Here is a 72089-nt window from a genome sequence, read left to right on the forward strand (position 1 = left end):
TGCTACATTCCTTTCCTCTGTGTGTCTGAGTGTGCTAGCTGTCGCAAGAGATAACACATGCATCTGGCAAATCCCATATCTTCTACCACTGAACACGTTGTCCAATACCTGGTAATGTTTTGCTGATTTCAAAATCATGTCATATTGTATCTAATAACACCATTAAAGGCCCAATCCTATCCTTGAGATATCCCAGTGTATCTCCATGTGCATTGGTGCAATGACAACCTCACCAGTGTAAAAGCCAACCTGCTGATGGATGCAGCACAGATGCTGGCACAACACCAGGAAAATGCTACACCAAAGTAACTTGGACACCAGAGCAACTGGAATTCAGCAATGAGGCTGAAACAGGGAGAGTGGGACACGTCACAGGAGGGACGTAAGGGGAAAAAGGATGAGTCAACACACTCCATATCATAAACCTCTCTTCAGACAACAGACACACTTCAGACACCAGAAAAATGCTACAGCAAAGATAGAGTTGGATAGGTTGGAGTAACCCACGGGGAACAATTGGTTGGCAACCTTCAGTCTTGAAAGACTATGGTATAAGCCTACAGCACCCAGTATTCCCAGGCGGTCTCCCATCCAAGTACTAACCAGGCCTGACCCTGCTTAGCTTCTGAGATCAGACGAGATTGGGCATGTGCAGGGTAACAGTTGCTGCCAATTGGGAAGGGGAAAATAGCAACAAATCATGCCACTTGCCACTGCCTTGCCCCACCCACTTTCCTATGAAGGAGCATAAGATATAGACTACATCTGGCAGCCAATCAGAGCACACCCATCCCAGTACTAAAGCTCCTGCCAAGAGATAGTACAGCTCATATTATCAGATGTGTGGTGTGGGGCTATACCTCTCTGGTCTCCCAAAGGGGAATTTTGGTGATGGGAACAATGGTGCAAAGCGCATGGTGCACAAAGGAAGCATTTTGCATGAATAACCACTTGCCTCTCACAACATGTATGGCAAGATAGTTTGTTAAATCTTGTCTTCTCAGAATTCTTACTGCATTCTGAAGAAGACTGCCTCAGGAAGACTGCCCCATGCAGATCCTAATGGACACCTATAGCCTGCCTCCCTGCAGCAATCAGCTGCCACTTGGCTAGGCTGCTGATCTATTCCAGAGAGGCCCTACGCATTCCAAACAGGCTTTGCAAACTTCATGGTAGACAGTGAATCAACTGATGATGCCAAATCTCTCAGGTACATGTTACTTGTCTGTCTGTTATAATTTGTAATACCACAACACCATCATCTACTGGAAGGAGATGGTTGGCAACCCCACTGTGTGTTTTTCAGATGCTCCTCTGTCACTGATACAGTTCAACTCAACCCTTGCTTGGATTACCCTTGTTGTCTCTTTGTAAGCAGAGATCCCTTCTTTACCTTAAAGCTCAATCCTGTGGTCGGCGGCACAGCCGTGCCGCTGACCACAGTCGCAAACGTGCCATAAGGCACGTTTGCAGGGCTCACTGCCGGGCTCCCACTGGTGCTAGCCCAGTGCCAGCTGGTGCTGGGCTACGCAGGGCGGTCGCCCAGGTTCTGCGGCTCCGCAGTCTCCCAGACCGCTGGGCTGTGGAAAGGCAGGTGTGGATGGGGGCGGGGAGGAGGTGTTCTGGAGAGACCAGCGGGGGCGGAGAGAGGGCGGGGAGGAGGTGGGCGAGAGGAGGATCTGCAGAGCTGCGCTCTGAAGGATCTAGGGCGCTCGTGGAGGGCTGCGCACCCTACACGAGCGCCTTTTCCTAAAGTGAGTAGCCCCACTGTGGAGCTGCTTACCTTACTTGGGGGAAGGGGATGAATGCTGGATTCAGCGGCAGCCCTCCTCAGTGCTGCGGAGTCTGGGCACCCTAAGCAGCTCAGGTTTGGGCTGTTAATTGTTTTTTTCCTCTCAGCTGGCCTCAGGGTGGGACTCTGCAGTGGGAGGGGCCTCTCTGTTCTCAGGGTCTGCAGCATCCTCACACCGTGACTTCTTGTGAACTGAGGAGGACTGGTCCTCAGGGATCATAAGCGTCCTGGTCTCTGCTGCCATGGTATGTAGTGAGTGGGGAAATGGGGAAGCATGCTGCCAGTCACACTGGAAGGTGAAAGTGATGCAACAAAGGGCATGAAATGTGTGTGGGCGGCTGGGTAGGTTGCTGGTTGCTGGGTAGGTTGCTGGGCCTGGTACATGCAGGCCCAACGATTGGCCCATGCAGTGCTCCCTCTGTGAGGCCAATGTGCAACAGCCTCGCAGCCAGGTGTGCCTGTTTGCAGTGATGCAAGGTGTTAAATGCCAGGTGCAAAGGTGCTCATTGCCTATCTCCTGCTGCAGCTGAGTGGTCACTCAGCCACTTTGTGGCGTGGCTGACCTGAGTTCCCTCTCTTCTTTTTGTCCCTGCCGTGTGTGTTTCTGGCCAGTCATGCCAAAGGTTAATGTCTTGTTAACAAGGATGAGTCCATGGGCTGAGCTTGAACCCATCTCACCTGGCTCTCAGCCTGTGCCTTTGTGCAGTAAGCCACCAGCACTCTGCTTTGTTTGAGCACAGTTGAGGCTCCCCTTGTGATTCATTCCAGGCTCTCCCCTGGCAAAAACACGCCTTATAGCCAGTAAATGCCCCCTTGGGGACTTGAACTTTGGCATCCTGGTGTTGTGTGTGTTTGTAGTGTCCTCGGGGCATTTCCCCATGGTTGAGGAAGTGCTGTGGCTGCGTTATTCATTCTTAGTGGCTGGCAGGGAGTGTCCCCCAAGCCCCTGCCCTGTTCACCAAGCTGGTGTTTCTCTGTCAGCATGGGTGCAGATAGGTTCCAATATTTGGCTTCTTGGACATCACACTGATGATACATAGATGATGCACCCATTTCATGGCAATGATATGCTGCGGTCTGAATGCTGCTCTCTGGATAACAGGCTGTGTCAGTGTTTCCACTGCTACTGGAAAGCGCTGCATCAGCATTGTGTTTGGTCACTTGTTGCATCAGCCTTGGTGCACCATAAGTGTGACGTTGTCTGGATGGCCTTAGATGTTGCCCCCCTCCCTTACATGAATTTTCTAGTTAGCATATAGCCCCAACATTTTTTTTTCTGACATTCAGAAACAGTTACTGTAGTGATGGTCACTGTTCATATACTGTAACTGTTGAGGCAAATTAAAGTCTTTCACTTGAATAACCACATAAAATAAAACAGGAATTACAAAAACAAACATTTGCCTATTCAATAAAATGAATGTCTTCTAAAAGGAAATATAAACAGGATGTGTAGATTATGCTCCAATAACAAAAAAAAAACCCACTGTTTTCTTAGGTTATTAAGAGTGGAATGCAATGTAATCACACTAGATTAGATTACTTAATATTGTACAAACTCCTAATGCAAAACCTGGCAAAATATAGACATTTCAAACAGCCTTTTTGAACAGTTTCATTTGGTTTCTTTATGACCTGAAACCAGTGCTCTGTGCAAATAAAACTTTTCACTTGTAAATGATTAATGAGCAACAAAATCTTCCCAATTGGTCAATTAACACCTCTCTCTCTCTATCCTGGTGTTTAGGTTGACCCAAGTCACTTAAACTCTAGGCCAATTTTCCAGCTGGTAAAAACAAGCATAACTCAATTGATATAAATGACATGATTTTTAAATTAAGCTGCATTATTAAATTGTCTAAACTAAATTCATTTACACAATAATGAGGAGTCTGTTCAACTTGACCACTGGAACTTTCATCTTCAATGGAGGCAAGTGATTGTGCCATCAAATGGCAAAATCTTACAGCAAAACAAAGAATCAAGAGAGACCCATGCGCAGCTTTGAGGGTGAACCTAGCTCCAAAAGGTCATGGGTTTATGACACATCAAATTGCTAGGTATTTCTTGTACGTTTCCTGCCATTTGCAAAGATCTTCTGATACTACCTCACTCCATGTTCCTTCTTTTACAGAAATTATTTCTTCTGGAATATGGAGAGTGTCTTCTTCAGTGGTGGCAGCTACATGGTGGAATACCATCCCAATTATATCCTGTCCCCCTTTGCATTGGACATATATTGAGTGGGAGCGGGGTGGCCTGCAGATATGCAGTTGACTCCTGTGCATTATTTAGCCATTCCAAAGAGAAGGCCGATGATGGTGGAGGGGGAACAGTATAGTTCTCTCCCAAGGAGGTGGACAAGAGAAGAGAGAAAAATGCAGTGAAGTGGGAATGCCATGCCTTTCTAGGTCTGGTTAGAGCAGAGGTTCTCAGAATGGGGGATCATGACGCCCCGGGCTGAGGGCCCTGGCCTCTTTGCCCTTAAGGGACAGGGGCAGCCAGAAGGCAGGGAGGAGGCAGCGGCGCAATCCCCAGGATCGCGCCACTCAGGGGGCTGCAGGGGCTTGGCTGCACTCACCACAGCCTCCAGCAGCCCCTCCTCCGGGAGTGCAGGGAGCCCTGCGCAACTGTCCACAGGGCTCCCTGATGCTTCCAAAGTGAAAGTGCGGTGATCGCATCCTGCCTTTGCTAAACCGGAAGCGGATTGAGATCACTCCACTTTCACTTCTGGCGGGGCTGCAGGGAGGTTTTGCGGAGGCAGAGCGCAATAGCTTCACTTTCATTTTCCCTGACCTGGGGAACCCTGCAGGGGCTCACACAGGGCTTCCTGTACCCTGGGAAGACTGCTACAGGGACTGGTGGGTGCACCCCAGTCCCTGTAGCCCTCCTGAGTGGCGCAATCCTGGGTATCACGTTGCTGCCTTCCCCCTGTCCCCGCTGCCTCCCTCTCCTCCCTTGTAAGAACTTACTGCAGGTTTCAAACTCTTGGATGCTTACACTTACCTAGTTCATGCATGCAGAAATGAGTTGATCCCATGTTTAGGATTACAAAACTTTCTCCTCATGTTGGCAGCTGACTTCAGTTTTGTTGTAAGTGGTTGGGCTTGTTGTAGGTCTTGCATTTCGCTAGGGGTATGACTATTTTGTTTGTTCTAGCTCCTTGTCATGAGCAAGCACTCCTTGCCTGAGAAATTCCTCCCCCCCCTCCCTGCCAAGGACAGTGTATGCTGAAGCTGACCTGTCACATTCTCCATTTTCCCCAGATCTTTAGCAGCTCAATCTTAAGTGGGTTTAATCAAAAGTAAGCCCCATTATGTTCAATGGGGCTTGCTCCCAGGAAAGTGTGCATAGGATTGTAGCCTAGGTCACATATCACACAGAGCCTTCCCTTTTCAAACCTAAATTGGAATCTCATGATTGCCTGGTATCACCAGAGACCAATAGCCTTGACGGAAACCTAGCCTGGTGTTTTGCAATCCTGCTGACTACACCAATTTGTCCTGTCCAAAAAAGACGTTCTCTTTTTGGTCTCCCAGTGCCCACTTTTATGGCTAATTAACACCCCCTCTTATCTCTAGAAAGAACAGCTGTGGTGTACAAAGAAATGAACACAGAACTCCTTATCTATAGCAATTAACCAAATTTATTGCTACAATGACACTCCCTGCAAGTCCTCTTGTCCAGAGGCTTTCCCCTCCCCAAAACTCCACTTAACTCAGTGGATAAAGGTCAAAAGCCTCCAAGTCCAATCCAGTCTCCAAAGCACAGTCCAGTCCAGTCTTCTGCAGCAGAGTCCCTGTGTCCTCTCCAGCAGAATGTCTCCTCCAGCAGGGTCCTGGCAGTCCCCTTCTCCCGTAGGTCCATCCTGTAGGTTTGGGGTGCCCATAGGTTTGGGTCACACTTGGTCAAGTAGGTTGCGCCTTCTGAAGCTGCCTTTTATCCTGCAGCCGCTTGTTAAGTCCAAATCCAGCTCAGCTGTGAGCTACTTTGTTAGCTCATTCAGAGTCCCATCAAGGTCAAATGAAGCTCAGGTGTCCATCCAGGTCTCCATTGGCTTAGATTGATTACAGCTGTGGAGCCAGCCCTGCCCTTCCCAGAGCTGTCAAACAGCTGTCAAAACATGAGATCACTGTCAACACCACATCATCCACCTGATGATCTGATCTTCCATCACACCTGGCCTTTGGTTCAGTTTGCTTACCTGAATAGAGAGTGGAAAATTTGAACATCTGTTAATTTCAAACCAGCCTATCAGGTTTTGGGACACTAGGCCCCTGAAAATGGGACAAAATATCGCTGCTTAGTTGAGCGATTGAGGTATGTAGGAGATTCAAGATATAAATTGGGCTTTGGAAGACACCTGCCAAGCCAAGATGCTGTCCAGGTGGGAAAGGTTTTAAGTCCTAAGATCTTTCCCTCTAGTGCCAGTAGGATGCTGAATTGTAAGTGAATGCTCTAAATCAGGGAATTCTTATTTTCAACTTTACCTCTTGATCTCAAGTATAGAATTTGATTGTTTTTTCCTTGATCTGCTTTAATCCTCAATATATATTTTAGTTTGGTTTGAATAAAACCAACCTGCCCAGCACTTCAAGCCATAGAGCAATCTCTACCCATCCCTGATCTTTTGCTCAGCTTTGCACACTACACAGAAAAGGCTTGAGTATGTGAGAGAGAGATTATATGGGCATGTGCAATGGGAGAGGAGCAAAGCAAAGACATTGACAAAGATGCTCCACATCTTTCTCCCTTCTCCGGTAACTTAGCATGAAGGCTGTTAGTTGTCAGACTGACTCCAACTGGGTGGAGGGATGGAAGTGTTTCTGATCCTCTGTTTCTGGTGGTAGCTGGAACTGAACCAACATTTACAACCAGGGCATGACTCTATGTGTGATTTTAATATGATCTCAGGGTGGGGAGAAGTGCCAGATTTCCTGGAGGGGAATGTGATCTTTCTGGGCACTATCCTGGTGATCATCACACCTCTAAACCTATTTGCTCTGCAGGCCCTTCCATAATGCTTCTGGTTGTTGTTTTTGAGATCTTAATCAGATGAGCATTTTCTAACTTGTATGATAACGATGTGGTGGCAGATGTCCCCACCTTGTCCTTTCTTTGCCAAGTTCTTTCACATAGAAAATAATTCATAAACCAGAACAATACTGAATTTATCTGCACCAAGAATCATCTTGAAACCATATCTGAAACAATGCTCAAAGAGGAGAATGGACAGTAGCTTCTGATCAAGCAGGCATTGAGCTTGGATGTACATTATTTTCTACCCATGGAGATTAGGCAGAGAAGAGAAAGGGAGAAGACGAAACTGAAGCACACGAGTGTCTAAGACTTTATCCACCTCACTTCCCAGCATCTCAACACGCATTTCTGTTGAGTGGATGGGGAAATCTGATCCCACTTTGGAACAGGGAGTGGAACCAGGAGACCTTTTCACCTCTGTGGCTGTTTCCTTTCCTCCCTTTGTTCAGTTAGAATCTGGTATGCTTTCACCAACAGTCTGCTTTTCTAGTTTAATATTTCACAAGGAACTTGCAAAGAATTCAGCTAGGAAAGTCTCTAGAAATAGTCACAGTCATTCCAAGATAGGAATGTTTTTTGTATGTATATCCAAGGCCGTTTTGAAGGTAGCAGATCTTGGGCCCAATAGCAATGCGCTATATGTGAGACTACCTGCTAAAACAATTCGGAAACTGCAATTAGTGCAGAATGCGGTGGTCTGAGTGGTTATGGGGGCCAGATGTTTTGACTCGGCTGGACTACTGCTTCAGCATCTACACTGGCTGCCCGTACACTTCTGGTCTCAATTCAAGGTGCTCATTCTAAACTTTAAGGCCCTCCATGACCTGAGTCCAGGCCACATGAAAGACTACCTCCTTCCATACATTCCAGCCTGCTCTCTCAGGTCAGCTGAAGGGTCTCTTCTACAAGTGCCACCTTTGTGAGAGAGGTGATAGCTCTTCCTTCTCTGTGGTGGCACCACTACTATGGAATGCTCTCCCAGGGGAACTGAGAACAACACCCTCTCATGGTTTTTTGGCAAACATACTTATTTGTTTGATGAAACATACCTGTTTCATCAGGCATTTGGCTGCTGAGTGGATTTTGGCCCTAGTGTCTCTGATATACTTGACTGCCTCCCTGGACTCCTTGGTTCTGCATTGGCTCAGTGAGTTCTTTGTTTCCCTTAAAATTTTTGCTCTGTTTTTGATACTGTTTTTCACCATGCAATGTTAAAATTAATGTTTTAATGCTATGTTTGATTTTTTTTTTTTTTTTTTTTTTTTTGCTTGTTGTGATACTTGTACTTGATTATAAAGCTTTATAAGCCACCTTGGGCATATACTGCAGAATGGGAAAGGTGGGGGTATAAATTTCTTAAATAAATAAAAATAAATAAAATATACCAAGTGGCTGATAGAAGCCTTCATTTTAGAAACAAGGACTGCCTGGGTTGAGGATATATGGAGAGGTGCCAATCCCCTCCTTCCTTTCTGCAGTCTGCCTCCCCAGGCACATTTCTGCTCAACCAAACTCTGATACCATGAAAGAAAAAGAAAAGGCTATGGGGAGGTAAATGGCAAGTATTTTTAGAGTTCAGCTCTTCTCACCTTTACAGCATATTAGCCTCTAAAATTTGGAGCCCATCCCACTTTGTATGTGATTAGGGCAGACCGGTATATATTAATCTGAAGCACTGAACAACATTGAGTGCCTGCCTGTGCTGGAGGAGCTTGACAGTGAACCAACCCTAGAAGAACTTCACGTGGCCCTGGACTCCCTTGCCTTTGGCAAGGCACCTGGAAAAGACAGCATCCCTGCTGAAGTCCTAAAGTGCTGCAAAAAGATCATCGTCACTGAGCTGCATGAAATCCTCTGTCTTTGCTGGAGAGAAGGTGGAGTACCTCAAGACATGAGGGATGCAAACATCATCACACTGTACAAGAACAAAAGGTGACGGGGTGACTGCAACAACTACCGCGGCATCTCTCTCCTTAATGTTGTAGGAAAGCTTTTTGTCGGAGTTGCACTAAAGAGGCTCCAGGTACTTGCAGAGAGCGTCTATCCATAATCGCAGTGTGGATTCCGAGCCAACAGGTCCACCACTGATATGGTATTCTCCCTTAGACAACTGCAGGAGAAATGCAGGGAACAATGACAGCCACTCTTTATAGCCTTCATAGATCTCACAAAGGCCTTCGACCTAGTCAGCAGAGACGGCCTCTTCAATATTCTCCCCAAGATCGGATGTCCACCCAGGCTCCTCAGCATCATCAGATCTTTCCACAAGGACATGAAGGGCACTGTTGTCTTCGATGGCTCCACATCAGACCCCTTTGACATCCGAAATGCAGTGAAGCAGGGCTGTGTTTTTGCGCCAACCTTGTTTGGGATTTTCTTGGCTGTCCTGCTGAAGCAGGCCTTTGGAACTGCAACAGAAGTCATCTATCTCTGGACCAGATCAGACAGAAAGCTCTTCAACCTCTCCAGACTGAGAGCAAAGTCCAAAGTCCAGCTGAAATGTCTGCGTGACTTCCTCTTTGCTGACGATGCAGCTATCACTACCCACTCTGCCAAAGATCTCCAGCAGCTCATGGATCGTTTTAGCAAGGCCTGCCAAGATTTTGGACTGACAATCAGCCTGAAGAAAACACAGGTCATGGTTCAGGATGTGGACTCACTTCCCTGGATTACAATCTCTGCGCATGAACTGGAGGTTGTCCATGACTTTGTGTACCTTGGCTCAACGATCTCCAGCACTCTTTCTCTCGATACCAAGCTAAACAAGCGCATCGGTAAAGCAGCTACCACATTTTCCAGACTCACAAAGAGAGTCTGGTCCAACAAGAAGCTGATGGAACATACCAAGATCCAGGTCTACAGAGCTTGCGTCCTGAGTACACTTCTGTACTGCATTGAGTCATGGACTCTTCGCTCACAGCAGGAGAGGAAACTGAACGCTTTCCACATGCGCTGCCTCTGATGCATCCTCGGCATCACCTGGCAGGACAAAGTTCCAAACAACACAGTCCTGGAATGAGCTGGAATCCCTAGCATGTATGCACTGCTGAAACGGAGATGCCTGCGTTGGCTCGGTCATGTTGTGAGAATGGATGATGGCTGGATCCCAAAGGATCTCCTCTATGGAAAACTCGTGCAAGGAAAGCGTCCTACAAGTAGACCACAGCTGTGATACAAGGACATCTGCAAGAGGGATCTGAAGGCCTTAGGAGTGGACCTCAACAGGTGGGAAACCCTGGCCTCTGAGCGGCCCGCTTGGAGGCAGGCTGCGCAGCATGGCCTTTCCCAGTTTGAAGAGACACTTGGCCAACAGTCTGAGGCAAAGAGGCAAAGAAGGAAGGCCCACAGCCAGGGAGACAGACCTGGGACAGACCCTGCACTTGCTCCCAGCGTGGAAGGGATTGTCACTCCCGAATCGGCCTTTTCAGCCACACTAGACGCTGTTCCAGAACCACCATTCAGAGTGCGATACCATAGTCTTTCGAGACTGAAGGTTGCCAACAAGGGCAGACCCAAATTTCAACAAATTATTCTGCCACCATTGCTTATATTCATGAATTAGAGAAATGTCATGCAGCTATGAAGAGGAATAGATTCTGAAGCAGTGTCTTCTCCTCATAAAAACATGTGAAAGGAAACTAAAATAAAATTTTCAAATCAGAGCCAGTTAAATATTGCAGTGGATATCTTCTTTTTCTTTTTGACACTAGAAATAAATCCCCAGTATAATTCTGTCACAACTGAGTCATAATGCAGGAATACAAGTGATAAATCAAATGGCATTATGGCATGTTCTAGATATTTAAAAGGAAGAGGATATAAAATAGCAAAACAGGATTTCCATTGTTTTGTCCAAGAACTATGATATATTTTTTCAGGCTGAGAAATACCTTATTTTGTCCAATCCCTGACTGGCTGTTTGGGGTCATCTCTATTGTCATAGGACAAAGAGAAAAACAATGAGCAGAACAAGGGACAACAAAATCAGACTAATCCACCTTCCTAAAAGAACCAGTATGAACAGGAATCTCACTAAATAGTAAGGAAAGTAAAAGCATTCCTCATACCGAGTGAGAAGTTCCATGTCTACTAGAGATCATAGAATCATAGAGTTGGAAGGGATCCACAAGGTCATCCAGTCCAACCTCCTACCTGTCGAATGAAATCAAAGCATCGCCAATAGGTGCCAGTTGAACCTCTGGGCCTGGATGTTGCAAGCATTCCACTGGGGTAAATCAAAATATGGAACACCCTGACCGTTACCGAGGAAAACCCAGACGAACACGAATGCACTCACAATATTTGAACCTTTCAGGGCAAATAAATTGTGCATAATGGTTGTGTCCATTCAAACCCCTATAAATAGTTAGGATTCAAAAAGCTTGAACTTTTGTGGGCACATTCAGGCCTTTGCAAGATATCACATGGATGTTTGGTTATACTTTTATGGACTTTGGCCCAGAACATGTGCAAAAGCTCAGTTCAATTTCAGGCTGAATGCTGGAATGCTTGGACATGCTTGCTAGTCCCTCCCCTTAGGTAAAGATGCACCTTTTCTATTTAAGACAGGATACAAGATGTGGGAACAGGAAGGGCAAGATACATTGCTCATGGGGCAGCAAATCCTAATAGCATGTCAGTGGAAACTGGCTTGTCACTGGCATGAGCAGGTGTACTGGAAACTTTTGCTCTATGGGCTTTGAGAGGAAGCTGAAATTAGGAGGAGCTGAAAGGACCTCAGTAGGAAACTGAATTCAGAATTGTCTTCATACGCTCCAATGTGTATGTAGGTCCATTTAGTACTTTCTGCTAGAAACTTTGGTAGTGTTTTGCACAAACAGTATAAGCCAGTGTTTCAATGTAGTGGCTGACACTACACATTGGTAAATCTTCTCTATTCATTTGCTTCCTTTCTTCAGGGTATATGTACCACCACATAACCCAATGACAACCAATTCGATTTGCCTCCTTAACAGCTCATAATAGCGTGGCCTGTAAATTCCAAATTATTGTTGCAAAAAGCCAAGGGCATCCTCCTCAGCTCTGGCTTATTTCCTTGAGTGGTTTGGGCAGCTCAAGAACACCATTTGCCAGATAGATTTATCCCCCCCCCCCCGGAGAGGGGAAGTATCATGACAAGAGGTGAAGTGAAGCTGAAATGGTTTTTATGAATATCTAAAGGAAACTGAGCATGGATCAGCTGTTCATTTCACTTCTGGTGGTCACAACTGCCAGATCAGCCTCAGGGGAGCTCATAATGTTGATTCTAATTTAAAATACCTTTGAGCCTTCTCCAACTGTACTTGGAGCATTCAGTCAGTTCAAAAATTCAGCCAATTGCAAAGGACACATAAGGGCACCTTTCTCCTTTGAGGCTGGAAAACTTTTCTAGAGCAAATTCATTTTTGCATTATTAATCCTGGGATATGTATGCTGTGCTGGTGGGTATCTGTAAGCCACAATATTTTGAGTAGCCCAGAAAGTTGACTGCCTCTGTTGAGAGGGTAGTGTAACAGGACATCCTAGAGAGATACTGTAGTCCAAGGGTGGGCAAACATTTTACTAGGAGGGCCACATCATCTCTCTGATACTGTGTTGGGTGCTGGGGAAAAAAGAATTAATTTACATTTCAAATTTGAATACATTTACATAAATGAATGCATTAGGAACAGAACTGAAATGAATGAATGCATTTTACTGAGCTTATTTATAATACACATGAGAACTATAATATAGGCATTTAGAACCACATGAGAACTATGAACTGTTTGCCACACACCTCTTGCACAGTGAAAACATATAGATCAAGCCAGAAACACAAGGAGACATAAGTTTTTTAGAGGCAATGGGGGGGGGGGATTAATGCCCAGGGGAAAGCAGAAAATACATGGAGATTATAAAAGGCCTTGCTCTAACTCAGCCCGCAGCTCATATTTGGCGGTCAGGAATGGCAGTTGTGGGCCAGCGTGGGCTCCAGCAGTCTCCAATGGGTCAGAGGCTCATGGAAAACTGGAGGCTCCCTGAAGGCCAGATTGGGGGACCCTGAGAGCTATAAATGGCCCTTGAGCGGGGGTTTGCCCACTTGTGCTGTAGTCTGATAGTAAAGGTCTGTGCTCCTTGAATCAGGGATGAAAAGAAAAGATTATCATCTGTAAATGCCCAGGGTCAGCCGTACACTGCTACTATGCTGTTTCATTAGCCTTCTGCCTCTGCAGTCACTTCCCACCGACTGTGCTGATGCCTATCAACAAGGATATGGGAACTTTCTTCCCTTGGTCATCTTTCAAGGCCAAAGCATACATCACAATTAGCAGACGCATAGCCATGGCATTAAAGTGTCCCCTTCCCCATGCTGTAGTTCCGATCCAGATTGCTTCTGTGCAGCTGCTATTTAGTGAATTCGACACACACACCAGGGCCCAATGCATGCTTAGCACAATGTAGTCTGGCTCTCACAAGCTGTGACTTCTTACTAGCCTCATCAGTCACCGAAGATACTGATACAAGAAACCTGTAGGCACAGATCTAGTTGAGACATGGGCATGTTAAAAGATCGGTTAGGTTTAGAGCCTGACAAGTTTCTCCCTTTTACATCTACATCATCATTTCTAGTTTCTTGCAACAGTATTAGCAGCATTCAGTTTGTCCCACCAAAAGAGATATTTCCCACCATCAAAAAAAATTTCCTGAACAGACTATGATAGTGTGCTTAGGTACTAGGGTGTCTAAGGCTACAAACTTATACACTGTTACCGGCATATTTATTCCACTCTTTTTAAAACTTACTTCTGAGTAGACATATAGAGGCTTGCACTCTATGACAATTAACAGGGAATGGTCTGGAAGCAAGGGGCTTGACTGTGTTGGGTATACAACTGAATAACATTTAGTCTACTCTTTTAAAATAGGAGCCATAGCACTAGACTAGTGTGTTGGAAAGCGCTCCCCAAATGCAGTGAGTACAGCAGCAAGCATTGCAATTTGCTTCCACAAGCCCTGTCCCATTGGTGTGAAAGCCACACTACTGACCACTTGAGAGCTGTTGGTGCAAATGGGTGGAGGCTCTGTGTGCTATGCCAGCACCTCCTGGTTGCCCCACCAAAGCAGGTAACATGGTGTCAAGGGTGGTTCAGGGGAGGATCGGAGTGGGGACCAGTCAACTAAGGACAGGAGGGGGAGGATCGCAGGTGTAGCAGCACACACCAAAACCTTACCCCCCTTTTCCAGCCAGACATGCCCCCTTCACCAGCTGCCTCAGACCTACACCAGCTAAATAGCTGGCATACGTCCAAGGAGACCCATTGGCAGCCAGACAGCTTACAGGGAGGTAAGTAAAAATGAGTTTTACCTACCTCTCTTGGGCCATCTTGTATCCCTTGCACCAGTGCATGCAGCATGTGTTCCACTGGTGTTACTGCATCACACAGTATGGTGGGGGATTGAATTGGACTGAACATGGAAGAATATTTGCTTTATTTACAAATATTCAACTATGCTTACTGGAAGGAAGTAGCCTCCTAAAATCAGGCTGCAAAACTGTTGATTCTTCATCAGATTCCCAAAGTATAATTATGTGGATATCTGAAGTTCTCTTCGCCACTACTTCTAATTCAACTCACAGTTGTCTTTCTCCACAACCTAAACTGTCAGCTCCTCCCCCCCCCCCCAGACCCCAACACTTGGAGGCAAATCATCTGTCCAAAAGAAGCCTGTTCCAACCATTAGGTCTTGTTCAGAGAAGATTAACAAGTTATTATTAGGAACACCAGGTGTGCCTCACTTAACACTGGGATACCTTCTCCGATCCCCATTGTTATGCAATTAGGTTGTTAAGCGAACATTCAGCCCATTCCAGTGCTTTTGTTGTGAAAAGACACTTCCTGCCAGTTAGGCCACTTGCTAGCTGGGGTGTAATGTAGATCAGCCTCCTCTTAGTGCACCCTGGGCAACGTGACTGTCATGGCCAAATAGTCTACATACATTGGCTACTGGTCCTACAAGGACCTCCCAGCATGAACTGCCATACGATTAGATAAAATAACAAGCTAGCTGTATAGCCTACTGGAGATAGATTGCTTTTTTTTTTTTTTTTTTTTTTTTGCATTAATCGCCTCTTTGCTGTGTAAACAGACACTCTGCTGCGGGCTATGGGAAACCTGATTGCCTCATTAAGAGCTCTTTGCTGTACCTTGACCACCATCATATATATGGTCTGTTGTTAAGTGGAAAGCTGTTAAGCGACACACGTCTGTACTGTAGCCCAATCCTGAACTGCCTGGAGCGCCCAGGCTCGGTAGCACCAAAAAGGGCTGCTGCCTAATCCTGCACCTCCTGCACTACTGCAGGAGGCTTCTTGGGAGAAGGGGACATTCATCCCCTTCCCCTGAGTAAGGGAAGCAGTCCAGCAATGGAGCTACTCACTTTACTGCCAATCAAAAGGTAGGCAGTAAGGAAAAGGGACTCTTGCAGGATGCACAGCCCTCCGCGTGTGCCCTGGATCCTGTGGAGCTCATCTCCGCAGATCCTCCTCCCACCCGCCCCCTGGCACACCTCCCACCTGCCTCTCGGCATGCCTCCTCCCCGTCCCCGCCAGCCTCCCCCCTCCCCGGAACGCCTCCTCCAAGCCCTCATCCACGCCCCCACCTCCCGTTCCGCTGCTCAGCGGTCTGGGAGACTGCCAAGCCGTGGAACCTGGGCGACCCCCCTGCGCTAGTCCAGCAGAAGCCCGGCAGTGAGCCCTGTGAACGTACCTTACAGCACATTTGTGACTGTGGTCAGCGGCACAGAGCCGTGCCACCGACATGATTGGGCTCTCAGTTACTAAATGATTGATCTTCTGACTACTTTTCACTTGGTTATATGAAATATCACATTTGCTTGCCAGACAATTGATATATGAGCATGAAATTATTAGTGCAAGAATAAAATAGATTGATGTTATTTTCCAGATCAGAAGAGTTATTTAATGTTGCACTATCTGACCTTAAAATTTTTCCCCATACTTCTGGTATTGTAAGATATAGCGTGCCTGCATCCCAGTTAGGTGGTGTTTGGGTTTTTGTTTTTGTTTTTTGGAGGGGGAGGGGGTTTGGGGACATCTAAAGTATTGTTTCTGATAGGTCACTGACAGTCCAATCCTATCCACACTTTCCTGGGAGTAAGCCCCATTGACTGTAATGGGACTTACTTCTGAGTAGACATGCATAGGATTGGGCTGTAAATCAGGTGTTATACTATGCTGCATGATAAAACAGGGATGGTATAAACTGAGTCTGGAGTCTCACCAAGACTTTCTTGCCAAGAGTCTTTGGGCTCAATCCAGCAGACATTTATCATGACTAAGCTCTACTAGTGAAATCAGTGGGACTTGATTTCACTAGGACTCAGATTTTGGAGTCTCTGCTAAATTCCATGTAAATTGTGATGCTTTTACATTCAGGATAATGGGATTGGGCCATGACAATCTTTTGCAAGATGATATCATGCCAATATACCGAAGCACAATGTTTTGTCAGTCTATTGTCCATACACAGTTTCTGCTCAGGAGGCCCAGTGATATAGGAGTCATAATTCTGCAAGCAAACACACAAACAGAATCAGAGGTACTACTACAGTGTCTAGCAAATTCCAAGAGGGACAAAAGAAGCATTAAAAAGAATCTGTCAATGGCTACAGTTTCTTCAAAGTGAAGACCAAGCATTGATTTTATTTTTTTCTTATTTCTTCTGGTAATGCCCTTGCAAAACCGCTCGGATTTCCCATCAGCTACCTTGGGGACTCACAAGTATCTCCCTCTTAATATAGGGGTTAGATAGCTTGCATGGTGCAGAAGAATTTGAATCTCCATAAAATTATTAATGCCTGGCCTGGATGAAAAATCAGACGAGCATTAATGGTATACACCAGTTAAACAACTGCCAACCAGTTCTCAACATGTTGCCATGTATGCCAGCCTGCTACCTTTAATGGAGAATGCTGATATATTTCAGGCTCTGAAATTTCTTGTTAAAGTTTTGTGAGGTGAAGTTGGCCTAAGGGAGAGATTTTTTTTCCAGAGATGGAGAATTGTTGGCAGATGTGATATACACTGGCACAATGCTAGTGAAAAATAAATTTTCTCAGCAATTGCAAGTCATGAAAGCATATTTGCCCACAAAATCTTCTTGGTGACCCCATTAGAACCCAAAAATGGGATCGGCAAGAGTGAGAATGTGGACAAAGATACAAAGAACAAGCAGATGTCCCTGTTCCATTTGAAAGCTTGGACAACTGCTGCCTACAGACCTTCTAACAAAAAAAAAACATAGTTTCCACTCTTTTAATAAGAAGGGACTGACCAATTTTCTGTTGTATTTAATGATTTAGTATGAAGAGGACTGCAAAGACATATGTCCATATGGCACTGTAGAATATTTCTTTCTCAGAATTACTCCTTCATGTCAAACTACAGAGATGCATTGCCTTGCTACCATCAGAACAGAAATAGAAAATATGAAAGGATAAAATAGATACCCGTTTTTCTTGCACCAGTCTTTGCTGGTATGTGCAGAGTCATTTTCTACACAGTTCATCAAGAAGAAATATAATCTTCACATTCTCCAGTAGCACCCTCATTGACCTCATCTGTATTAATTTAAGCAATTCTATGCCACTTTTCTCCTCTACCAGGGGGATTCAGACCAGTTCACAAAAACAAATAAAACCAAACTGGCAATACACCATTGAAAAAAGACAGAAATCAGCAGCCAACTCAAACCGAATCACCTGGGCACACCTAATTAATCCCAAATGTCTGGCAGAATAAGAATGTTTTTGCACATTCTTGCAAAAAACAAAGTTAGGCTGTGTAGATATTCTCCAGTAGGGACTTTCAGAAGGGCCACAACATGCCTTTTGAGGCCTGGGGAGGCTGTACGGGCCTCAGAAGATCTCCCTCCCAGATGCAACCAGAAGATTCTTTCAGTCCTGTCCAGGAGATACAGGGAGACACTTTTGAACTGCATTGGGTCAAATCCGCTGATCCTGAACCCATGGATACAGAAGGCCGACCTGTACTTCAGACTTGTGGTCTTTAACTTCAGAGAGGTTGTTACTAAGGTAGTCACAGCAGTGGAAGAGGATGGGTGAAAGGATCAGTAGGCGTAAACAGTGAATGACAGTGGAAAAGGTGTAAGGACCATCTGTGTCATCCCTGGGCCTGTTTGCTTGTTAATCTAGTTATACTCCTTTGTCTTCAAACACAAATTAAGTTTTCAGGCCTTGTTCTAAGAAAAATTTCTGCTAGTTTAATTTTAAATCCAGACCCACATCAAACTGACATTTTCAACTAACATTTTGCATTTGACAAAATGCAGGCTTCTTTATAAAAATCAGTGCCATATTTTTGTATATTGTCAGAAAGCAACAAAAAGCCTATACCTGGATTTAATTAAAATGTGTGAATTGAATAAGCAAAGAGTTCCAAGAAATTACAAGATTTATAGCCAAGGCATCAGCAATTCTCTGTTGAGAGGAGCCAGCTTTGTTCTGTCCCTAGAAATGCTTTAAGATAAGACCAAACACTTGTTGCTGTTAATCATGGAAATGTGTTTCGGGCCAACCATAACTTCCATTGAATCCATTTTAATCTAGAACAATAGACATGCATTTTAGAATGCAATCAAATTCTTAATTGAAGTTAGAAGTCAGTGAGCTAGTTCAAATAATACTTTAATCACTTGACGGGCTCCATAGAATTAAGGACTTGCATACTCATGGCACATACATATCCTGGTCTATCCCCTTGGCTGATTAATTTTCTTCATTGCCTGGGAGTGCAGTTCATTTGAACTGCCCCTACATATTCTACTACTACAAACAGTGTTAGCAGCACATATGAGGAGTCATTGGCATAAGCTGAGTCTCCTCCATGAACATTCAGTCAGACATAGAGGGAAGGACCACAGCAGGTGAACACCAGGAGTGCGCACATCCTTAGTTATTTGGGACCAGTCAAGAAATTAAACTATCAGTCAAACCAAGCCACATACTAGAAGCAATACTGGGATATTGCTTGTGGTGTCATGCAATATTTCCCAAAATATGGGTGTGCCATCCACACTGAGCATACAGTTCTTCACTCTACGATGTGGACCAACAAAGAACTCAGTGCAAGGCTGATCCAAGATTATACAAGCTGCATATATCTGAGGCAGTGAAGAAGCTGTTGAATCTCCCACAAAAAAATCCTTTTATGGAAATGCATTTTATGGCAAATTATTATTTAGAAATTCCATGATTCTCAGTCATATCTGTGTTGCCTATACTGTACTGAATTAAATGTGGATTTATACATGCTGTGGTGCACCAAGTAACTGCTGACCCATGCACAGGTGCTAAGTCCATTATATTGAACTATATTTTGTTTTCTGTTACTGTGGCATTGTGTGAAAAAGTACTAGAACAAATGAAAATACTCTCTTTGGAATGTCTGTCTTTTAAAATCTAATATTCAGGACTCCTGAAATGAGTGATAAATCCAATCTAAGGCCATGTAATTGTTAAACTTCATGGAGAATATATTTGTGACTTCATACAGACATATATACACAGGATGTCTGCCACCTACATTCTGTAAGCATGATCATGTCCTTTGTACAGGGTGACTAGGCTACAAACTCCCTATGCGTGAGATTGTGTGAATTTGGAATTGAAGCCATCTAGGCCTGCATTGGAACATGTGTGGCCACCCTGTAGGGTGAAAGAGTTTCTGAAAGGGCTTCTCCTGCAAACGCAAGTCAGAAGAGGCAATGGGGCCCATACACCTCAGAACTCTATCCAACATTTGACTTGGCCTGCTCTCTGCTGGAATTCTGGTCTCTGTTCTGTGGCAAACTTAGTGTCCCAAATCTTGACCATGTGGTGTAAAACTATCCAATTTTTCTACTATTTTTCTTCATGTTTCTGTGAGAGCACTTCTGCAATGCTAGAGAGAAAGCCACCAGTCAAGGCAGGAGTAAAGGAGCAGTTGCTGCTGAACTGACAAGCCCAACTGACAGTGTATTCATGCCATGGCACTGCCAAGACCAGCCGATAAATGAATAAAGGGCAGTCTGACATGCAGTCCAGGAAACAGCTGCAGAGAAAAAGGCTCAAGAGCAGACAGAAATCCAATTACTAGAGCTTCTGCATTGCTAACTCTTTTTCCACCCACAGGAACAGAATTCAGTGAAATAAAAAGAGGACCAAATCATGTCACCGTATTCCAAGATGTGGTTTGTCTATATTAGGCACAATATGCATCTGCTTCCACAGCTGCTATGCAACTTGTACACTGTGTGTGAAGATCCCAATTTTTTTCAAAGCATGCCAACATTTCTGCCCATCATCACAGACTTTCAATAGTTGGTCAGCAGTGTCCTCATAAAATGTCCTTACCCAATGAGTAATTCTTGAGGCAATCACATTACTATTCATTGTGTGCATAATTTTGAAGCAGACACATGTGAACGGTGTGACATCGGAGGCTAATGCAGATCACTAGTAAGTGATCATGTGGCTTCTAGAAAAAACTGGTCAGTGGCAGCTGACTGGTAGTGCCTCAATGACCACACATCCCTGTTCATAGATTCCCAGTGGTAAATCATTGGAGGAGATTGCCTTGAGAACAACATAGATACTAGGCCTCTCTCCTGAACCTGCGAGCAAATCTTAGCTTAGGTGAAGATTCAGTAACAGAAGGTATTTATGATGACTGAGCAATTAGACTTGGCCTTGCCATGAAGTAACATTAAGCAGATTCTTGTAGCAGATTCCAAAGAGAGCACCATTTCCCTACCTTCCATCTCAGTCTGTGTGTCATTTTAATAAACGTGCTCTCATCGAGAGCCTGACAGTAGTAAATTAAAAAGTCATTTTGGGTGCAAAATGAGTCAGCATCCCATGCTTGACAAATTCTTGTCTGCATTTTCTTAAAAAGTCCATTGACAGAAAGGTATAAACAAAGCAGACTTAACTGTCCCAGACCACCGAGTTCCTTTATTGCTTGATTTTTGGAACTCAATGCGTTGTTGGTGTGGTGTCTATACCAATAGTCAGTATGCACAGCTGTTTCACAGTATGTTATTTTATAGACCAATTGCAAGAACTTAAGATTCTCAGTTATCACTGAGAATCACAGAAGGTGAATCACAGAAGGTGAATTGTATGTCTTTTATTCTAAAGCTTTACCATTGCCTTCACCATTCAAAGTATACCAGGGGGTATACTTTTGGAGACTTCAACAAAGTCTCCAAAACTAGACAGATGGGTGTAAGTCATGTACTGTAATCCATTGTGATGTGTGCTTTGCTATTAGAGAAACTTGCCGAGAGATACACATTATGACGGTTGTGCACTGATAAATATATATGTCTGAAGATTTGCTGAGAAACAGCTGTTTTCACTTAAATAGTGTTAACACTTCTGTCAGAACTTATCACAGGCTCCAGATGCCTTCTCTCCTCTGTGACGAACCCGTCAAAGGCATTATGTCAGGAAAAAGTCAATAAAATCACATATATTTATATATGCATCCCTTTTCTTCATAAGATGTCAATATTTAAAGAATGTTAATTTTTTTATATACCTGTTTCATTCTAGGAAGCACATTTGTCAAGGAAGGAAAAGTGTTTTTGACAGATGAGCACAGGATCAGGCTGGAATCTCTAATTATGATTCCTCTGAGTACTAAGGGAAATCCAAGATGACAAAGAAATTAGTATGTTTAAAGTACATGTATGCTTTTTTGCTTGAGGCCCTTTCAACTTTCTAAGAGAATCTTTGTGCTAATAGGAAACGAAAGTTCCTCCAAAGCTACCGTTTAGCAAAATCATTTCAGTGGGGAATATCTTTATCCCAAAGAAGATAAACAGTCCAATCCAATCTGGGGCTTATTATGGCAGATCTCACAATCCTTTTAGTGTCACAAAAGGTGCACCACTGATGTACATTGTTCACCACTGATGTACATTGATGTACCAGTTCACCCAGGCCAGAATGGAGCAGGTAAGGTGGTAGGTAGTTTGTGGGTTGTTCAGGAAAGGAAAAACATTAGGGTTACCAGATACAAGCGGGGGCAGAGTATACTTTTAACCATTATATAGAAGGTGCAGCTCAACATGGAAGGGAGGGTTTGAAAAGCTGCACCTACCAAAATTCTCTCTTCTATACAATGTTTAAAGGTATAGGCACTCTGTCCCTGTTTGTATCTGGTCACCCTAATGAACATGCCCATTGCTATAAAGGCAAGGGGGAAAACTGCAAGTGAACTGAAAGCTGTGGCAGCTCCATACACAAATGTGGCGGTTCATTTAGATGTTCTCCCAGTTATTCAACATTTATATTCACCTAGCTATTTTAATGCCTTCTTGAAATTCTGCAGATCTTGGGGTTAAGTCTTATTAGCTACTGTCTCCAGAGAAGCTTAAGTTTTTTGCAGCTACGTGCCAAATGAGAGCTTTATATCCCTCAGTTAAGAGCCTGTGGTTTTTGAAGGCCCTCATTTTAATGAAGCAATATGCTGCTCTCAATTCCCTTTTTTACTTTTCTAAAAGTTCTTGAACTCTTTTTCCAACATATAATGCCTTTAATAAATGACTGCTCCTCTCAGCCACTGATTAGTGCCTGTCCACTCTCAAAGCTGATTGCTTCATGTGGGAGTCCCAATGTGGTTTGTTTTTCTTTGTTGGTCTGTCCTGCAACAAAAGACAGTGAAAGAAAACGTTCAATAAGATCATATGGTTGCAAAATTGTGCAAGAGGAAGCTCTGCGGTTATTCCTGGGAAATTTATTGCTATGAAATGGCCTGCGATGAGTTTAATAATGGCCGATGCCAAGCTAGCACTGAGGAAAAGAGAAAAGGAGAAGTAAAGGGACAGAAGACATTCTTAAAATAACTGACATGTCTTGCTGGGAATGCAGCAAACTGTTCCCTAATTTATTCTTTTAAGTCAATGTTAAGGCACGACAATGCATTACTACGACGTCGGCCAGATGAACCAATATAAATATATCCTGTTGTACAGCCAGACTGTGGGGCTCCCAAAATACTTGGGAGATTCTTGCTGTGTACAGTGGAGTATGTACCCTTTAAAATTCCTCATGGTTCAGAACATGATCTTCTCTCTCTTCACAGCATGACAGATTAGCAGCAGCCATTTTTTGTTGTTGTTCCACACAGTTAGTCCTAACAGGGAATGAGCCATCAGAAAATCTAATATAGAAGAATGTGTGTCCAGAATCAAAATGTTGACATTCTGGATTCAGATTTTGAAAATACAGCATTTGGAAACTGGTGACTTTTCAACTCTAATAAGTTGTTAGATGGAGCATAGTGAAATATTGTTCACAGGATTAAAAGTGTTGCAGAACCTTTAATGCAGTTCTATGAGAGAAGACATGAACCCAGACATTTTTACCCAGACAGGTCTTATGCAAACTGAAGATAAATGAAATGAGATCCAAATTTTCGCAGCTTACTCTGTAAAGAAGTTGAGACACTTCTCAGATAACACATGGTTTGACTAACTGGAACTAGCTACTGGCTGCCCTTCCAGGTACAGCAAAATGCATTTCCAAATTTCTATCAGTGTATTAGAAAAATGAAAAGGAAGATATTACAGTAAACTGTATGAAAAACAGCAAGAGGTGTAATTGTGGTTAGCGCAAGAGGTCATTGCTTCTAGTGGCAACTAATTAGGAATACAGACTAACAGCCCAATCCTGAGCTGCTCAGGACACACGGCAGTGGCGGCACTGAACATGGCTGCCACCACATCCTGCACGCTTTGGGCAGCCACCGGCGGCTCCTCGGGAGAAGGAGACTTTCATCCCCTTCCCGAGGTAAAGAAGTAGCCCCGCAATGGGGCTACTCGATTCACCGCCACCCAAAAGGTCATTGGTGAATCAAGAGCCTCCGTGTGGGGCAGCGAGCCTCCCTCCTTCCCCCTCTCCCCCTGGCACGCCTCCCCCCGCCTTCTTCCCGCCTCCCTGGAATGCCTTCTTCTCGCCCTCCGCCTGCCTCTCCCGTCCCCAGAATGCCTCCCCCCCCACACCCCTGCTTAACTCTCCACAGCTCAGCGGTCTGCGCAACCACCGAGCAGTGGAGGTCAGGAACCTGCCTGGCAGTAGCCCGGTGCCAGCCAGCAATGGCCTACCACCAGTGCTCGCCCAGCAGTAGAGCCCACAAGCAAGCCTTATGGCACATTTGTGACACTGCGCGCCAGTGGTGAGCTGACGCTCCGAGCCCAGGATTAGGCTCTAAATCGGCTAAATCTGAAGGGAGGAGTTCACCAAAATAAAGCCAGCTGAATCAAAAACATGTTGAATATAAAAACTGAAATTGTTATTATGATTGTAGAGTATCAGAGATGGTTTCTAACAGTCACAAAATTGACTAGTACCTATAATGGAAAAAAGAAAGGTGAATTATAACCAAAGTTTAATTGCTATCATTAATTCCAGTAGAACTGGAGAACTGCAGCTGCTGTCAGTACAAAAAGCTCTTTCTTATGAAAATTGCCTATTTACTCTGTCAGCGTGATGTTAAAGCCAAAGCAACAATTTGTAGTTTGTATCCATGGTAAAATTGCTTCCTGCTTTCAGAACAAATGAGTTACAAGAGTCACTACAGGTCAGGCTGCAAGTCAAAGTCCTTTCTTTTGGTACGTGTTTCCTACACTCTCCTAGTGATCACTGGTATCTTCTTAGGTATCTGATCATCCTGTAGGCCTCCTGCTGGGATAAATGGAAACTTTTTCAGGAACACAGATCACAATTATTTGTTCCTGAATAAACATGACCACCATCAGTGTAATAGTGATGGTGCTTTGATGTTTAATGTTTCTTATCTTGGCTCAAAACAGCAGTTTTACTTGGATGACTGTGCCATTTGAATCAAAGCTTCAAAGAAAAAATTATTTTTCACATTTATACATTTGAATGAATGGATGGATGAAATCAAATCAGAAAGCAAAGGTGATTGCTTTTGAAGAGGCAACAGGAAGCACTGATCATCCCCTGGAGAACTGGCCAAAGAGGCACCCTTTAAAATGCTGGTTCCTTATAGTCAGCAAAGGGAGAGTAACTGTCCCTCTTCACCCCAGCATAGCAACTTTCCAATGGCTGGTGTCTCTTTTGCATCTTTTTCAGACTGTAAGCCTCTGGAAACAAGGAAACATTTTCCCATTTATTTAGCTACTAGCAGTGGCGTACCTAAGGGGGGCAAGGGAGATAAAGGCCCTGGGCACCAGGCGGGGGAACAGCGCCATGCCACCATCCACCCCTCCCCACAGTGCCTCCCACACCACTCAGGGCCCTTCACTCAGAGGCATTCTGAGGGCCTCCCCGACCCTCCAAAGGCCTTGGAAAGGCTTTGGAGGGCCAAAAAAAATCACTTCTGGTTTCAAGGAGGAATCTGAAATTGACTTTTTAAACCCTTAGAAGGCCTTCTGAAGGCTGGAGATGATTGTGGTGGTGATGATGATGTTTTGAGACAAGACTAAATTCCTTGTCTCAAAACAAAAGATACCAAAAGGACAAGACTGGCAGTTATGATGTCTGATATTCAATGCTAATCAATTTCTTTGGTCATATGTCAACCTAACATGTCAGTCTTTGGTATTTAGAGAATTTTAAATTCTGGCTGATAGAAAAAATTTACTGAAACTTATGTTCAAAATGATTCAGGGGATTCTTCAAGCTGACCAATACAATACCTCATTTGTCTTAGTTGTTTGGCTGATAGAGTAAATCCTTTTCACTGGAAGCAGATTCAAGATAGAAAGTGAATTAAACCGTATTTCTGTTACTTCAACTTTTCTGGGCATTCATTACTGAAGAAAATGACTGATACAATAGTCTGTCTTTTCTCAGCACATACAAACAAGCAACTGCAGCTACATATATCACATCACTCAGAATTCAAGTCACATGGGGGGGGGGAATTGCCTGAAATGGAACAGTAATTGCCAAAGCCTATTTTGATTAACACACTGCACATGGAACATGGGAAGCTGCGTTATACCAATCAGACCATTGGTCCATTTCAAGCACTTTGATAATTTCACCAAAAAAATGCAGTAGTAAACAAATATATTAAGATCAGTAATGACTGGTAGCTGAACTCCCAACTTTCACGCCGGAGATGCCAAGGAGTGAATCAGCACCTTCTGCATACAAAGCAAGTTAGTGGCATAGCTAAGCGGGAATTGGGAGGTACAGGGCTCCAGGTTCCACGCCTTGAGGAGTGTCAAAAGGTCTCCTCACCGCTGCAGCACAGTACCTTCTCCTGCACCTCCCATTGCAGGCACTCAGAGCAGTTGTAAGCTGCGCTGAACAACTGACCACTTTTTTCATTTGTTTCAGCAAAAAAGCGGTTGGCTGCTTAGAGCGGTGCAACTGCTCCAAGTGCCTATGTAATTGATGACAGCATCATGTCACCAGGTCAGACAATGACTTCAGGGTCAGGCACTTCCATGCAATGATGTCAAGTGTCATGGTCCCAGGTGCCAGAGGAGCCAGCTACGCCACTGAGTTCTCTCCTCTCTTTCCCAAATATATATAACCCAACATAGCTACTTAGCATTAATACTAGTACAACTGATTGAGTCCATGCTAGATCCTCCTTGGACACACATTGAATTGAGCTATGAGAGCAGCTCTCTCCTAAACATCCCATTTTTGGGGATCATGCTTATTATTTGGATCAGTAGATCTGGCTCACCTGCCTTACTGCATGCAGTGCCTGCTAGGTATTTCTCCTCATGTGTACAGTCTGAGATAAGCTAGTTGCTCATCATGAGGGCCAGGTAGGAATTTTTTTCTGTCATCCAAATTGGCCATGGATGGCAATTTTTTTGCCTATCCCACACTGGTAAGGGAGACACGGTGTGTTCAGTACGTTCCATGTGTTAAAACTTGGTCACTTGTGTTTAATAAGGCAGTGGCATCACTAGGATTTGTGTCACCTGGTGTGGGAGGCCTGCTCATCACCCCATGCAGTGGGCGGGGAAACGCCCCAGGTGGTGGGCGTGGTGATGTACCATCACCCTGCCCCCACCGGTTTTTTGGCTATACCTTTTGTTAGAACACAGATATTTCAATGTGGTTTGTTTCATTGCATTCTGCATGAAATTACGCATTGATTGATATATAACATGATGGTATTATTCCTCCAAACTCTGATTTTAGTGATTTTGAAAACTTGTAGAGTCACACACACACCCCGTGTCAACTTACTAACACCTTATTGCAGTAGTTCTCAAACTTTTAGCACTGGGACCCACTTTTTAGAATGACAATCTGTCCAGGACCCACTGGAAGTGATGTCATGGCCAGAAGTGACATCATCAAACAAATTAAAATAAATAATTATAAATAATTAAATTAAAATAAAAGAAATAATTAAATAAGGGGGAGCCAGTCCTATTCCACCAAGTGAATCTACTCTGAAGTAAGTTCTATTGTGGTCAATGGGGCTTACTCTCAGGAAAGTGTGGGTAGGATTGCAGCCTGTGAGCCCAATCCTATGCATGTCTACTCTGAAGTAAGTCCCATAGTGGTCAATGGGGCTTACTCTCAGGAAAGGGTGGATAGGATTGCAGCCTGTGAACCCAATCCTTTGCATGTCTACTCAGAAGTAAGCCCCATAGTGGTCAATGGAGCTTACTCTGTAGTCTGCCTGCAATAACACCCCCCCCCCCAAAGAATCAGTGAGATTTCCAGCCCTCCCAGTCCCCAGTTTAAAGTTCTTCTATTTCAGGCACATCAGATAAAGACCCTCCTGGCTTTGCAAGTGCAAAATAGAAAACTTTCCCTTACCAGTTCAAGCCTCTTTTTTGTCCTTCTTAGTGGGGGGGTGGAGAGGCTGCCTTCTGCAGCATTTGTTGCACTCCAGCTCCATTGGATGCTCCATTGTGCTCCATTGCACTCCACCTCCATCGGGACCCTTCTGGTGTCCTCACATTCCCCTTTGCCTGGCCTGACCACCAGCCAAGGCACGTCTGCCTACTCGCAAATAAATGTGACCATGAGGCAGCTTCGCTTTTCATAGGGCTCAACAGACTGCAGCTGGGTGGGAGGCAGGGACCTCCTTCTCCCTTTTGTTTTGAGGGGCTGCATTTATTGGATCAGGACCATTCTGACATCCTTGGAGTCCTCTCAGCCTGCCCTTTCCGACAGACTATGGCAAGTACGCCTACTCACGAGTAAACGTGTGATACGGCTCACTTTCACTTTCCATAGGGATCCATGCATTTTTTCCTTCTGGTTTTTTGGCCATTACCTTTGAAGGAAAGGAGCTAGTTCAATTCTGTTTTTTTGCATTGCACTCCGCTGGACATTCCACATCCAACAGTGTATGGCACAACAGGGTAGCTCCTAATGCCATGATGTTAGCGTGTCCTCCCCTAGGGTGCGTCACCCCCCAGCGCATCACCCGATGCGGCCCACACAACCCTAGCGATGCCAGTGAATAAGGTGGTCCAAGTTAAACCCAAGCCGCAGTCTGGTGTCTTCATTGGTGGGTGCAAAGGTGAATGGAATACCAGATGCAGGGGAGTGGCAGCAAGATGTAAGTATCTTGTGGTCCTGTGTACTCCCTGAGGCATCTGGTAGGCCACTGTGAGATACAAGAAGCTGGACTAGATGGGCCCTAGGCCTGATCCAATAGGGCTCTTCTTATGTTCTCGTGCGTGTGTGTGAGCTTAGCAGTGAGGTCAACATTCTGCCATGTATCCCTCTCAAAACATAACCTTTCATCATTTGTTGCTAAATACTATTCTAGTAGAGGCTTTCATAATGTGTGTCCCATGAAGTGGGGCATGTCCACCAGCCATGTATTGTGGATGATGACTAGAAGCTTGGTGAACTGGAAAACTGCTACCTGGAACTGACAAAAAGCACAGTGTTGGCAAGTTGTTGGCAGGCAATAATATATAACATGCTGTTAGAAAACAGGCTGTGCAGACTTGTTGTAGTGAAGTTTGTTCATGTGCCCCACCAATTTCTTTAGCAAAGAATACTTAGAAAAAATGCAAGTGACAGGGCTGCTTAAATCCATTCCTGGATCTGCTTCCTATGACTAGGAAAGCTTCAGGAGCCAAACCACAAAACAGCAGAAGTTCTGATCAGGATTGTGGACTTTAGTTTACAGAGAGCTGTTCTAGTCGTTCCTAGTCGTTGTGCTCTTCCAGATGAGTGGTATTTGTCCATAATAAGGAAGATAATGAAACCATGCTCCTGCTTTTATCAGATAATTTGGGAAAGGATTTTGTCAAAAAGCCAGCTACACAACATGGCTAAGAGCCAAGAAATAACATTGAACTGAGGCCAGAGGAAAGAGTAGAAGCCAGTCCAAATAAGTATCTGTGCCAGAAGTAGCAATCCACACAGTTCAAAGTCGATGGGCAGGGCCAAAGTTATCATCAAAAGCAAATCAGCCATGGCTATAATGGAGGGCCTGGTGCAGGGGGATGAGAGGAAGTCCAGGTTCAAGTGGACAATCAGTAAACTGAACAAACTGAAAGCACTGCAAATTATAGAGGAACCAGATTGTAGTAGGATACATAAAGACAGAAGTAAATTGACTCAGTAAAGAAGTAATACAAGAGACCAAAAGCAAACAGCAGATTGTTCTAGGATGCAGGCCACACTCCCCAAACAATGCAAGAACAGATTATGGCTCCAGTACAGCAAATTCAGATTTGTTTTACAGTTTTATTTTGGATCAAATTCTTTCTGGGCAGGAGGTCTGGTCTAGAGGGTAGAGCCTCCATTTGCCTGAAGATAACATCAACAAGTAGCCAGTTCGAGGCCACCAGCACCATGAATGGTGAGACCTTGAAGCAGCTGACAAGCTGAGTTATCCCACCTGCTCTTTGGTGTGAGTGAAGAAGCTTCTTGGCTGCCCTCCATGTGAGAGATGAAGGAGCTGCTTGTCAGCTTGCATGGGAGGAAATCGGAGGCCAGAATGTGATACCAGATCAAAAGATCCATCTGAAATGTTGTGGTTCTTGAAAGATAGAACCCTTCTTTGATTGTAAAAATCCCTATGGGGATTCAGAACAGCCTGCCTATGTAAACCGCCTTGAATAAAGTCTGAGGAGAAATCTGATGACCAAGAAAGGCGGTATATAAATACATGTGTTGTTGTTGTTGTTGTTGTTGTTGTTGTTGTTGTTGTTGTTTTCAATACCAGGGGGCTCTAAATGGATTTCTGACATATTGGCAAGTATTGTTCTGTTATCTCCCAAACAGTACAAGCATTTTTCACATGCACTGTGTAATTTACCTGTCCACAGGTACATATGGAAACTAACAGACTGCCATTTGTACCAAAGAGAAATCAATTGTCTATCACTCTGTACTGAATTCAGGATTTGTACATTAATAAATTACATGTACACGTTACTGTGATGTATGATCTTTTTCAGTCTTATCTTACCTTGCGATTTACTCCTTGTTTACAGTTGGATACTCAGTTTGATTTAAAAAAAAAATAAATGAAGATGTTTAATATGGCTGCCTTATTCCTGTGGTTCACTTCTCAGCTCGTTAAACTATATTTTCTTATTTTATCTATTTACTTACTTTATTTATACCCCAACTTTCTACCCGAAGGGACCTGGCAGCTTACAACAATGATTAAAAACTTAATGTAAAAACAAGACAAAAACATATTTACAACATACATTATACATATGTATGTATAAGCTACTTACATTATATCTGGCACTATAACTCAGCCAGTGCTATCTGGTGTACATGGCAACACCTACATCCACAAGAGTTACATAAGAGATCACTGCTGCAGGTGGTGGGGCAATAAAACTGGAGCAGTTGCTGGCTGTACAATTGAAACTGAATCTTGAGGAAAATGGCAGACATTTTGCTTTGTTCAAATCGGGGACAAGAACAGCCTGTACTTTGCTGTAACTGACAAGAGGAGTTAGAGGAATTCAAAAGAAGAAAATAAGTCCCAAAACAAAATTGATAATTGCAGGCAGCTTACAATGATTTAATGAAGACCAGGAGATATGGTTTGTCTGTTTGGAACTTGTGGCTTGTTACTTCATTTCAGATGAACAAGTCCTAACCTTACTGACTATGAGGGGTCTATGCGGCTTGTGGAAAGTTGAGCAACATGCAACACAGTCCTGTGCATGTCTCCTCAGAAGAAAGTTCCATTGTTTTGGATGGAGTTTACTCCCAGGAAAGTGCGGCAAGGAAGGTTTCATGCAACAGAACTAGGAGGTCAGTCAGCTTTTTTTTATGTGGCTCAGAGGAAAGATTCGTCCTTATTTGACTGATTTTAATTTAAGCCATTTCAATTAAACTGAAACCAGATTAATACTTTTCACAGCTCATCAAACTTTGTGGGGGGAGGAACACTCCTAAACAGATACTCCAGACTTTTTGAATACTGTATTGTCTCGGGCATATCAGCAAAGTACTGTTGATGTTCTCTGTGAGATCTGTCTATCAACCTAAACAAACCTCAAATGATCATTTATATTTAAGATATCCTGTGAAAGCTGATCTGGACTTACTGAAGGGCATTTTATTATTTATTTATTTATTTATTTGATTTATATTCTGCCTTTCTCCCCGAAGGGCACCCAAGGCGGCTAACAATCAGGTTAAAAATACAAAACAACAGATAAACATTAAAAATACAAAACAGTTAAAAACAATTAAAACAAAATAAAATACATAGCACACAGTAAAAGACAAATTTATAAAAACTGCCCTTATGGTGCCTCAAAGGCTTTCCTGAATAAAAAAGTCTAATAATGAGGAAGCTGCTCTCAATTCAAAGGGGAGGGAATTCCATAGTGTAGGTGCCACCACCGAAAAGACCCTGTTTCTGGCCGCCATTCCCTTCACCACTCTCAATGACAGCACAACCAACAGGGCCCCTTCTGATCACCTTAGAGAATGGACCGGATTATACAGAAGAAGGCGGTCTCTCAAATACGCTGGTCCCAAGCCATTTAGGGCTTTAAAGGTCATAACCAGCACCTTGAATTCAGCCCGGAAGCGAATGGGCAGCCAGTGCAGCCGCCGGAGTAGCGGCATGACAGAGTCAAACCGCCGACCCCCAGCAACTACACGAGCCGCCGCATTCTGCACTAGCTGTAGCTTCCGGAAGTCTTCAGGGGCAGCCCCACATAGAGTGTGTTACAATAATCTAATCTTGATGTCACTATGGCATGGACAACCATGGCCAGATCCGCCTGAGACAGGTACGGCCGCAGCTGGCGCACCAACCAAAGCTGGGCAAAGGCACCCCTGGCCACAGCTGACACCTGGACATCCAGGAGGAGCTGTGAGTCCAGGAGAACCCCCAAGCTGCGAACCTGCTCTTTCAGGGGGAGTGCAACCCCATTCAGAGCAGGGCGATAGTCCAGCACCTGCATTGTGGATTTCTGCACCAGGAGGACCTCTGTCTTGTCCAGATTTAATCTCAGCTTGTTCACCCTCATCCAGATCCAAACTGCCTCCAGGCAACGCTCCAGGACAGAGACAGCCACCCTGGAGTCAGGTGGAAAGGAGAGATAGAGTTGAGTGTCATCAGCATACTGCATACTGAGTGTCATCAGCATTTTGAACTACTGAAACAGATCGACACTTATTATTCTCACATAATCAAAACAGATGGTATAATGTGCATTTGTGCAAATTTCAAAATTATTCTAAATCTGGTGTTTGTTGAATCTATCAATAGTTGAATTGATTCAGGCTCCATGTTGATAATGTGGCAAGTTTATATACTCCTACTGACAGGGCTGTGCAAATCAGGCCTGCAGCAGGATTTTTTCTAGGCCAAGAAAACAGAGATGGGAGGGAATCAAGAGGCTGGGCTGTATGTAACACAGTGCACCATTGATGGGGCTGTGACACTCTTTTACCTCGATTTGAACATTTGCTTGCTGCTCCTAGTGGTTGGTGGTATTGTCGTAAATTAAGTGAATGAAACATTCTCTCTCTCTCTCTCTCTCTCTCTCTCTCTCTCTGAGGTGGTTGGTTATTATGTGTGTGTGTGTGTGTGTGTGTGTGTGTGTGTGTGAGAGAGAGAGAGAGAGAGAGAGAGAGATGCTTCTGCTACAACACTTAAACGCTTCATCCTTTGATATCCCTTTTATTATTACCTAAATCAGGTGAGAAAGGTGGTGGTGCTCTCAATCATATTCTGGCAGTTGGTTATTATTCCTGAGCAAAATATGATACCGATAACTGAAAATGTAAAGATAAAAGGGACACACTAACCAACATTCGATTGTTGAATATGCACTTGGGTTGAGCTTTCTACTACGATGTCAAGGGTAATCCACTTTAATCCTACTTGTCATTGGAACTGCTTCCTGTTTACTATATGATGTAAAAGGAGTACCATAAATTCCAGTAAAGACTTTAGAAATTTAAAGAAATTTAACACAATTACCTGTTTGCTGTGGCTGACCTTTCATCTCATGAAGCTATATACATCACAGTTACTTTTTGATTCCAGTCACAAAGAACCAGGCCAACTGAAGGTAAGTTCAGCTCCTCTAGGAGCTACCGATGATTACACAGGCCTACCCAAAAAAAGGGGGGAAAACCCTTTTTTTAGTTGCCAGAGATATCGCCAAAGATGTTTGAATGAATTTAGAATATTTTTGGGGTGCTGAATCCAAAAATGGCATCATTTTTGCTTAATTGGCTCTAGTTTAGGGAGTATGACATAGCCACCTTATATGCTGATTCAGGCAGCTTCATTGTGAGGAAACCGACACTATGCCATACCTCCAAAACTAAAGCCAATCAGGCAAAATAGATGCCATTTTTGGATTCAGCACCCCAAATATACCCAAGAATAGGCTGAACTTGTATGACAACAAGATGTGTGTAGGCCTGCGTTATGTGTAGAGTGTATTCAATTATCGCCAGAGAAGGAGAAAGGAGTGTGAATTTGTTCCACCTGTCAACATTCATTATATGAAGTTCTAAATAATGTTACATAATATCAAATTCCAATATCAAATAATGGACCAAATTCTGCTCTCCGAGTCACATGTGCATTTTGAAAATATAATTTGGCTGTAAGACATGTTCTCAATAAAGATGTCATGTTCCAAAATCAGTCCTGAGGGCCATTGAGCAAATACATTGATTTTGTTTGGTCGCAGGAACAACATGCTACCAAGCTTCCTGGTTTTTCGTTTCAGTTGACATTGAAAACCAATGGATGTTTTTCTTTGCATGGAATACCAACTGTCAGTGTCCCATTTTTCTAACACTTTTCAATCATTTCAAAGGTATGTTTTGTTTTGGTTTTTAAAATTTTTGCCAATTAGATACTTTTTGAGGCTTCAAATGTCTTTTAAAATACATTCCTGGCTTTCCCTGGCTGACACAATGTACAAATGGTTGTTTGGGGGAAATGACACACTGAAGTTTTATAACCATATTGGCATCTTTGTATCTTGTTTCTGTTTTAAGAACATGTTGGGGTTGAAGCAATAATATAAACAAGTTCTAGTCCCCCATCAGTTACGTAAAGGATTACTACTGTTTTGTATTTGTGTTCTGCTTCATGCTTACTTGATTTATCAGGACATAATCTCTTAAATGGATCCATCCTTAGGTCCATAATTTTTGAGCAATGACCTTTGCAAACCATGGTAAACATCGGACATGTGATGTGAAATGCATGCTTTACTGGCTGTTGGTGAAATGTGCAGGAACCCTTATAAATATATGAGGCTTGATGTTTGTTTCTAATTAATTTCTTGAACCTCGCTCACAGTTTATTGGATGCTGAAAATGTGGTTGAAGAAAGTGGAAAAAAGTATGCATCATATTGTTATATAAGAGTAGTTAACTGAAGAATCAGGATTTGTCATGCACAACATTGGCAACTGGTTATTATTCATCGCTTTGCAGAATGATCATATATAAGAGATTAAAGTAGCAGGACCATAGGGGAAAAGTGACCATGAAAAGCCAAAATTTTCATTCTTATGGGAAGCTAAGGTAGGTATATCTTAGTTTTCAGGAAGACCAATTTCAATAAGTTCAGATAAATCTTAGGTAGGATTCTGTGGATAGACAAAGTAATGGGGAAGGAGCCAAAGATAGGTGGGAGTTCCTATAGAAGGTGTTACTACAGGAAAAATCAGTTCTGATGAGAAGGAAAGAGGGGAAACATCTCTAAAAGCCAATGTGGTTGCACAGAAAGCTTAGTGATGCGCTGAAGATTAATAAGGACATGTATAGGAAATGGAAGGTCGGTGAGATCGCTAAAGACAAGTACAGACACACGGTCCAGACTTGTAGGGGGAGTGCTAGGAAAGCTAACGTGCAGAATGAGCAGAGACTGGTCAGAGACGCAAGAAGCAACAATAGGTCTGTTCAAAGGAAGAAAAAGAGAAAACAAATGGTAGAACTGCTGCTTAGTAAGGATGGTAAAATATTGTGTGCTGACCAAGAGAAGGCAGAAATGCCCAAGTCCTACTTATATTCATCTTCTCCCAAAAGACAGAATTATGCAAATATATATTCTAGCCCATTGGCTATGTGAGAAGACTATGTCCAGCCCCACAAGAGGGATATAAGTGGGGGATCAGAATTGACAAACAGCAAGTTAAGAACTATCTAACTGACTTTGGGTGCAATCCTAACCAACTTTCCAGCGCTGAGGTAAGGGTAATGCAGCTTACCTCATTCCCTTACCTTGAGGAAGCCTCCATGACTGCTCCCCAACTGCAGGATGCAGCACATGCCCCATTGGCACAGCTATATCAGTGCTGGAAAGTTGGTTAGGATTTGGGCCTTTATGAGTTTGAGTCCTTCAGAACTGCATCCTAGGATACTAACAGCCCAGTCCTAATGGCAGTGGTGCCAGCAGGTGCAGTGGCACCAAAATGGTGACCACTGTATCCAGCGACCCTGCTAGGACTGCTAGAGGCCTCCTCAAGGGAAAGGGACTTTCCCTTCCAATGGCACAGACTACAGGAGCTCTATGTTGGGCTTTTCAGCCTGACACAGAACATAGCATCCAGCAGAGCAGGGCTCCACTGGTCCCAACTCCCTCCCACCTCAGTTCCTTCCCCACCTCGGAATGCCCCCCCCCCGTCCTGCCCAGAAAACCTGTGCCACTACTTGGAGGGGAATAGAAGGACCATGGAAATTACAAAACAATCAGTCTGTACCATCTAGGTATCAATGCAGTGATTAGTAGAAACCAACATGAAATTGTCAAAATAAATCCTGCCAAACAAATCTTATCTCGTTTTTTAATGGGGTTACTAGCTTAGTGGGTGGTAGGAATGCTGTTGATGTAATTTATCAGGATTTCAGTAAAACATCCAACACAGTTGCACATGACATCCTGATTAGCAAGCTAGTCAATGTGGAGCTAGACCAGTGGTTCTCAAACTGGGGTGCCGCAATGTCCCAGCCAGAGAGCCCTGGTCTCTGCACCCTTAAAGGGAGGGGAGGGGAGGAAGCAGCGACGTGATTGCCAGGGGCACAGGGGCTTGCATCGATTTACCAGAAGCGCGTAGACACTCAAAATAATGATTGTGACCCACTTCCGGTTTTTGGTCACGATACCAGAAGTGGGTCACAATCATTATTTTGACTATTTGTGTGCTTCAGGGTACCCTGCGGAGGCTGGCAAAGGGCTCCGCACATCCCTGCTCCAGCCTAAGCTAAATCTAAGCAAGCCCCTGCACCCCTCAACAGCGACACGATTCTGGAAATCACGTCACTGCCTTCCACCCTCCCACACAAGAACTTACAGCAAGGTTCAAACTCCCGAGAGTTTGAGAATTGCTGGGCGAGACAGCGCAAATATTGGATGTATTCAGAATTCGTTGAACAGCTGTAAACACAGAGAGCTCATCAGTGGCATTTCTGAGCGGGGAAGAGTGGAAGGGGTGAATTGGGCCCAGGAGAAGGGCCTCTTCTGCATATCCTAAACCCCCTCCTGGCCCCGTTGGTGTTACACCAGGTTGCTTGGACTACTGCCAGCCATATAGCTGGCAGAGATTTGAGTAGCCCCACAGCGTAGGGTGGGCTGTTACCCAGGGTAAGGGGGAAAATATCCCCTTAACCTGAGGAGACTTCCAGCTTAACCTGCACTGGATACAGTGCAGGCCATGCAGCCTGGCTACGCCAGTACTGGTTAGAATTGGGCTGTCAAGCTTTCTTTAATTCACAACTGTTAGCAATATGCAAATCTTTTGTATAGGATATACAATAATTTTCAGTTGGAATTGACATATATCCTTAAATATACATGTCTATGCATAATGTTCACATAGTTACCACATAGTACTGTACAGGGAGCTGCTGTAAACCCTTCATTCTGTGAGAAAAGAATACCAGAGTGCAATAAAAGGTGCAATAAAACCTTCCCGAGTCAAACATCCCCACTGGTGCAGCTGCATAAAGGAAGTCATGTCTCATCTTTCCCAAGCCCACTGACGGATGCCACTTGCCAGCAGTAATTTGCATGGGTGCAGCATGCTATTTTGTACCTTCATGAACTGCATATAAAGTGAAACGTGGTTACAAGCTTTAGCTCAATTTGTCTGCACATAAATCTTGATTCATTTCTTGATCATTGTCTTCTGCCTCTTCCATTACATCCAGAACTTCTCTCATTAGTGGAACCTTGTCCTCTGTATGAGGTCCATGAGAATCTAATATCCTTTTAATGTGGCCAAACCGATACGGAAACCATAGAAGAAATTTATTGTTACTGAAGGTGCAATACATCTGGAAGAAGACTTTTGGAATACTTTGCACAAAAGACCTTTTCAGATCTCCAGACATTGGGAATGGAATAATTCCCACTAGAACATAAGAAGAGTCCCACTGGATCAGGCCAGTTTTCTGTATTTAACAGTGGCCCACCAGATGCCTGAGGGAGCACACAAAACAACCAGAGACTTGCACCCAGGTGCCCTCCCTTGCATCTGGGATTCTGAGGTAGCTTACTTCTAAAATCAGGAGGCTGCACATACCCATCATGGCTTGTAATGCATGATGGAACTTTCCTCCAGAAATTTGTCCAATCCCCCTTTTAAAGGCATCTAGGCAAGACTCCATCACCATATCCTGTGATAAGGAGTTCCACAGACTAATTACATACTAGGTAAAGAAATATTTTCTTTTGTCTGTCCTAACTCTCCCAACACTCAATTTTAGTCTCTACTTCTAGCCTCTGTGCACTGACCATTCCCTTGTGAACAGAACCTAAATGCATTTAAGTTATATTTGCACATAGGATCCTTATTCTCTCTCCAAAATGCTACCTCATTTCTATAAATGACACTGATTACAAAGAATGATCCAGGCATATAGTTCAGGAATAATCCTGCCTCCCTCCCACCCTTACACACACATACATTGATGTGTATTAATTGACGTATTAATGTCAGAAAGGGATTTTGATCTGAAATTGAAATATGCTGGTGCTTTTCACTAAAAAAAGCTTCTTTTAATTTTGTCCTCTAGAAGAATCAGAACATGCTCAAGAAAGAATTTAGCTAAGTCCTCCTGACAACTGCTGTGAGGTTATAACTGCACATATACAGTAATCATTCTATAATTTGTTTCCTCTTCTAAAGGCATTTATCAGCCTCTCAAGGCTCTCCATATGTCTGCACTGAGAATATCCAGCGCTTCCCCATGTACATTATAATCAACAAAATGCCTTAAGATTCAGGCATATTTAATTACCATGTTTCCTAGGAAAATAAGACCTACTCTGAAAATAAGACCTAGTGTGTTTTTTGAGAATTGCTGAAATATAAGATCTACCCCAAAAATAAGACCAAGCTGTGATCAGGGCCAGGATGGGGGGGGCGGAAGGGGTCCTTGGGTGGGGGCGGGTGGACAACGTGACCAGGAACACTGCACTCTGTGTGCACCTTGGACAGAGGACTCTGAGGAGGTGCTGAGGCGGGAAGCAGCAAGCGAGGCAACGCTGCCTACCGGGCTCTGAGGCTCTCCACACTTTCCAGGGAGTAAGTTCCATACTATAAAGTAAGTCCCATACTATAGTCCCAACTATAAAGGGACTGACTTCTGAGTAGACAGGCAGGCAGGCATCCTCCTGGTCGCTTAGGGAACACCCTCTCCACACCTTCCAGGTAGTAAGTCCCATTAATTATAAAGGGACTGACTTCTGAGTAGACAAGCAGGCTGTACATTGTTGTACATTAAAGAAAAAATAAGACCTACCCCGAAAATAAGACCTAGTGTGTTTTTTTGAGCCAAAATAATATAAGACAGTGTCTTATTTTGGGGGAAACACGGTATGTATGTATCCAGAAATGTGTATATTCTGCAGGCATTTTTCATTTAAATTAGAACAGGCTGCCCTGCCTGAAACCTCTGTCATGCTTCTGCAACATGTTCAAACAATTGCTCCAAGACCATGACTTACTTCTTCCCTGTGAATTCCATGTCATTATATGTTCCAAAGGTGTAAACAAAGGTTTTACAACATCAAGTTTCAAACTGTTGCATATCACAGACCGGAACAAGATTATGTCTTCTCTTATACGCCACAAATGTAATTGAAAATGCTATTCTTCCTTGACAATAATGAATAAAGTTGTGGTTCTCAAACATTTTAGCACTGGGACCCTCTTTTTAGAATGACAATTCATTGGCACCGACTGGATGTGGTGTCATTAACCTGGAAGTGATATCCTGGTCAGAAGCGACATCATCAATTTAGGCTTCAAACCCAAGCCATGATCAGCCAAAGATCCCATGACACAGCGTGCTCATACTGTTATTTCGCATAAGTTGGAATTCAAGCATTCCAGCTCAGAAGTCAAAGCAAAACACAGACTTGGATTATTCTCAAATCACAGAGCCCTTCCCCCTTTCCAATGTCCATTTTCCCACCTATTCAGGGCAAAACACCATGCCTCTCTCTCACCAGGAGCCTGCCCTGACTTGCCCTGCCCAGCAGCTCTGTACCCTGTATTTTCAATGGCAGTTGAGTTAGGAACCACACAACCCACCTGAAACTGACTCGTGACCCACCTAGTGGGTCCCTACCCACAGTTTGAGAAATGTTGGAATAAAGTTTAGCCACTCAACTAGGGAGGGAGAGAAAAGAAAATGAAAGCAGTTTTAGTACAGCTAATGCTGGTTTCAACAGGAGCTGGAACTCTTGAATGGTAGAAGTGAATATATGGGCTAGTTCAGACAACTGATGATCCCACTCAGTCTAGCCGTGCCAGCACAGGTTAGGACTGGGCTGTAAGTGAGATGCAATCTCAGAATCTATGCCCATACTGCCAAACTTCCGTTGTGTTACTCCCTTGTACTTCACATTGTTAAAAGTTATGGCTTGAATCATTCATTCATTAATTCTAAGATCTTGTAATAAATAATATTTAAACAATGTGGGACATCTGTGTCACTGGATGGGATTTCAGCTTTAAGCCCACTCCAGTGGACTGCGTAGAACAGTGGTTCTCACACATTTAGCACCGGAACCCACTTTTTAGAATGAGAATCTGTCAGGACCCATCAGAAGTGATGTCATGACTGGAAGTGACATCATCAAACAGGAACATTTTTAACAATCCTAGGCTGCAATCCTACCCACACTTACCCAGGAATAAGTCCCATTTACTATCATTGTTAAAAGTTTATACATAGCAGCTTACTAAAAGTACAGGTCTGTAACATTTCCCCAAATGCAGTCACATGCCATGGTAGCATCAAGTCTAATATATTAAAAATAAAATATTGAAATGAATGGGGACTCACGTGAAATTGGCTCATGACCCACTTAGTGGGTCCCAACCCACAGTTTGAGAAGCACTGGTGTAGATCAAGCAAATACTCCACTTTTATATGCTGAAGACACAATTGTCAATTTCTCCCTGTCTAAGTTCTTACAGTCTCATACATCAAGATTTGGCATAGTCCATATAACCAGGTAATTCATTGACCTAGCTTTTACTATTCATAACACTGAGGAGGAAGAGTGCTTTCTCTCTATTTTCAGCACTGTTTAATTCTTGTTTCTTTCACATCTTTGCCTTTTCCAGATTTCTGTTTTGGATAGACACACACATATGTCTCTAATCTTGATATTTTCTTTCAACATGATCTGCATTTACAACAGACATGCTTCTATTTTGCGTTTTATTCTGAGATTAGAATCATGCACTTATTGGTAGCTGGTATATTTCCAAAAGACATTTTCACTCCCAATTTTTTCTTAAATGTGTGTGGGAGGAGGGAGTTTGAGGCAGAAGAAAGAATTGTGCTTGGAAGGTAAATAGAGACCACCTTCTACAAGTGTAGAGTGAAACACAAAGAAAGGTAGGAATTACTCTTTGCCTGGGTAGTAGACAAAGGCTGCAATCCTATACACCAGTGATTTTCAACCTTTTTCATCTCACGGCACACTGACAAGGCACTAAAATGGTCAAGGCACACCACCAGATTTTTGACAATTGACAAGGCACACCATGCTGCCAGTGGGGGGCTCACATCTCCCATTGGCCCTATTAATAAATGACCTTCTCCCAAATTCCTGTGGCACACCTGTGGACCACTCATGGCACACCAGTGTGCCATGGCACAGTGGTTGAAAATGGCTGCTATTCACACTTGTCTGGGAGTAGGTTGCATTAAACTCAGTCGGACTTCCTTCTGCAGAGAATTGTGCTGAAAGTTAGCTGTGACGTTTGAGAAACTATTTCCCAAAATTCATTTCAACACAGAGAAGCAATGACACATCTGTGAATCAGCTAGGAAATGCATGGTTAGTGGATAGAATAAAAGACCAGGAGATATTCCAGGGACCAGAATAATGGGGCATGACCCTTGAAGAGATAAACTCAGCAAGCAGAGGGAAGAAGATGTGGAGGAACTCAACTCCAAAACACGCCAAATCAATAGGCTAGCATTTCTTCAAAGTGTGTTCCTAGGAACTTTGGAGCTCCCTGAAACCCCTTCACAACCACAACCACACCATAAGTGGCCACGATCTGCTTGGTGCTGCCATTCCGTGCATGCAGAAACACTCTGGAGATCCTCAAGGCTCTGAGCATGTGCTAGTGGGGCTCCCTGTGCATTTAGGAGTGTAAAGGGTGCCAGAGACCAAAAAGTTTGAGAACCTCTACAATAGGCTATGACTGTATCCTTTGAATATCCTTTGTATCCTTACAAACTCAGCTGCCACAGAAAAGAAATAAACTTGTAAGCCTTGGGGTGATTCCTTGGAGAGGAACACAGAAAACTAAAGTTTCAGTTATGTTTTGCGCTGACCACAATCACTCATGTGCTTTAGAGTTCTTCATTTGTAGACAAGAAGCTACACGCTGTTGCTGTTTCCTGTAAACAATGACCCAGCATCACAGTGGAGATTAGAAAGAAGGTCTGGTGTGAAGGCTCATGAAACGGATAAACAGGGAAATTAAAGAAAGACTCTTCAGTGCTTCAGTATGCTCATATTCATGTGGTCACGCTTGAGGATGCTACCAGAATCAAAAGTTTAGAGTACTCTAGCCATTATCTTGGTATCAAATTTTCTGAAAAAAAGTTACCTGCAAGAAATTATTCTGAAAAAAAGTTACCTGCAAGAAATTATTATTAATTATAAAAGTTACCTGCAAGAAAGAAAAAAGATTTTTCTTTTTTCCATCTTCCATTTGTTTTTAATTTTTTAAAATATCTTTCATATTTGTTTTGGATAAATTCCCTATCTCCACCCTTGTTATATCGTTCCAGTCATTTTCATAGTCAAAAAGGGCTGGAAGGCTTACCACATAGCACAGCACACAGTTTTTCAAGCATTAAAGGAGCATCAGAACTCCTTTTGGAGCAAGGATAGGCAGCTGAAGGCAGGATCTGGCCCACCACCCCAAATCATCTGGCCTGTAGTTCAAAAAATATATACCCACCCAGATTGCAGTGGCCCCCAAAAAGGTTTTCAAGTTTGTAATTCAACCTCTGTAAAGCTTATGTATGCAAACCAAGTGCAGAAGCTTCCTCTGAGTGTCATTCTCTGCCTGGGCATGTGTCTCTTAGCTCTATGGCCTAATTGGGCAGTTTGTGCATGCATATCAAATGCATATGTGTTCTTGCTAATGACAGACCTGATGTCTGGTCCCTATGCAGAAGAAGATTGCCAGCTCCTACCTCTTCACAGTTTCCATGTATTTCCCAGGGATGGGATCTCAAGTCAGGTGACTCGAGTTCAAGTCATGAAAATCAGTATTTATCTGACTTGTGTACACTGACTTGTGTACACTTAAGTCACACGTGTGGAAGACACTGAAAAACACTTGAGTCAAGGGCCCCTGATTTGGCACTCAGTCCCCAAACATAAGAACATAAGAACATAAGAACAGCCCCACTGGATCAGGCCATAGGCCCATCTAGTCCAGCTTCCTGTATCTCACAGCGGCCCACCAAATGCCCCAGGGAGCACACCAGATAACAAGAGACCTCATCCTGGTGCCCTCCCTTGCACCTGGCCTTCTGACATAACCCATTTCTAAAATCAGGAGGTTGCGCTTACACATCATGGCTTGTACCCCGTAATGGATTTTTCCTCCAGAAACTTGTCCAATCCCCTTTTAAAGGCGTCTAGGGTAGACGCCAGCACCACATCCTGTGGCAAGGAGTTCCACAGACCGACCACACGCTGAGTAAAAAAATATTTTCTTTTGTCTGTCCTAACCCACCCAACACTCAATTTTAGTGGATGTCCCCTGGTTCTGGTATTATGTGAGAGTGTAAAGAGCATCTCCCTATCCACTCTGTCCATCCCCTGCATAATTTTGTATGTCTCAATCATGTCCCCCCTCAGGCGTCTCTTTTCTAGGCTGAAGAGGCCCAAACGCTGTAGCCTTTCCTCATGAGGAAGGTGCCCCAGCCCCGTAATCATCTTAGTCGCTCTCTTTTGCACCTTTTCCATTTCCACTATGTCTTTTTTGAGATGCGGTGACCAGAACTGGACACAATACTCCAGGTGTGGCCTTACCATCGATTTGTACAACGGCATTATAATACTAGCTGTTTTGTTCTCAATACCCTTCCTAATGATCCCAAGCATAGAATTGGCCTTCTTCACTGCCGCCGCACATTGGGTCGACACTTTCATCGACCTGTCCACCACCACCCCAAGATCTCTCTCCTGATCTTGGGGTGGTGACAGACAGCTCAGAACCCATCAGCCTACATCTAAAGTTTTGATTTTTGGCCCCAATGTGCATGACTTTACACTTACTTACATTGAAACGCGTCTGCCATTTTGCTGCCCATTCTGCCAATGTGGAGAGATCCTTCTGGAGCTCCTCACAATCACTTCTGGTCTTTACCACTTGGAAAAGTTTGGTGTCGTCTGCAAACTTAGCCACCTCACTGCTCTCCCCTGTCTCCAGGTCATTTATGAAGAGGTTGAAAAGCACCGGTCCCAGGACAGATCCTTGGGGCACACCGCTTTTCACCACTCTCCATTGTGAAAATTGCCCATTGACACCCACTCTCTGCTTCCTGGCCTCCAACCAGTTCTCAATCCACGAGAGGACCTGTCCTCTAATTCCCTGACTGTGGAGTTTTTTCAGTAGCCTTTGGTGAGGGACCGTGTCAAACGCCTTCTGGAAGTCCAGATATATAATGTCCATGGGTTCTCCCGCATCCATATGCCTGTTGACCTTTTCAAAGAATTCTATAAGGTTCGTGAGGCAAGACTTACCCTTACAGAAGCCATGCTGACTCTCCCTCAGCAAGGCCTGTTCATCTATGTGTTTTGAGATCCTATCTTTGATGAGGCATTCCACCATCTTACCTGGTATGGATGTTAGGCTGACTGGCCTATAGTTTCCCGGGTCCCCCCTCTTTCCCTTTTTAAAAATAGGGAAACCCCAGCACTGTCTGTTCTAGTGGCTGTCTGCTGGTATTCATTTGCATCTTTTTAGATTGTGAGCCCTTTTGGGACAGGGAGCCATTTAGTTATTTGATTTTTCTCTGTAAACCGCTTTGTGAACTTTTAGTTGAAAAGCGGAATATAAATACTGTTAATAATAATAATAATTCAGAGTCAAGCCTGTCTGGGTGTGCTTGCTTACTGTTTTTGAGGCGTGAAAAACTTTGTGGGGCCATCATTCAGACTGGGTGAGCAGCAGGGAAGTTCCAGCCAGGAGATTTGCTTTTGCATCTGAGCAGGATGTAATGCTTTTGCACTACTACTTGGCTCAACACAGGTCTCTTTGGTTCTGCACCGGCTCCAGAGCCACCGAAGAATCAGTAGCTCCATTGCAGGGCTACTTCCCTTACTTGGGGGAAAGGAATGAAAGTCTCCTTCTCCCAAGGAGACAACAGTGGCTTCCTGGTGTGGGTAGGATACCACGGCAGTCACTTTTGATGCCACAGCAGCCCCGTACTCCAGGCAGCTCAGGTTTGGTCTGCCTGGTTACAATATGATGCAATTTTACCTGGGAGCAAGTCCTTTTGAACACAGTGGGACACTTCTGAATAAATATGCATTGGTTAGCACTCTCAGATACTATTTATATTTATTTGAGATATTTTAAAATCTTATTTTCAATTTTTTTACCTTTGTTTTCAACGATTGCAGCCCATTCTTAGTGTTTAGGGCAGAGGTTCCCAAACTGTGTATCACAGCATCCTGGGGCACCACGGCATGCTCACAGGGGTGCTACAGGATGTCCCCACTAGTTCTTCCTACCAGCTCTCCCCAACTGGTCCCTCCTACCAGTGTCATTTTGAATTGTGTGAGATCTCGTGAGATTTGGGCACCGCCATCTTGAATCATATGAGATCCTGTGAAATTGGGTGCTGCCATCTTGGATCCCATAAGATTGTGCATGATCCAACATGGTGATGTCCAGCTGAGCTGGGAAGAAGAGGTTGCAGGGGTGCCCAGTAAGTTTGGGAACCATTAGTTTAGGGTGAAAAAAGCTAGACCTGAAGTATAATAAAGTTAAAAACAGAAATATGTGGCAGCAGAAGAAAATACTTTAATAAAGAATTTAAAGTTTGGGGGTTTGTTTGGTATAGTTTTAATGGGGCATAGCTATAGTGTGTGTGTGTGTGTGTGTGTGTGTGTGTGTGTGTGTGTGTGTGTGTGATGACAAGCTCCTGTGCTTTAAAATTTACCACTATACCACTGTTTAGTAAAGCGCTAGATCCAGACACAGCCCTGTGAATTTTAATTGTCTTACAAATCTATAGTCATCATTATCTGTTAACCACTGAGGACACAAAGCCACAATGAATCAGCCATTTGCCAGTTCCAGAAGGTACATGAGAAGATGCACAAAATTTGTTGTTCTGACAAGCATAATTTGTCATTTATAAAAATTTGTTTGCACAAAGTTGCCAAAAAGTTTAACAAAATGTTATGTATTCACTTGAACTTGATGTTCCCTCAAGCCTTGTTGAAAGAGGCCAAAATCATGTGCTCAGATTTCAAGGATTTGTGTGTTTATTTGTTTAAATTGTCCATTATGACTAATCAAAAGGAAAGCACTACAGAGCATAGAACAAGTGAATAAAAATATCAAACCATTTTCAAGGAAACCTAATGCAACAGCCTGTGCATTTATGGAAGCATTGAAAATGTGTGTACAAAATGTGTTGTTTTAGTGTCTCGCTGCTTTGATTGACTGATGCCATTTTTCTTATAGTTCGTTTTGATAAAGTGGGGTATACATCCCAATAACAAATGAATAAAAATAAATAACCCTGACATACAAGCATCCAGCTATTTCTGGAAACAACCTTTCTTGAATTCTTCTATAGGGCTGGAAAATATTTCATTACCATATAATTAAAGGCAATGTCATCTTCCACCACCCACCCCTCCGAATACCCAATATGGTGCTAATTGCAAGTCCCTGAGTTCATTTCTGTTTGAGCAAGTTGCTTCATTCCAATATTCCAGACTAGTGCCAGGTTACTGGGGCCCTGGGGCAATGCTGTTGCCTAACACATACAGGCATGCATGTGTGTGGTGCTGAGTGCATGCCAAGAGAGCATGACCCAAGCCAGACTCATGTTGCTTTGCTTGGACTGATGGGAAGAGAGCATCTGCTCCACGAGCCTCTGGAATTATGGCTAAACATTGATTTGTTGGAGTTGCTTGTAAGACACCTTGCTTTAGAAAGTTCTCTGACAAGCTGCTCCTTGCTTGGTCATTCAGACCTGCAAGCAGTGCCACATGCTGGGTGTTTCCTGGCTCTGAGATAAACAGGATCATTTGTGGTCACAAGAGATGCTCTTGGTTTTGCTCACCAACTTCATTAGAAATTCAATTAGCAGCCTTATGTTAATGAGGATCCGGGTCTCCTGAAGTCCCCACCTGCACCCTCCTTAGAGTGTTACACAATAGATATGTTCATCTCTACCAGGGTTAGGTAGCCAGCAAGAAACAAAAGTATGGTCTGGGTTGAGCTCACCTCACAGATCCTATGTTATCCTATGGGAAATGTTTCTATTTTTTTTTATTAAAAAAAATTGTCATAGATCATGTCATAGATCTATGTGCAACATAGATTGCCTTATCTCCATGCATTCGGTTGTTCCAGTGTATTTTCTCCCTTCCAGTGTGTTTTCTCCCTGACTTTTCTCTAGCGTTTTCTCCAGTGTTCCAGTGTTTTCTCCCTGACTCTGATACTGGAAATGAAGAAGAGGTTCAATGGACTGCAGGAAGGTATGTCACCTTCCTGTGGGGGGAAGGTGATAATTTCCTTTCTGAAGTGGGAAAGTGTTCAAATGCCCTTCTCATGCACACTGCTTTTACTGATGCTTTATATGTATATGGGGAGGAAATACAAATTGTGTACCAGCCAGTGACGTACAAGAGTGCCAGACAGCTGCTGTGCAGTCCTTTTCCTGATAGACAAGTACGCTACTATGCCTTATATCTGGTTGAACACCTGGTATGAACATGTGTCTACCACTGTCTCCTTTGGTTTTATATTTATATAGCACTTTCCCTGACTGCTGAAAGCATGTCACAAACATTGCGTCAGTAACACAGCACATCAATAAAACAACTGGAGCATTTATCATAGATTTAAAGAAGTCGATCAACAAACCTCTACACTGGAAGATCTGTGAATCAAATAAACCGGGGCTTTTCAAACTGGGGCGTCACGACTTAAGAGGCAGGGGCAGCAAGGAGGCAGAGAGGAGGCAGCAACACGATCCCCAGGATTGTATTGCTCAGGGGGCTGTAGGGGCTTGGTTGTACTTACCAGAGCCTCCTGCAGCCTCCCAGGGATGCGAGGAGCCCTGCGCAAGTGTCTGCAGGGCTCCCCAGGCTTCTAAAAGTGAAAATGGAGCGATCACGCCCCATCTCCACAAAACTGCAAGTTGAGCGTGATCACTCCACTTTCACTTTCTTCCATAGACCCTGTTCTGTGTCTTGATCAGGGGGTGCGGGGTAAATCAGAACTAAATGTCATTAAACAAGACGCTGTTACGTGTATTGGTATGGAGAGATTTCAAAGGAAAGGCAAATCATTTACTCCAATCATTTTCAGAAACTGAATAGTTTTTGTATAGGTCCTAACACAATCATTCACAAGGAACAGAAAAGCTCAATCCAGCTAAAGTTGTGTTCTTTTCAGTCCCATTGATTTAAAGTGGGAGAGCATTATGCACCCAGAGCCATCATAATTAAGCATAGTGATGATAACATTATGCTCAGCTGCACAACACACACAAACATACACACAGAATGGCAACTTTCATTAAATTGTCACTTGTTAACTAATTATGTTGCTCTGTTGCTGAGTAAATCTAAACAGGCCTGAACAGGACCAGTATGCATTATGGTGAAGTATTAACTTTTGGGTTGTCCAAGTCACTCCAGAGATCTCAACCTCAGTTTTCTGCATCATTAAACTTCATTAAAGTTTACTTTCAGCAGCCAAAGCACAAGTTGGTCAGTATCCAGACTCCCCATGCAATATACGTTACCAGTAATCCATAGTATAGAGCAGGAAAGATTAAAAAAAATAGAAATTAGGCCATGATATCAAAACACACACACAACGGATTTGTTTAGCACCTAGAAGTTGGCTCCTGTGAAAGCCAATGCCTATGGCTTTTTCATTTTTGCATGTCTACTATTCTAATCCAGGGGTGCCCAAACCCCGGCCCTGGGGCCACTTGCGGCCCTCAAGGACTCCCAATTCAGCCCTCAGGGAGACCCCAGTTTCCAATGAGCCTCTGGCCCTCTGGAGACTTGCTGGAGCCCATACTGGCCTGATGCAACTGCTCTCAGCGTGACGGCCAACTGTTCGACCTCTTGCATGAGCTGTGGGATGAGGGCTCCCTCCACTGCTTGTTGTTTCACATCTGTGATGCAGCAGTGGCAGCAAAGGAAAGGCTGGCCTGCTTTGTGCAAGGCCTTTTATAGGCCTTGAGCTATTGCAAGACCTTCATTCATTCATATAAATTTCATCTCTAATATATTCATTTATGTAAATTTATTCAAATTTGAAATGTAAATTAATTCTATTTTTTCCTGGCCCCCGACACAGTGTCAGAGAGTTTATGTGGCCCTCCTGCCAAAAAGTTTGGACACCCCTGTTCTAATCTAAAGAATAACATCAGGAATCTGATAAAAGGAGGCGTACAAGGCTTACTGCCTAGTAATATAATCGAAGTTTGATCAATCCTATTCAGAAGTTAGCCCTAGTGTTGTGCTGATGACGTTCATGCCCTGCACTCCCCTTTTTGTTTGCAGTGGCAAATATGATACACGGGGATTGCTCCTCCAAGTGACAGCCAGCTGGAAGGTCCATTCCCATGTTCAATGTTGGTTGCTGCAGACAACACTGATCATGAGGAGGGTGGAGGAGTGGAGCTTCATCTGCTTATCTATCAGCCATAAGGTCCTATTGGCAGCAATGGTGAGCCCACCCTTAAAGTGAACACTTACTGAGGAAAATAGCTTAGTTCTGCAGCAAAAACTTCACACAACACCAGAACCAGGGGGCAGCCATTAAACTGAGTGTTGGGAGAGTTAGGACAGACATAAGAAAATATTTCTTTACCCAGCAGGTAGTTAGTCTGTGGAACTCCTTGCCACAGGTTGTGGTGATGGCATCTGGTCTAGATGTCTTTAAAAGGGGATTGGACAAATTTCTGGAGGAAAAGTCCATCACGGATTACAAGCCATGATGTGTACATGCAACCTTCTGATTTTAGAAGTGGTCTACCTCAGAATGCCAGATGCAAGGGAAGGCACCAGGATGCAGGTCTCTTGTTGTGTGCTCCCTGAGGCATTTGGTGGGCTATTGAGAGATACAGGAAGCTGGACTAGATGAGCCGATGGCCTGATCCAGTGTGGCATGGCAAAGTGAGGTACACTATCAGGAAGCCCTCGTGTGCCCAGGAATGGATTGGGTCTGAACAGGGCTGTAGCGTTCATAGCACAGGAAATGTGACCATGTTGAAATAGCATGCTGCTTTGGAATACCATTTTTACCTGCCTATTTCCTTGTGAGCTAAATCAAGCAGAACAGACAGTAAACCTTTTTTGTGGCAGTATTTTACTGCCTGTGACTATTACCAGGAAACCATAGCACAGTTATGAGTGTGTGTGGTGATGGTGGTAGTGGGTGGGGGGCAGAAGTGGGATTGCTGGGAATTGGATGTAATGTCATTCAGGAGGCAATTCTTTGCATATTTACCTGGTTGTAATTTCCATTGGAGCTACTCCAATGGAGGTAAGTGGTGCTTACTTTTGAATAGAAATGCACAGAATTAGGCTGTTACTTCTGTAATATCCTGGTTCTCACTCACACATTTGACTAACTGTGCATTGGCTTTTGTTTTAGAATTGTTTCTCCTTGGCTGTCTATATTTTACATGGGCTGTTTAAGAAAAAATGCAATTTTTCCATGCGGTGTGACAGTATTCCTAATTTGTGACTATGATGCATCAAGACAGTTGACCATAATTTGGAGGGGTCTCTCATACTGACAGATAGCATTTAGAGCAGATCAGATTTTTATTTCTTTACAACAAAAGCTTTGTTGGATCTTGGACTCTAAACTCGCTATTCAGTGACCAACAATTAAAGCAACATCTAGTAATGTCATGCTTGACATTTTATTTTAAAGGTAGACCTTAGCTCAGCCCTTTTGTTTGCTAGCAAAATGATCCAGACAAAGCACTATGAAAAGGGAGCAATAATGGTTTTGTTCGTCTTCCAGCCCTTAAAGTTGCATGACCTTTTAAATGTCAGTGCTCTGTTGGTTAACTTCCTTTGATCTACTATTTGAAATGTACTGCTTCTACTAATCTCCACTTTTCCCATTAAAAATGTAGAACAGCATACACACATTTACTGGAAAGATGATCAGGAACATATTAAAAGGTATTTAGTTCTATGGCTGATAAGCCCCCCAAAAAATGACAATTCCAATTTATAATGCAATTCATAGCCATACTATTACATATGATATTGTTTACTCATCTTCAAAACCTTAGGCTCTGTTTATGCATGTATGGTAATTTCTTGAAGACATCAAGTGGAAGCACTGTATTGGAGATTATTTTCAAAGTGTTTGATACATTCAAACACTTTCACATACGCAAGTCATCACTTCAGGCTGTTCTCCCCGCAACACACACAGACACTGCCCAAAAAAGAAGTCCTGTATATGTTGACTTGAATATGGTGAGCATAGATACATACGACATAACCTGTGATGCAGACAATATGCATGTACATCTGTGTACTTGCATGACCATCCCATCTCACATTCTCTTAAGAAGGATTTCTACATGTGCATATGGTTGACAGATGGGGATTTGCAAGCCCAGCTAAGCTTTTAGTTAACTGTTCAGATTATGCTCTATGTTGGCTGCTCATATTGGTTTTTAGGTTGAGTTGTTATTCATTTATAGTTTTCATATTGGTTAGTTGTCCTCAGAGTACCATGAAAGTTGGGCTATAGTTATTTGAAATAAATAAATATTGTCCCTTAAATTCCAATCTGAATCCCGTATTTAATCCTGGAAGGCATTGCCTACTTGGTTCTTAGAGGCTGCAGTTATGAATTTAAAAAAAAAAAAAATTTGCAAGGGGCATCTCAAGGATTACATACATTTCTTGAATCTTGCATTGTATTGTCCATATGGTGTGGGAACAAGCCACCACATATGTGAAGGTGGAACACACCCTACAAGAATGGAGATGGAGTTTCTGGGGATTGAGATACTAGGTACATGACACTGGGCGCTTCACAATTATTTAACAGGACCCAACTCTCTGGACAAGACAACATGTTCTGACCAGGAATGCATATCTAATGTTCTTCACGTGTGCAAGGTTCCAGGTTGGTTAATAAGGAGTAGGACTATAACTCAGAGAAAGCATACCAATCATTTTATATCTTTAGCTATGTAAACTGCTTTGTGGACTACTTTTTGTTGAAAAGCAGCATTTAAGTATCACTATTACTATCTCTATTACTAAATATACTTGGCATGCAGAAGGTCCCAGGTAGGGCAGAGAAAAATTATTTTCTGAAAACAGAGCCTTTACATTGACAATCCAGATTTAGATGGACCAATGGTCTGATTCAGTATAAAGCATCTTGATCCTTGGAAAGAAGTTCATATATTAATTAGCAACTTATCACTGCTGATTAAGAGCCCAATCCTATGCCTGTCTACTCAGAAGTAAGTCCCATTTTAGTCAATGGAGTTTACTCCCAGGAAAGTGTGGATAGGATTGCTGTCTAACAAAGTTATAAGAGATCAGGTCAAAATGCATGCATGAACCAGCCCCTAAGTTAAAGAGTGTCATCGTTTTACAACCCAATCTTATGAGGTTCTGGCAGTACAAGGTTCTTTATGGCTTTATGGCAAAATGCAACACCCCATTCAGTGCGGCTGGGCTGCTGCTGCAAAGAACAGTGACAATGCACCAGCAGCCCATCAACAACCCCTGGTGTAGCAAAGTGGGTGGGAGGGAGGTGGGGTGGGTGGAATAGGGCAGGGGTGGAGAGGAATTGGGAGGAGTCTGGGGCAGGGAAGAGGGAGTATCAAGGCCCGGAAGGGGTTGGTATCAGTGGCAGTGGCACTGCTGATATCTTATTCCCTTCCCAGGCTTGATCTGCCTTTCCAAGTCCACTCAGACTTGCATCAGCTATATAGATGGTGAAGATCCAAGTAGTAGACCCAGAGGGGCAGTGAGGGCTTATCTCTGAACAAGGGAACAAAGGTTCCTTACCCAAAGGAGAACTCTGGGATTGCCCCCCCTCCAGTGGTAGGATGCAGCACAGGCTCTGGTGATGCAGCTACACCTGCCAGAGTGGGTTTTGGACTGTTTGTGAACCAGCTGACTAGGGGACCTGGTTTTTTTAAGTTCACCAGTGGAGTGAGCTCCTTTGCTCCATGTGGAGTCCCCTTCTTCTCTTTGATGTTGCCGTTCACACATTTTCAACCTCTAGGCTATCTTGCACTGCAACTTGTCAGTCAGTCCACTCTCTGCTAACAAGAAAAGTGATCCCCAAAAAAGCAATATCATGGAAAATATTAGGCTTTTGCTGTTTATTCCATTTCTTGCTTCTGAATTACATTACTGGCAGTCCAATCCTACACAGGACTGGGTGGTGCTACGGAGAGCTTTGTGATAGTGAAACTTGCTGTCACAAAATGGCTGCCAACAGAGCACAGAGCACACAGTCTGCAGCTATTTTGGGAGTGCTGCTGCTAGAGGTGACAGTGCACCCCATCTATTGCTGGTCCCAGTCACTGCTGCTGAAGCAGGTAAGGCATCGAGAGGGATGAGGAGGGGATGAAATGGTCAGGAGGAAGGAACGGGGGCATTCTTGATTGTCACGCAGTGCAATCTTATCTTGCACTGGAATAAGCAGGCCAGGAAGCTTGCGCTGTATCCATCGCAAGATAGGGGCGCAATGTGACTCAGCCAGAGGTAAGGGGAAACTCTTCCCCTTACCCCCAGGTAAGCCACTGCAGTCCCAATGGGTCTCCTTGGACCTGCGCCACTTCAGGAGGTGGCATAAGTTAGAGGAGAGCGGAGCAGCTTGCAGTCATTCCACACTGGTCGGGAACAGGGGCTAGGATCTGGTATGTCTGCCGGGTCCCAGCCCTGCCTCCTGCTCCCTGCCTGCCTGCCCACCTGCCGACCCCAGCACCACTCTCCACCCACCCTTCCCCCGCCCCAGAACGTATCCCTCCCCCACCTCTTCCCTGCCCACCCCTGACCTTTGCATTGGCTGAGCTCAGCCGATGCAAGCCTCCCTGCCCAAGTTGGCATGGAGGTGGATTCAGTCTCCGCGGGCTGGCATGTGTCCCTGAGCCAGCCCAGCCAATCCTAGAGGAGGTGCAAACATACTTTATGGCACGTTTGTGACCCTCCTGGGCAGGTGCAAGGAACTTGCACAGGCCCAAGGTGCACTTAGGATTGTGCCCTTAGTAAACCTTCAGTATAGTATAGTATAGTATAGTATAGTATAGTATAGAAGATTTTTTAGTGTGTTCTATGTCACATTCTGCTTTGTTAGTTTCTCCATGCTTATAGACATACTTAAGAATTCATCCCACAGATTTTCCGTAGTAAAGGGTAGTAAAGCCCCTTAATAAGGCAGTCCCTATTTCTCACTTTCAGATGTTCATAAAACCACGACAAATGCAAAATGTGCATGTTTCCCATGATGTGTGAGATTTTCCTGCTCACTGCAGCTGTTTTGGTGTAACATCTGTATACTGGGTGGTGTAAAATTGCATGGGAAAATGACAGCCCACAGAAGTGGATTTTTTTTTTAACACAACATTTTTTTTTTACATTACTATTTTTTGTGAGACCGGCTTTACACAGGCATGGGAGTGTAAATAGGCTAGACAGATATTTTGCATCATTGGCATCCTTCAGTCTCAGGAGACTATGGTATCGCGCTCTGAAAAGTAGTTGTGGAACAGCATCTAGTGTGACTGAAGAGGCCAATTTGGGATATATATTTTGCAGATATCTATTTAAATGTTATTGATTCAAACATTAATCATCACATAAAACGATGGAGAAAAAGGCAATTCTTCATTTAATTTTATAGGCCACCCTGTTTCAAAGCCTCAGGGTTGGTGACAGTCATTTCTCAGAGTGAGTGTTGGAAAATGTGGGTGGATTAAGATCTGAACACAAAAACTGCTGATTCAAAAAGTAATATAGAAAGTCCAAGAGCACAGTTCTTTCCTAGGCAGATGCATGGCAGGATTCACATAAGTCTCAACAGAGCCATTGCCCCCCTTCCCTTGGGGTGTGCACACCAGGGCAATCTATAGAATGGGAAGTTTTAATCTCTTTAGATTTCTTTCCATAATTAAGGTTCCAGTCTTATATGCACTCACTTAGGAATAACACCCATTGAATTCAGGTCTGAGTAGAGTTCTGAGTAGACATCCATAGGATTTTTGCTGTAAATATAGGTAACTGAAACAACCCCATATTATTCCCCTGCTTGACTATCTCCATTTCTCCCATTCTCTGTTGTCTCCCTTGAGTCTGTGGGGATTCTAAGGCCCTCAGGACAGCAATCTGTCCTCTCATTCTGGGGAGAATGCAGAAGAAGAAGAAAAAAAGATCAGCGTGTACTTCCCACATCCTTATCTAACCCTTCATTTCTCTATGCTGCAATGCAGTCATTCTTCCCAGCCATGTATCCATTCAATATCACAAACTGGAGGGCTGGCTGGGGACATAGGAGGCATGTCAAGGAAAGAATGCCCATTCCAGAGACTACCCTAGTGCACTGCTTACACTCACTACTTGTATGCATGTTGGGGGTGGGGAGGAAAGAAACAAGGCTCTATTCAGCCTGGTGGGGAGCTCTCAGTATGTAAGTGCTGTGAGTTTGTGAGGATTGTGTCCCAAGTCTTTATTGTAACTACCATTCAAAACATACCTAGTACTTTTTCAATTCAATAAGCCTTCTGTCAAGGATAGACTTTAAGACAATAAAGACCAGCTGCTGTACCGAGTACCTTCCTCTCCACCTTGGACAGCGACAAGAGGGGGAGGGAAGGTAGCAAGAAGCTTCCAGCCCAGCAACGAAGCAGCTCACCTGAAGCACAGTTTTGCACCTGACCTTCATCATTCTGTTTGGACAGCAAGAGGACCTGCTGTTCCAGGGGGGACTGCAGGAGGAAGTACTGAGCAACCGATTGCTCAGCTACCAGTCATGAGGCTGTGATGTGCTGGCAGGGACTGGAAACAGGCACAATGATGAAATGAGAATGGGTTTGTGCGAAGGGAGGATATGCTAACCCAAGGCAATGCTAAGTATTAGAATGGTAAAAGCAGACCTAGAATGCAAGCCTTTGTGTGTTTACTCAAAAGTAAGTCCTGTTGCAGGAGGTCTGGTCTAGAGCCTCCATTTGCCTGAAGATAACATCTGAAGGTCGCCAGTTCGAGGCCACTGGCACCGTGCGACCTTGAAGCAGCTGACAAGCTGAGCCGAGCGATTCCATCTGCTCTGAGCGTGGGAGGATGGAGGCCAGAGTGTGCGACCAGATCAAGAAAGAAACATCTGAATGTTGTGGTTTCTTGAAAGATAGAAACCGTCTTTCAAATTGTAAAAATCCCTACAGGGGTTTAAATTGCCTGCCTATGTAAACCGCCTTGAATAAAGTCTAAGGAGAAATCTGAGGACCAAGAAAAGCAGTATAGAAATACCATTATTATTATTATTATTATTATTATTATTATTATTATTATTATTATTATTATTCAGTGGGACTTATTCCCATGCAAGTATGGGTAGGCTTGCAGGCTTAATGTGTTTTATTATTCTATCAAGTCAATTTTGGGGAGCCTTCTAGATTGAATGGCAGGATAGAGTGCATCAATGAACAGAAGAAAGATTTCAAATGCAGAAAAAATTATTTAGCATATGGGAAAGCAGAGGAAGTCAGAATCAATAAGTATACTTACAACCTGTTCCTATTGCGGGGCAGCGCTGGCAGCTGGCACATTGCCCTGGCAATGGCTGTTGTGGAAGTACCATAAGGCAGTTTGCCACTGGCAGGCAACATGAAGGACCAGCAGAGATGCCATGTCTGTAGGTGCTGAGCCTTCATGCTTGAAGGACATAGACAATGGAAACCTAGAGGTATATCCCCGCTGAGCGGCAGGGGGCTTTTTGGGAGGACGGAGGGTGGGTGGAAGGCAGGAAGGGGCAGAACTAGGTGGAGGGAGGGAGAGCCAAAGGGGTGATTGGACCCAGGAGGATTGTGGGGTTAGCAGCAGAAGCTGCTGTTGAATCCTATCCCCTCTCCGGAGCCATGGAGCCTGGCATGACCCGTTGGAGTCTGAGGAGACCCGTTGGGGCCACCAGGGCAAGGGAGCTGATATTCTCTGACCCCAAGGAGACCTCCAGCAGCTTCCCTGGCCCCACAGGATACAGCAGCAACCATTTTGGTGGTACTGTAATGTGCAGCGGTGCCTGCCAATTGAGCTCTTAGCTTTGCATTTTTTGAAAGTCAAAACACACGTACTATCTTGATGTAATATTAACTCAGTATTGCAGCTAAGAAACTGAAACTAAGAAGTGGCCTGGCAAAGGCCACCTAGTGAGACCATGGCTAAGGTGAAATTGGAAGCCAGGAAGTCCTGATTCACAGTCTCACATCACAATCCTAGGCATGTCTATTCAAAAGTAAGCCTTAGTGAGCTCAGTGGAACTTAATCCCAGGTAAGTGTGTATAAGATTGAAGCCACGGGCATATTTTGAGGAAAGGAACCCTGGGCACCACTGTGGAGGAGGGGCTACAGGCACAAACTTTCCAGTTGGTGAGCAGCAGTGGCCAGTGCCCCCTGTTTGCAGTACTCTGGGTGGCTTCTGGCCCTCACCAGGGGGGCTGCTGGATTCATGTCTTCTGTTCCTCTTTGAAGGGGGGCCTCCACAGAAAAAGGAACAGGGTGCGCAAAACCACCAAAGTGAGCACTCCCTCCTCTGGGAAGAACCCAGAAGTAACATCATAATGTGATGTTGTGAAAATCACTGTCCTGGGTGCAATATGACACTAATTGCAGCTTCTGTTTCTTGCCCATTGCACTACACCAGAATTCCAACATTAGTGATAAATTAGCATGACAGAATTTCTATAGGACCTACCAGAATTCATTTGGGTTGTGGTCAGGCTGGCAGGTTTAATTACACTAAGTGGACTAATGTTGAAATAATACTTATAGATCATATCCTGCCCTGATCCCTTGATACAGCATAGTGATAAAAACACTTTAAGAAATGTATTAATTAGGTCCATATCCAAGGCACATTAATCAGTTCTATTATTATAAATCAATTTATATGTTAGACAAGCAATCTCATAGCTTGAAACCAAGAAAAAAGGACTGAATAATAAAATCTAAAAAAATGACCTCTACAATAAAAATTAGGCTGCAATCCTATACACCAGCGATTTTCAACCACTGTGCCACAGCACATTGGTGTGTCGCGAATGGTCCGATGGAAGTTTGGGGGAGGGTCACCAGGGCCTTTGGGGGATGTCAGACCCTGGCTGGCAGTGTAGTGTGCCTTGTGAGTTGTCCAAAAACTGACAATGTGCCTTGACAATTTTAGCGCCTTCTTATCTTTTCATGAGAGGAAAAAGGTTGAAATTCGCTGCTGTACACACTTGCCTGGGAGTAAGCCCCACTGAATACAACAGGACTCAAGGCCCAATCCTAAATAGTAGCAGCACCGGTGCTGAGCTCTAGCACCAGTGCTAGGTGTCACAAACATGCCATAAGGCATGTCCGTGGTACCTGGAGAGGAAGGGCCACTGGCAGTGGCCCAGCGCCAGTTGGCACTGACCCTTAGCACCACTCAGAAGGCTGGCTGGCAGTAAGTAGTATTGGGGTAGGGAGGAGGTGGAAAGTGGACAGAACCGGGCGGGGGGAGGGTGAAGCAAGTGGAAGCAGAAGGGGTGTGGAACTGACACAGAGTCCCTCAAGTCTGCACAAGCAAAATAGCCAGTGCAGACTTGACCCCCATTGGGGGCTTGGGGCTTCCCCCAAGGAGACCTCTGGTGGCCTTGTTGGTGCTGCTGTATGCAGCAGTAGCCATTTTGGCACTGCTGCACCCGGAGGAGCCACTGGCTTTAGGCCTGGGCTGTTACTTCTGAGAAGACATGCATAGGCTTGCACTGTTAGTCAAGCATCACAAGCAACACTGGGACTGCAAACCATAAGTCACTTACCTCAAATTAGGCCCTAAATGTCAATGGAGCTACTCTGAAGTAAATGGCTGGTAGATAGCAGCCTGGAGGTTTGTCGGTGTAGCCTTGGCTTCACTATGCAATCCTTGCTCTGAAAAGCTGAATATAATTCAAGTTTGCAGCTCTGATGCTGGCAACCATCACAGGTTTATTTATAGGCCTCTTAAAAGCCGGGGAGGTGCATTAAAAGGTCTTCTTCGTAAAGCACCTCTGTTAGGGTTGACAAGGTCAGCTACAATTCCCGTGTGACTAGAACTGTAAAAATGGCAGGGACCACATTCCTGCAGATACATCTACAGAGACATGGCCCAAGAAAGTGATAAAAGCTTTACGGGACTGTCTTATCTCCTTCAGCCTTAAAAACATCCTTTGAAAGGATTTTTTTTCTACCTAAGCTGGACCCCCTTTTTTCACCCACTCACCAGCTAAGCCATTGACTAATCTCAACAGCCCCTTGCATGGCCAAGTGGATTTGCGTCACTGTATTGTTCCCAAAAGGAAACAAAAAGATCCCAGCAGGTTCCTAAAACAGGCACACTATGGTGAGATTGCACATAAATACGCTTAGAGATGTGATTCCAATAACTTTCCTCTCTTAAAAAGCAGCTACTATGCTTACAGTGATTTTTTTTCCTTGTGTAATAATGAACATCTGTGACAGTATCAAGGCCAAAATAAATACAACTAAGGAGATTTTGTGGGGGTTGTGCTAACCAAAATTTTTTTTTAATAAATCAGATTCAAATTTCTGATTCAACCAAGTACAGAACGTCTTCAACTGCTATCTTTCCACCCTTGGCGTACTGTTGGAAACGATGCCGTTTCCTTGAGATGTCATATTTTTCAAATTCATCTTTGACAGATTATTTCCCCCAAGCAAGAGCAGTCGAGCAAATTCAACAGCGCCAGTGGTAGGAGTCGTAGAATCACAGCAGCCGCAATGCTGGAAATCACACCTAAAAATATTCAAGGTGCTTTACGAAAAAAGAAAAACAAATGGGTTCCTACTGAAAGTAGCTTATAAAACTGGCTCCAGCCAGAAGAGCATATCTTATGGTGTGACTGTTTTCTTTATCAGCCTGACAATACACAGCCCAGTTCGCTCTGGTGGCTCTCACTATGCAAAGTGAACCAGTCATCAACTATTATCTTGGGCAAGTGTTGACCTGCCTTCAGACAAAATCCTTGTTGCTCACTGTTTTTCTCCTTCTCCCACAACCCTCACTCACTTGACTGTGTGTGTGTGTGTGTGTGTGTGTGTGTGTGTGTGTGTGTGTGAGAGAGAGAGAGAGAGAGAGAGAGAGAGAGAGACAGAGAGAGAGATTCTTGTTCCATTGTAGATTTGGCATGAAACCATGAAAGTGACACAACGATGACATAAGTTTTGCTTCGCAGCACAGACAGATGCAGTTAATAAATAATTTTTCATGCTTGAGAGTCACCCTGAGTTCTGCTTCTTGGAAACAACAGTGAGTGTCTACGTATCCGTTTTGACATCGCAAACGGTAGGCAAAACGTCTTGCTAGGAATGGCAGCAGTCGTCAGGCATATCTTGTTAAAACAGTGGTGCTCAGCTTTTTCAGCCACAAGTAAATTCCCAAAAGAAAGATTGTACCACTGATGTGTAAACTACCGTGCAGCTCCTTGTGCTTTGGTGTTGTTTGGCCTCTAGTCGAATGAGCCAGGGAGCAGCACACAGAAGAAGCAGGCCAGAGCAACCACCGGAGTCTCCTTGACTCCCTTACCCCATGTGGAACTTGGCTGGCCCCAATGGGTCTCTTTGGATCAGCACCAGCTCCTGAGCTGGTGCAGAAATCAAAGAGACCCATGTCAGGCTCTGCAACTCAGCAAAGCGGATAGGATTCCTCTGTCACTGTCCCCACCCCCTCCCAGATGAATCAGCAGTCTGAACCTCCCTCCCTCTACCCAATTCCGCCCACTCCCCACCTTCCCCACCCTCTCCCACCCAAAAAGGCCTTCCTGCAACCTGCCAGGGATACTTACCACCCAGCGTTCCTCAACAGCATCCTTCCAGTACAGAGGTCCAGCACCTACAGATTTTGTGACACCCAGCAGTGCTGGGCACCCTAGGACTGGGCTCTTACTGTGCACCATGTTGACTTGTATTTTGAGCAGCCTCTCCCTCAGTCATGGAGCTGGACTTAATAGGCCATAACCTGGAAAAAGGTCCTCCAAGCCTGACTTCTCCCAATGCACCAAACAAGCTTCAGTGCCTGAATGATTATGTAAATTATTTTCTCTGCAGGAGGTATTTATTTTCCTTTCCTGATCCAAGTGAAATCCCATTTCTTAACAATGGAGTGATTGGGAGCAATTGCATAAGCCAGAATTCAAAATTTCAAATCCTGAAACCATTATAAATTAGTTGAAAGAGTTTTTTTCCTCCAAACAAATTAAGCAATATAATTTATCCTGTATTGATGTCTTAATCACATGTACAATTAAATCCACATGCTCTCAAATGCAATCCAGTCTCAACTTGGTTTGTTCCTGTGCTAGTAAAGGGATTTCTATCTATCACAACCAGGGCCTCGGAGAGTGGGTAAAGGGGGTAATTTGTACCTGGGCCTAGGGTTAAAAGGGGGGCCCAGGAGCCAAAGGAGATCTTACATTTTCCTATCTACTCAGACTTGTTGCCCACACGGGAAGCTGAGGACACTACCACGAGTGTCCAGCTGCAGCTACTGGCAAGCCATATATGCTGGGCCAAGGAACAAATACATGACACTCCTTAACATCCTGCTAATTGGGTAAGAGGCACTTTTTCAAGTGGGTGCTCCTTTTTTTAGCAGGGGGAGAGTAACTGGCCCACCTCACCCCAGCACTGTCTGTTCTAGTGGCAGTCTGCTGGTATTCATTTGCATCTTTTTAGATTGTGAGCCCTTTTGGGACAGGGAGCCATTTAGTTATTTGATTTTTCTCTGTAAACCGCTTTGTGAACTTTTAGTTGAAAAGCGGTATATAAATACTGTTTTATTATTATTATTATTATTATTATTATTATTATTATTATTATTATTATTATTAATAATAATAATAATAATAATAATAATAATAATAATAATAAGTATTTATATACAGATTTGACACTGTTGTTGTTATTGTTATTGTTATTGTTATTGTTATTGTTATTGTTATTGTTATTGTTATTACATAATAAATGGGTTATGTCAGAATGCCAGATGCAAGGGAGGGCACCAGGATGAGATCTCTTGTTATCTGGTGTGCTCCCTGGGGCATTTGGTGGGCCGCTGTGAGATACAGGAAGCTGGACTAGATCCAGTGGGGCTGATCCAGTATGGCCTGATCCAGTGGGGCTGTTCTTAATAATAATAATAATAATAATAATAATAATAATAATAATAATAATAATAATAATAATAACAGTGTCAAATCTGGGATGAAACTGGCTTGCTACAACAGCATTTTGGCTTGTGGATCTGCTTGCAATGAAGGAGAGTGTAGGATCTCAGGGGCACAGCTGCAGGGCTACAGCTGCTGCAGAAGTAAGTTTTGCTATGCACAGGACACTTTCCATTCTAGTGTGAGCCTAAATATGATGATGCTAATTTTCTGCAATGATTTTCTATATTTAAGAGATTTTAGAGAGACTTAGGAGTGTGTTTGGTTTTCTGTATTACTGTATCTAGCTGCCAATGCAACATGGGTGAGTAGACTTGGGCTCCAAAGACTTTTCCAGCTGTCTCCACCCTCTCTCTATCCTGTTTTGTCCCTCCCTGCCCCCATTCTGCTTGCTCATCACCACCCTCCCCTGTCTTTCAGCCCCCCTTTGCAAAAGGGCCCAAAAGAAACTTCGTACCCCCAGATAAAATTCCTCTTCAGAGGCCCTGTTCACAACTACAATGTATTCCAGGATTAAACCATCACTGTTGCTTTCTTTGTCCTAAGCAGTGATAAAAGCCTGTAAGCATAACGTATGACTGTTGCTACTACAGTATTTATAATCTCTATATTGCTGCAATAAATGGGATTGTCAGTGCTCAGGACAAAAAAAGGAACAGTGATGGTTTAAGTCTGAAATATATTGTAGTTGTGATAGACAGAACTCCCTTTACTAGCACAGGAACAAACCAAGTCAAGACTGGATTGCATTGGAGAGCATGTGGATTTAATTGTTCATGTGATCAAGGCCTCAATACAGGATAAATTATATTGCTAAATTTGTTTGTAGGAGAAAAACCCTTTTAACTAATTTATAACGGGCTTAGGATTTGAAGTTTTGAATTCTGGCTTATGCAATCGCTCCCCTCCCGTCACTCCATTGTTAAGGAATAGATGGATTCCACGGTTGCTTGTTTGGGTGGTGGTAGGTGCTGCTAGCGATCATGGACAGGCAGTTTACAATGATTTTTTGGATTTTACTGTTGAAACGCAAAGCTTTGTCTTGTTCTTTTGAAATGATAATAATGTTCTCTTATTTTCTAATCCAGTGGTTCTCAAACTGGTGGGTCGTGACTCACCAGCCTGAGAACGCCTGCCCTTTTCCCTCTAAGGGGCAGAGGTATGGGAAGGGGCAGGAGGAAAGCAGCGATGCGATCCCCAAGATTGCACCACGGTGGGGGAAGGGGCGCTGTTTTTAAACTGTCCTTACTTGCTGCTGGAATCTGGGGGTGTAGAGAGCCCTGCCGTCCCTTCTGTAGGGCTCCCTGCAGCCTGTAGAATGTTAGAAAAATGATCGCAACTCACTTCCATATTTTCATTTTTTCTCTTCTGTCATCTGCAGCTAATAAGTTCCTAAGTGATAAAAAGTGCTTATTTTTGGTCTTGATCTGCTTAATTACATCACTTTCTTCCTATTGAGATTACTTCCTGCTTAATGACACGAATTTCGCCCCTCAGCAAGCGCCATGAGTGCTATTTGGCCTGCTGTATGAAATGAGTTTGACACCTCTGTTCTGGATATTGCTGTCGCTGCCAGTTGTAAATCCGATCCCTAAATGATACTGAGAGTTTAAGAGGTGACAAAAGAAGAGCCATCTCCTGTACAGAGGGCCAGAAAATCTGGCATTGTCTCAGTCAAAATGTTGTTATGCAATCAAGACACAGAGGACATTTAAGGTGATTATATCGTGTGCAGAGTTGAGGAAGATGCCATTTCTTCAATATTGATGAATGTGATTCTTTGTGATCTGCAAATAATTAAAACTGGGAAAGAAGAGGATGTTCCTCAATTCATGATTAGCAAAACATAATGTTGTTTAAAAACAAAATTGGTCAGTTAAACTGTCAACATCACGCAACCAACTATTGTATCACAATATTAAATACATATGTGTCAGTTCATCTATCCAGGTACACAGATGCAATTGTGCATGTGGATCTCTCTGAGTGTATGCAGATGTACTTCAGGTGGACAATGGAACAGCTGCTGTAGACAATCTGCTTGAAATCAGGGAAACGTATGACCCAATCCTATGCTCACCAGCTGCAGTGACATAGCCAGAGGGGGAACAAAGCACTAAGTTTTGCAGGGAGACTCACCTCAGTGTGCAAGTGAACCCTTCCCTTCCCCTTCAGAGTCATTCTGGGTGGTGGGAGCAAAACAAAGGTGTTCACCTCTGTTTTGCTCCCCACACCTGCAAGAGCTCCGAAGGGGAGTGGGAGGGGCCACTTGCGTGCTGCAGTGAGGCTACCTGCAAAACCTAGTGTTTGGCACCTCCTCTAGCTACGCCACTGACTGACAGCAAGTAGTGCATTTTTTAATCTGTTTGAAGAACAGTGCGTCAGCGAGTATGTACATAAAGTTACTTAAAACTGTCTAATTTGTTATAAATATTGGTATTGGTATTGGCAACCTTCAGTCTCGAAAAACTACGGTATCGCGCTCTGAAAGGTGGTTCTGGCACAGCGTCTAGTGTGGCTGAAAAGGCCAATCCGGGAGTGACAATCCCTTCCACACCGGGAGCAAGTGCAGTCTGTCCCTGGTCTGTCTCCCTGGCTATGGGCTTTCCTTCTTTGCCTCTTTGCCTCAGACTGCTGGCAAAGTGTCTCTTCAAACTGGGAAAGGCCATGCTGCACAGCCTGCCTCCTAGCGGACCGCTCAGAGGCCAGGGTTTCCCACTTGTTGGGGTCCATCCCTAAGGCCTTCAGATCCCTCTTGCAGATGTCCTTGTATCGCAGCTGTGGTCTACCTGTAGGGCGCTTTCCTTGCACGAGTTCCCCATAGAGGAGATCCTTTGGGATCCGGCCATCATCCATTCTCACGACATGACCGAGCCAACGCAGGCGTCTCTGTTTCAGCAGTGCATACATGCTAGGGATTCCAGCACGTTCCAGGACTGTGTTGTTAGGAACTTTGTCCTGCCAGGTGATGCCGAGAATGCGTCAGAGGCAGCGCATGTGGAAAGCGTTCAGTTTCCTCTCCTGTTGTGAGCGGAGAGTCCATGACTCGCTGCAGTACAGAAGTGTACTCAGGACGCAAGCTCTGTAGACCTGGATCTTGGTATGTTCTGTCAGCTTCTTGTTGGACCAGACTCTCTTTGTGAGTCTGGGAAACATGGTAGCTGCTTTACCGATGCGTTTGCTTAGCTCAGTATCGAGAGAAAGAGTGTCGGAGATCGTTGAGCCAAGGTACACAAAGTCATGGACAACCTCCAGTTCATGCGCAGAGATTGTAATGCAGGGAGGTGAGTCCACATCCTGAACCATGACCTGTGTTTTCTTTAGGCTGATCGTCAGTCCAAAATCCTGGCAGGCCCTGCCAAAACGATCCATGAGCTGCTGGAGATCTCCGGCAGAGTGGGTAGTGACAGCTGCATCGTCGGCAAATTATAAAGCAAGTCTAAATATTGTTGTTAAAAAGCAAGTCTAAATATTTTACTATTAGTTGCATCATAGAGTTTAGTCATGCTTGAAATCTCTGAATTCAGCTTAGCAGAGATGATTTGTCATTATTCATTATTGTTAACCAAATTAGTTCAAGAACAATCTAATATTATTATTATTGTTATTATTATTATTATTAATTAATTAATTAATTAATTAATTAATTAATTAATTAATTAACAGTATTTATATACTGCTTTTCAATAAAAAGTTCACAAAGCGGTTTACAGAGAAAAATCAAATAACTAATGACTCCCTGTCCCAAAAGGGCTCACAATCTAAAAAGATGCAAAAGAACACCAGCAGACAGCCACTAGAACAGACACTAGTTCTGTTCTAGTGAGGAGGGCCAGTTACTCTCCCCCTGCTAACAAAAAAGAGGAGCACCGCTTTTTAGATGATTTAGAGTCTTTCCCCAGGGAAGCTTATATGAGCAAGAAGATATATATTATATAACAACTACTCATTTGACCTCCAAATCTAAAATTGCAGCGATTGGCTCCTGGTTACTTCTGGCAAGCCAGGAATCTTCTGTGAATTGGAGGATGGCAGAAGCACTAAACAAAGAATACTAAAAGTAATTGTCCATGGGAAATGTTGTAAGGCAGAGGAAGAAGGTGATTTGATAACCTCTCAGGAACTTTTAAAGCCGTATTCCTGGAGTTCATTAGTACTGCATGCTGAGTTTACATTGTAGAACAGAAGTCGTGGGTAACCTCCAAGACCTGAAAATAAAATCAGCTGTAACTGGCAATGTATCCAAACTCCTGTCAGCTTTCCTAACAACAAATTTTAAAGCTGATGCGATCCTGCAGTGTATCTTTTAGTTTTTTAAGGCTGCAATCCTATACGCACTCTCCTGGGAGTTCTATTGAATAAAGTAGAACTTACTTCTGAGTAAACTGCCTAGCAGTAGCAGACCTGCCCTCATTGCGCCCCGAGGCAGGTCCGCGACATGCTGCCCACCCTCCATCATGCTGCCCCCTCCCTTCCCAGGATACTCACCGAGGCTCATGGAGCCTCATGTGACACTCAGCAACGAGCGAAAAGACTTCTCAGGCTTCTCCTGCTGTTTTAAACAATACTTCTGGTTTCCTGACAAAACTGGAAGTATTGCTTAAAACAGCAAGAAAAACCTCAGAAGGCCTTTTGCCCACTGCTGAGTGGGACCTCACTTGCCCATGGAACAGCTCGGACAGACAGGCAGGGCGATAAGGTGAGTGAGGGCAGCAGGGGCGCAGCAAACATGGCGCTCTGACCCTGTCCCAGGTCCACCACCAACACATTGGACTGTGTTTTGAAAGCACATGATATGGAATAGAGCATTTTCATTGTAACGTAAGCAATGTTGTTCATTTTATACTATTTTGGTTTGCACTAACTAAATATGCCATGTTCTCACTGGTGTTAAAAACTAATTTTTTCACCATTAAAAAGAAATCTCTGTAATTATTATTCAGAACACATACAATTCACATGTGATACCCCATTGTGGATCCGTTGAAGGTAATGGCAGCGGTATCAGTAACAATCCAGCATAAACTGAGACGCACCTTAAAAATGAACTAGTCCAATGTGGCACGAGTTCTTGTAGGAGAGACCCCACTTCATCTGATGCATGAATTGTACACAGAAAGGAATGGGAATACACATCAGCTGAGACAAAACAAGTTAACAAAAGTGGTCTGAAAATAATGAGTTATATCCTAAATTTATGGCCCAGTCTTATGCTGGCCTTACAGTCCACCAAAGATGGGACCACTCATGCCACAACTACTCCATCTTCCTGTGGCTTACTACTGATGGCATGGGAACTGGTAAGCCCTGCGCTGGCAGCAGTGGGCTACAGAACCACTGATGGATCAGGTAGGTTGGCAGTGGGGGAAATTATGGGGATGATCAGGGAGGATCTGGGCTAGGAGTGTGTTGGACTGGGGTGGAAGAAGGAGGATCTCAGTGGGAGCCATGCATGCTGAGATCCTATTCCCCCTTCCAAGCCTAGGCCCACCCCCTTTAGCCTTCTCAGTCTTGTGCCACACCATTTCATCATCAAATCCAGCCATGCTCCCACACCATTTCATCCAGCTGTCCACAGAAGAACGTGATTAATACCGAATGCAAGAATGTCCAGGGGGCATGACCACTGCAGGGCATGACTAGCTGACTCACTCCCTCCTCTACATATAGGCTCTCCATACAAACTATAACATTGTCATAGGGCTATCAGACATAATAGCCCATTATAGACTCAACTCGGTTTGGAGTCAGTACCTATAGGATCACTCACTTCCATTTGATTAATCCAGTCTCTAAAATGCCTGGGAATTCCAGCCCAAAATAACAAAAAATACAGACACAATGTAAGACAAGACTGTGGTATTTCATGGTATGTGGCAAGCCTCTCAGTCAAGAGATTGCTAATTTGTTCCACTCTCATTGGTTATTTTCTTAAATATGTGTGAACCTCAAAATGTTCAGAGATCTGGATGGGTCCAGTTTGAGCATGCACATCTCTTGATTTGTACTGGAACTTTGGCTGGAGATTTTTGATCTGGAAGAATCCTAAAAGTTGACTCTTTCAAAAATTCCCTGTATTTCCGGATCTCATGCGTGTTGGAAAAAGCATAAAACAGCAATGCCACAAGCACATGTTTGCAACATTTCAGAGGTTGCATGAAAGTTTTCCCATCACCATCCACAAAGAATGAACAGCAAGAAAAGAAAATATTGTTTTCTTTGTAGAAATAATTTTCATATACCTCAAAAGTATTCCTGTACAGTGTTCCAATACCACAATCTGGACTGTGGTATATTAAACTATCCGAAAAAGCATATTCAGAGATGTTGTGGCTGTAGATTTATACTAAAGTCTACAATTACTATACTCCAAAAAGTTGCTACTGAAACATGGTGAATTTCTTAAGTAACCCTCCACTATCAGTAAATACAAGGGAACATTTGCCAAGTGGCAATTTACCATGGTGGGCATGTAACCACTCAGTAAGCTACAAAACACAAGGCAAGAAGTGGCCACTGTTCTGATTCTCTTGATTTTGGCTCAGGTACAGAGTGTGATAAGATTTTCCTCACCACTCAGCAATCCAGTGCAGATTCCCAGTCTATCAAATGGTTGTACAATACAGTAAAAGTACAATATGATAAACTGGGTACAATATGGTAAACTGGCACATGCAGCATTTTCTACTCCATCTATAGGAAATGAAGCTGTAGCTCAGGGGCACAGCAACATGTATTGCATGCAAAAATATCCAAATTCAATTTCTTGCATCTCCAGGTAGTTGGGAAAGACTCCTGTATGAAATTGTGGGGATCCACTGACTATCAGTGTAGACAAAATTGATCTAGGTGGACCAATGGTTGAGCTCAGTAGAAAACAGATGCGTGTTTCTAGTTCATCCTGTGATTATAATTATTAAGCTTTATTAACCAACACAAGTAATTGAGGCTGCAATCCTATCCACAATTATCTAAGCCCCATTGACTATAATGGGGCTTACTTCCGAGTATACATGCATAGGATTGGGCTCTTAAAATCTTATGTTGGCATTCTTCAGTCTCAGAAGACTCTGGTGTCGCGCTCTGAATGGTGGTTCTGGAACAGAGTGTCCTCTCCAGTGTGCAAAGCCTAGGTAAAGTAGATATGGAAAATAGACAGTTACCCACGCAGCAAATCCCCCCTCTCCACGTCGCTGAAATGGTCCAGTGGAAAGGCAGAGGCCAATACGGTTGGTTCCAGCGGCGTCGCAGGAGTTGCCATAACGTGACAGCAACTGTTACTCTGCACATGCCCGATCTTGTCTGATCTTGGAAGCTAAGCAGAGTCAGGCCTGGTTAGTACTTAGACAGGAGACCGCCTGGGAATACCGGGTGCTGTAGGCTCATACCATAGTCTTTTGAGACTGAAGTTTGCCAACCATCTTAAAGTCTACTGAGAAGTGAATCCTATTATAGTCAGTGGGGCCTACTCCCAAGTATGCTGTCACATGCTTCCAAGCCACTGCCACAAATGGTGAGAGGTATGGCACACATGGTAGTTGCTCTTAAAGTCTTCATTGGTGCCAGTAAATTGGTTGTGGGGGCACATCATGGGTGTGGAAGGGGAGGGGGGGGACATCAGTATGCACCAGGATCCTATCCCTTCTTTTTGAAACTGTCCCATCCCTTTTCTCTCATTGGACTTAAACCAACTTAGAGCTGGCATAAGTCCAAGAAGATCCATAGGCTATCAGAAAGCCTACACAGAGGCAAGTTGAAAATATTTTCATTTACCTCTGGCAGGCCTCCTGATCACCCACCACCACCACTGGATGCAGTGCATGTCGGTCAACTTGGCTGCATCATTGGTAATGGTGAGGGATAGGATTGCACAGTAATTAAAGTTATGCTATTAGTTGATACAGAGTATATCAACTTTCTGGTCCATCTTCCTAGCAGGAGAGTTAACAAGAGCAGAGAGCAGAAAGAGTATATGAAGAGAATGAGATGTGTTGGATGCTCACAGTTGGGCTGGCTCAACATCTCCCAATGCCTGAGCCAGCATGCCAAATACGGTCCCATTTACCTGGTGATGTGCCAGCCTCTTCTCTTCCCACACCCTGGCTTGGAAAAGGAAGTGAGAGATGGAGAGAAAGAGGAAGTGTGAAGGAGAGGAGAGTGGTGGGGTAGAGAACTGGACATATGGTGAGGAGGAACAGGGGCAGGGGAGTCAAGGGGGCAGTCAGAGATGGGTGCCCCCTGCCAGTCTGCTGCCTCAGGTGACCGCCCTCTTAGGCCTCAAGCGACTCAAGAATGAAATGAAAAGATGAGGAACTATTTGGAAATGACCACATAACAGAGATTAGGTTAGAATTGGGCATATGGAAAAGCCGTAATGAAAGAGAAGGTTGCAGAAGTGCCAGTAGTTAGTAAGGGCAGTGGGACAGAGTGGATAGTGAAGGGATTAGTACAAGGTCTGGTGGGTGATCTGAAGAATCGTCCCACTGATGTTCTAGTATAGTTTGGGCCTGGATGAGTGCTTTTCCTTAAAGAATGAACAATCATAGCTGAAATACTATTCTATTTGGCTCACTGTATGAAATGAATTTGACACCCCAATTGAATTACTAGCTTCCTGCCCAGCCTACTGCTCCAATTATGGGGGAAAGGGAAGGGTGTCCCTTATGAAAATCAATAAGATCTGCTCCCTGACACCCCTGTTGTAGCATTTTAGTGCTACTTGGGAAGCAGCTCGAGCAAGCTGCTTGGTGTGGCACAGAAGCCAAGGCAAAGAATCAGACAACAGACAGGTTTCAGAGAGGTGCAGAAAGGCTGGAAGCAGGAGCAGGAATGAGAAGTCAATTTTGCCCCGCCTCTTGCCAGCTTTATTTATACTTTAAACATGTCACAACCCCTTGCAATAGCAAAAAGGTTACTGTCGGTGAAAGATTTTACTAGGAGCTTCTACCAGGCTCTGACCACAACATTCCTTTGACTAAGATAAGGGCCACATCTTCATAACGTCTTCTTGTTGACAGGCTATGGAGCTTCAGACTCAGCATATTATTCAAGGCTGCGCCAAGTGTGCTCTGCGCAGGTGCAAAGTGTGCTTTGCTTTATTGCCAACATACTGAGGCTAAGGCCAGCACCTCCACATAAACACTACATCTGTAAACCTTGAAAAAAGCAGGGGCCAGTGCAAAAGATGAGGCCCAATCCTATCCAATTTTGCAGTACCGGTGCAACTGTGCTAATGGGGCATGCATTGCATCCTGTGGTGGGGAGGCAGTCCCAGAGGCCTCCTCAGGGCATGGGAACATTTGTTCCCTTACCTCGGGGCTGCTTTGTAGCTGCACCGGTGCTAGAAGGTTTGATAGGATTGGGCCCAAGGGCAGCCTCTTCTAGTCATCCTATAACTCAAGCACTCTCTACACTACTGATCAAACAAAGGGTTTCATTTTTCTACTTGCTTGATTGTGTCCTTGTCTGTCATCATACCTTCTTCTTTATCAATTGAGTGGATGTATTAGCAACTACGACAGGGGAAAAGGTACGTATTCCCTAACAGAACCATTGCTCGACAGCAGTTGGCCAGCCCATGAGATCCTTA

General features: G+C 43.9%; 1 long non-coding RNA gene across 1 annotated transcript; it reads right to left on the bottom strand.

Annotated features, from left to right (window-relative positions):
- Positions 1-5415: 5415 nt before the first annotated feature.
- LOC136645450 (uncharacterized) lies at positions 5416-59432 on the bottom strand. The gene is made up of 2 exons (XR_010794135.1): positions 59099-59432; positions 5416-5996 (listed from the first exon to the last, which is right to left on the bottom strand). It is a non-coding gene; the product is annotated as an uncharacterized lncRNA (long non-coding RNA).
- Positions 59433-72089: the final 12657 nt, after the last annotated feature.

The sequence above is a fragment of the Tiliqua scincoides genome, chromosome 3, assembly GCF_035046505.1.
Source record: "Tiliqua scincoides isolate rTilSci1 chromosome 3, rTilSci1.hap2, whole genome shotgun sequence".
Taxonomy (NCBI): Eukaryota; Metazoa; Chordata; class Lepidosauria; order Squamata; family Scincidae; genus Tiliqua; species Tiliqua scincoides.